General features: G+C 45.1%; 1 protein-coding gene across 1 annotated transcript; it reads right to left on the bottom strand.

The window, feature by feature from the left end:
* Positions 1-19,893: 19,893 nt before the first annotated feature.
* On the bottom strand, positions 19,894-51,423 carry ptgfrnb (prostaglandin F2 receptor inhibitor b). Its single transcript, XM_079296557.1, has 15 exons — positions 51,105-51,423; positions 48,092-48,204; positions 47,340-47,598; positions 43,487-43,894; positions 41,609-42,034; positions 36,432-36,578; positions 36,176-36,336; positions 35,973-36,093; positions 35,132-35,351; positions 34,860-35,047; positions 32,553-32,672; positions 23,344-23,530; positions 23,143-23,261; positions 22,997-23,047; positions 19,894-22,503 (listed from the first exon to the last, which is right to left on the bottom strand). Exons 1-15 carry the CDS (start codon positions 51,154-51,156, stop codon positions 22,391-22,393), a joined length of 2,685 nt encoding a protein of 894 aa, XP_079152683.1. The 5' UTR covers positions 51,157-51,423; the 3' UTR covers positions 19,894-22,390.
* Between the last annotated feature and the right edge of the window lie 1,146 nt (positions 51,424-52,569).

Below are 52,569 nucleotides of genomic sequence, written 5' to 3'. Positions count from 1 at the left end.
GAGACTTTAATCATAGTTTGTCGCGATATCGCCACTACAGTAACGTGTAGATTATCAGTAGCCTTCTTCATATTTTCACTTGCCTCTGAATTTGTTTTCATGACTCTTTTTTTGTACATGTTGGAGCTATTTATTTGATATTGTATTTTGTTATTTCATTTATAAGTAGTATTGTTTAATTATTGTAGATGTTTCATATGTTAAGATTATTTTTCTCTTTAATAGTAATTTGTTTGTTTCTATTATTTTTTGGGTAATTACTGTGGGCACCTGTTGCTATTTAAACGAGTGGCAAGGTAGGACCAGCATGCACCGGGGTGGGCGTATAGTTTTTACCAGCTACACAGGACAGGAGAGACAGCACGACAGGAGTTTGTTAATTAGTTTGTTTTCTTGTTTTATTTGCTTTATTTAATAAATACACCAAAATTGAATCCTGCTTGGACATTTGACTCTCTTCTGGCTGCGTAAAGATACCGACCACGGTGCATCAGTGGCGTTTGATTATTATTTGTTTAAGTTTGATTTAGCCGACAAATGGCCACTACATAAAGTAAAAACTACGCCCTTGGACTAAAGTAAAAGCTTAGCTCTTGGACTCAAAGGACCGATCCCACCATAGCCACAACTGGTTGGATCGTTTTTGGATTTCGTATGGATGATCAAAGAGGATTGTTTCATTCATCACTCTTGGATTCAATATCAGCGGGACAACTGCTTTGGACCAGATCAACACAGCGCTGAAACATCTCAGAAGAAACGGGTACGTGATACGACTGCCGTATAGGAAGACGGTGAAACGAGTGGAGTTTAAAAGTCTGTATTCACAGTGATGTACGTGCTTCTGGATGTTTAAGCCTGACTGCGTTGAATCGCTACAAAGGACATTGCGCAACACCCGCGCACCACTATCGGCGGCTTTCATTCATTAAAAAGCCCGACTTCAGTGTGTGTGTGTGGTGAATTGGAGGAGCGGCCTGTAAGCGCCTTTGCTGTTTTTTGCTGCACTTTACCTGCATTCACGTCCGACGGATTTGATTGATGTGTGACAAGCAGTTTGGAAGAAGTGTTCAAAATGTCTGACGTTCAGGCGACGGATGTTGAAAGGCCGTCAGCAAGAAGAGACATTACAATGACTTCTAAAGGCTTGGAGTTCTACACGGAAATGTACCAGCAAAAGAGGACCGCAAAATGCAAACAAGCCAAAAAGTGTTTGAGAAACATAAGTGATTTAATGACTTCCAATAAAAATGTAAATTCAGTGAATGCTGAGCTTTTTACATTCATCAAGTGTTACCAAGATGCAAATGACATGCATACATCTTTTGTGAGCTTACCTTTACCTCAAGATGAAGTTACAAGGCAAAATCTGTACTTCAAAGAAAAAATGACAATGTTCTATGACTTCACTGAAAGGGTAAAAGGCTGGCTGTCTGAAATGGGTTACCCATATGTGCAGCCATATAAAGATTCTCTCGACCACCAAGGTGTTGCAGATGAAATAAACCCTGAAGATAGTGCTTCTAATGTGTTAAGTGTAAAGATGAACTCTGTAAAGACACATTCCCAGCTATCACGGATTTCATCAACATCATCTGCACGCATTAGAGCTGAGGCTGACAAGGCAGCTCTGATGGAGCGCGTTGCTGCTCTAAAAAGGAAACATCTAATCGAAGCTCAGGAGGAAAAGTTGGAGAGGGAAAAGGAAAAGTTGGAGAGGGAAAAGGAAAAGTTGGAGAGGGAAAAGGAAAAGTTGAAGAAAGAAAAGGAACAATTGGAACTTGAAACGGAATTGGCAGCTACAAGTGCAAAGCTTCATGTCTTGGAAATAAATTCATCCCAGCGTGGCTCAAAATGTTCAGACGGAATGAACTCTTATGTTGAAAGGAACAAGTTCAAAGAAGCAAGACTATTAAATCCCCATGCCTACACCTTTGTTCCTGTTGAAAAGGATGTTATTTCTGTGTCTGATCCCATAATGCAACCACAGGTTGTTAGGCCTAAACAAAGGTCAAACACACAAATTGATGAGATGCTCGTAAAGACTGATTCTCCAGGTCAAACGACACAAACTGTGAATGAAAGTCAAGCAGGACTTGTGCAACCTCAACCCCATCAGAATGACATTGTAAATGTGATGCAAAGACAAAATGACATCGCTGCTCTGCTGGTCCAGCAAAATCTGTGCTCTGTCCTGCCTGTAAGAAACATTCCTGTGTTTGATGGAGACCCTCTTCAGTACAGGTCTTTTATCAGAGCTTTTGAAAATGGAGTGGAGGAGAAGACAACTAATTGGAGTGACTGTTTGCACTTTCTCGAACAATACACCAGGGGGCAGCCAAGAGACTTGGTGTGCAGTTGTCAACATCTACCTTCAGATCAGGGATACCATAGAGCCAAAAGTCTTCTCGCAGAGCACTTTGGAAACGAATACAAAATTGCATCTACGTATATGGAAAAGCTTCTCAGCTGGACGCCTGTTAAAAGTGAAGATCTTAAAGCATTGCAATCATTTTCCCTGTTTCTTCGAGGATGCTCAAATCTAACAGAGCAAATGATGCATATGAAGGAACTGGACCTACCATCTAATATGAGGAGCATCATCTTGAAACTTCCTTATAAGTTAAGGGAACGGTGGAGAAATGTTGCTTGTGATCTGCAAGAGCGACGTGGCCGGAGAGCACTGTTTGAGGATCTTGTTGCTTTCATTGAAAAACAAGTCAGAATTGCCTCAGATCCACTTTTTGGCAACATTCAGGACTCACAACCTACCAACTTGAAGGTCTCCAACGTTAGTTACTTGAAGCAAAGGAAAAAAGGAAGCAGCTTTGCCACCAATGTTACTGCAGTGAAAGAAGGAGTCATCACTCAGTACACAGGAAACAAGACGTCTTCCTCTCTTCACAACTGTCTGTTTTGTAAACAAAGTCGTCACTCATTGGATAAATGCTCACAGTTTAAAGTTAAAGGACATCGTGATAAAATTAACTTTATCAAAGAACAGGGTATTTGTTTTGGTTGCCTGAAAGTAGGCCACACAAGCAAAGACTGCAGGAGTCGCTTGGATTGCAATGTGTGTCACCAAAAGCACCCAGGAGTCCTTCACATAGAGTGGCAAGACAAAAGAACAACCTTTCAACAAGCCCAACAGTCTGTGAGCCCTCCAAGTGTCTCAACCACCATGTCTCAAACCTGCGGCCATATCGGGGCTGGTTATGAAGATAATTCCATCTTTTCTATTGTCGCAGTCAAAGTCAAGAGCCAGAGAGGTAACAAAACGGTGCAGACATATGCCTTCTTGGATCCAGGGAGTTCCGGCACATTCTGTACAGAGGACTTGGCAAGAAAACTGAACTTGAAGGGTAAAAGGACTAGTATTCTGCTGAGAACAATGAATCAAAAGAAGATCGTAAATGCACATATTCTGTCAGGCCTTGAAGTGTCTGGTATGAGCACAAACGATTTCATTGAGTTACCTGATGTTTTAACTCAAAGGAGCATGCCTGTTTCTGCACTCAACGTCCCACGAGAGGAGGATCTTGATCAATGGTCTTACCTCAAGGATGTTAAGCTCCACGACATTGACGCAGGTGTTGAGCTACTAATTGGAACTGATGCTCCAAAAGTGATGGAGCCTTGGGAGCTGATAAACAGCCAGGATGAAGGGCCTTATGCGGTCAGAACCAGAGTTGGTTGGGTCATTAATGGTCCACTTCGCGGCGAGAGCAGTAGGAGTAAGAGTGGCTGCCCTGCTGTAACAGCCAACCGAATCTCTGTGGAACATCTGCAAGGAATGCTGGTTAAACAGTATAACCATGACTTTAATGAGAGATCATCAGAGGAGCAGATTGAAATGTCCAGAGAAGACATCAAGTTCATGAATGTTATGAGCAACACAACAGTATTAACTGGAGACCATTACTGTATTGACTTACCTTTCAGACAGGAAAATTCTGTCTTGCCTAACAATCGCTGTGTTGCAGAACAGCGCCTCCGAAGCCTGAAAAGAAAATTTGTCAAGAATGTTCCATTTAAGGAGGAATATACCGCATTCCTAAACAACATGATAACTCAAGGATATGCTGAGATGGTACCTGCTGATCAACTCGAACAAAGTGATGGAAAGGTGTGGTATATCCCTCATCATGGAGTCTATCATCCCAGAAAAGGCAAACTAAGAGTTGTTTTTGATTGTGGAGCAACTTTTAAAGGGACATCACTGAACTGCCAGCTCTTGCAGGGACCTGATCTCACTAACACTCTTATTGGAGTCCTCGTCCGATTTAGGCAAGAGCCCGTTGCAGTAATGGCCGACATCCAAGCCATGTTTCATCAAGTTCATGTCTCAGAAAAGCACATCAACTTTCTCCGCTTCCTCTGGTGGTCTGATGGTGACATTGCGCAGTCTCCACTGGAGTATCGGATGAAAGTACATCTGTTTGGAGCTGTATCCTCACCAAGTTGTGCAAATTATGCTTTGAGGAGAACTGCAGATGATAATGTCCAACATTTCCCTCCAGAAGTGACAAATACAGTCAAACATAATTTTTATGTGGATGACTGCCTGAAATCCATGGCGTCAGAGGAGGAGGCACTGCAAATAATCAAAGATTTGAATGCGCTCTGTCATAAAGGAGGATTCAATCTTTCAAGATGGATCAGCAACAGCCGCACAGTGCTGCTGTCAATCGCTGAGGACAAAAGACCAAAAGAAATGGTGGAACTGGATTTGGATACAGACCAACTTCCAATGGAGCGAGCACTAGGACTAGAGTGGTGCATTGAAACTGACAAGTTCAAGTTCAGGACATCACTACAACAACAGCCAAACACTAGAAGAGGCATTTTGTCAGTGGTCAGCTCACTTTATGACCCTTTGGGATTTCTAGCCCCATTCAGCATGCCAGCCAAGCTGTTACTGCAGGAGCTTTGTAGGAGAAACTTGGGTTGGGATGACACTATTTCCCACTCTTTCGCTGAACAATGGTCTAATTGGCTTGAGGACCTGCAAAGGATGTCTGAGTTCAAAGTGGACCGCTGTATTAAGCCCAGAGACTTTGGAGAACCTGCTACAGCACAACTTCACCACTTTTCTGATGCCAGTCAAGTTGGCTATGGAACTGTGTCTTACGTGAGATTGGAAACTGATGATAAAGTACATGTTGCATTTCTCTTGGGAAAGGCCAGAGTTGCCCCACTAAAGCAGACCACAATTCCTCGACTGGAACTCACAGCCGCAGTTCTTGCAGTTCGTGTGGATAAAATGCTTCGGAAGGAGTTGCAACTCAAGCTGGAGAAGTCAGTCTTCTGGACGGACAGCACAACAGTCCTTAAGTATATCTCTAGTGAAACCAGACGATTCCACACTTTTGTGGCAAACAGAACCTCTTTCATCAGAGAAGCAGCAGATGTAGATCAGTGGAGATATGTGGGTTCCAAGGATAATCCAGCAGATGAAGCATCAAGAGGAATGAGAGCTGAGGATTTCCTGAAAGGCAGGAGATGGATAAGTGGACCTGAGTTTCTCTATCAGTCAAAGAAGGAGTGGCCTAAACTTGATGGGAATCTTGATGTGATTTCTGCAGATGACCCAGAGGTCAAAAGGGACTTAATGGTAAATGCTATCATCAAGGATTTGGAAAATGCCACCAACCACCTGATCTACTATTTTTCGTCTTGGACTAGACTAAAAACATCTGTGGCTTGGTTTCTGAAGGTCAAGGAACATCTCTTGTTATTGGGACAGAAGAGAAAGGAGTTTTGTGCTTCTGCAGGCCTCAGAAAGGACGATCTGAAGAATCGGGAGCATGAAGTAGAAAGAAAAGTTCAAAGCTTTAAAGCCACACTCAAAGGACAAAGAATAACACCTGAAGATCTTGCTAAGGCAGAGCAGTCAATCATTCAATATGTACAACGACACAAGTTCAAAGCTGAAATTGCCTCACTGAAAGGATGCTTTAAAAACATCCACAAAGAAAGTCCGCTGTACAAACTAGACCCAGTAATGGATGATGAAATTCTCAGAGTTGGTGGTCGGCTGAGTAAAGCAGCACTGCCAGCAGAATCCAAACATCCAGTTATTTTGTCCAAAGACCTGCATGTATCCACGCTGATTTTGCGCCATATCCATCATCAGCTGGGACATGCTGGAAGAAATCACATGCTGTCAAGGTCACGGCAAAAGTACTGGATCATCAATGCAAATTCCGCTGCCAGGAAAGTCATATCTGACTGTGTTGTTTGTAGACGCAACAGAGGAAAGCTTGGTGAACAGAAGATGGCAGACTTGCCGGAGGAGAGAGTGTTGCCTGATAAAGCTCCTTTTACAAATGTTGGAGTTGACTATTTTGGGCCCATCAATGTTAAAAGAGGAAGAAGTCTTCTGAAGAGATATGGAGTGCTTTTCACCTGTCTTACCAGTCGTGCTGTGCATTTGGAAGTGGCATATACACTAGACACAGACTCCTGTATAAATGCAGTACGAAGGTTCATCTGTAGACGAGGTGCAGTCTCCACTATCAGGTCGGATAATGGCACAAACTTTGTTGGAGCCAACCGGGAGCTGAAGGAAAGTCTGGCTGTTCTGAATCATGACAAAATTCAAAGGGCTTTGGTCCAGGATGGCATAAAATGGAACTTTAACACCCCAGCAGCTTCCCATCAAGGCGGCATCTGGGAGCGCCTGATTCGTTCAGTGAAAGGTGTTCTCACCTCAGTTCTGCAACAGCAAATTCTGGACGATGAAGGGCTCCAGACTATTTTCTGTGAGGTTGAAGCAATTCTAAATGACAGACCCATCACAAAAGTCTCAGATGACCCAGATGACCTTGAAGCTCTCACACCAAACCACATTCTAATGTTAAAAGGCAAACCAATCATGCCACCAGGACTATTCATTCAAAGTGATCTGTACATCAAGAAAAGGTGGAAGCAAGTACAGTACATGGCTGAACTCTTCTGGAAGAGATGGATCTCTGAGTACCTGCCTATAATGCAAGAGAGACAAAAGTGGACAAGGCCAAGAAGAAGCCTCACTGCTGGAGACATTGTCCTTGTTGCGGACTCTACAGCTCCAAGAGGATCTTGGATGATGGGAAAAGTTTTGGAGGCAAGACCAGATACAAAGGGGCTGGTGCGGTCTGTGCGACTTCAAACCAGGACCAGCATTCTGGAGAGGCCGGTGACGAAGCTCTGTCTGCTTTTGGAAGCAGCAGACTAAACATCATGGACTGATGTTTTCTCGACCTCTATTTTCTCTCTCTCTAATCTTTCTTTTTGTTGTAGGAGTCAAGAAGAAGATTAACTTTAGGTCATGTTTATTATAGGAATAGCTCGTTTGAGAATAATAATTGTGATATTATGCACAATTAGGGGCCGGAATGTTGGAGCTATTTATTTGATATTGTATTTTGTTATTTCATTTATAAGTAGTATTGTTTAATTATTGTAGATGTTTCATATGTTAAGATTATTTTTCTCTTTAATAGTAATTTGTTTGTTTCTATTATTTTTTGGGTAATTACTGTGGGCACCTGTTGCTATTTAAACGAGTGGCAAGGTAGGACCAGCATGCACCGGGGTGGGCGTATAGTTTTTACCAGCTACACAGGACAGGAGAGACAGCGCGACAGGAGTTTGTTAATTAGTTTGTTTTCTTGTTTTATTTGCTTTATTTAATAAATACACCAAAATTGAATCCTGCTTGGACATTTGACTCTCTTCTGGCTGCGTAAAGATACCGACCACGGTGCATCAGTGGCGTTTGATTATTATTTGTTTAAGTTTGATTTAGCCGACAAATGGCCACTACAGTACATATTGATACTAAATAACAAATCATTTATATGGGAATTCCTATACTGTACATTGTATTACAAGCCCCATTACAAATTATTTATATTTAAGTTATTTATACATTGTTTATGTACCATTAAAGCTTTTAATATGACTTTGAAGTGCCTTTCTGGCTGTGATATCCACATTTTAGGACGTTGCCGATGCTTTGCCTTTAGTTTAGCTTTGCCAGCACAATTATTTTGTTGTTTAGCTTTTGATTTGTACTTTAAGTTGCTGTTATTTGTTGCCTTCTTTTCCATTGGTTTCGGTTGATGTCGGTCATTTGCAATAACTGCAGTTGCTGCCTGGTTGGATGTGCCTTCCCCTTACTCACTCACGGTGGTGGTATTTCAGTGCACCATCACTTTTTGTTCTTTGCCTGCCCTGTTGTGTTTTGCTGCCCTGGTCCCCCATTGTTTTGCCCAGATGTATCCACTGAATGTGTGGGGTATTTATGAATGGAAACTCCCTGTTCATGTCAGGATCTCAGCCCTGTCAATGGTTGTGGGTGTGTTTGGAAAAAGGCTTCCGACTTGTGGTGGAAACGAATAACAATAATAACTCTGTTGCTTTGCCCTCAGTTTTGTGTTTTATATTTCAATTGATTTACTAAACAAATTCTCAGAACCAGTTCAAAGATCTCACGTGTTCGGCATAGGGCCATTGCACATTGAACAGTTTCTTCTTCATGAATATTCAGAAGATAAATGTAGATGAACGCTGCAATCATGTGTGAGTGTCCATCCACTCTAATTTGACTCATAAAGATCAGTTTACCGACAGGAGAGCTTCTAATGTCTTCTGAAAAAACCCCTGTTGATGCCACAGTGATGTCATCAGGGTCATCTCAGTTTGGCCGCACACTAAAAATATAAACGAGCAAGCCCGTGTTGGAAACAGCTCATAATCTGACTTGCAAATTTGTCCGAAATGTTTTTTTTATATCATCAAGTGGCTCACCTTATTGGTTGCAGGTGGTGGTCTACCGCAATTAAACACCATATGAATTCTGAGCATGTTGTTGGTTTTAAACTGAAACCCACAACCACACGGGTCGTTCATTTTATCCTCCCTCCCTCACACACACACACACACATCAACGCCGCCTCACCCTTTTGTAAATGACTAAAGCCCTGCACATGCTTCTCTGGGAAAGATAACGAGATAAGACAGCATTGAAAGGAAGCCAACATTTGTATTTTGGAAAAAGTTGAATAGAAGAAACCCAGCTTTACAAACTGGGGGCATAACGGTCACAATGACAATGCTCACATGCTGATGTTTAGCTAAGCAGGTATAAAATGAACCATTTTCAATGCTTTAGGTCAGCGTGTTAGCCTGCTAAAGGATTCATCCTCTGGGAACAATGAATGTTTGTCCCAAAAGTTGTTCCAATCCGTCTTGTAGATGTCTGAAGAGACAGTGGTGTTCATACAGATGATGGCAGGAATTGTCAGTGGACCAGAATGACCGGTTTGGTACTTTTTCCCGTTCGGAGATAACTGCGGGATTAACGGTGTGAAGTTCAGCAGTCATTTCTTTGGTGTTATGCGGGAAGGGGACCAAAGATTACACCATACAAGCATCAGTTAACTTTCCAGCCAATGAGGAAAGAACTTATTCAAAGCCCTGAAATCCAATGGTGAGTGTTAATAATTACCACCACAGCGAGCCGTATCGCCGCCAAACATTTGCAACAATTTCCTAAAAGGCAGAGATTTGTGGACCTCTGTACCGTTGACCTGGTTCCCGATAGTGCCCTGTAAAAAGAGGAATACTTTATTTCATTCAGTGGAACTTAAAACGCAATATTATCTGCAGTAGTAAAGACTATGTGTCTCCTAAAAGGGTGTTAGTACGCCTCAAACAAAGCACTGTGCTGCATCGAGTTCTGCAACTTTCAAACTCACCATCTATGATCGACGGACGGCCATTTGCAAAAGAAAATGTGAATGAATGTGCATTAATTGTACGTAGCAGTTTGTTTAAAGCACACTGAACTTCAAGATGCAATTGTTCGGAAAAAGAAACACAAAAAGGACGAACAGAAGCCATAACTGTTAGAGGCCTTTCAAATGTTCTCATGAGAGAAAACAGCCCGTTCACGATGCTCTTTCGAACTGAAGGAAAGCTGACCTGCAGACCATTCCAGCTTGTAGTTTATGCACAAACGTGTCCCACCGCTTGGAATTATAAGGAGAAATATATAAAGAGAAAGATGCCTACAGAGCAGATCACCACCAGAGCTGTGTTCAGGAGGATTCTGGTTCGAGGAGGTTCATGGAGAAGCTCATCCACAATCTTTTCCTGTTCCTGGACAGTGATGACCCGAGCTTCGGTCGGCTTCTCCTTGAAGCCGCAGAGACACACCAAAGCCTTCATACACCTCCCACCCTCCACTCCTCCATCTCCTCCTCCAAGGCATCCTCCTTCTTCCTCCTTTCCAACCCTCAGTCCTCTCCCTTCTCCCTGCATCTCGCTGATGACCGGCACCCAGGCGATGCTGGCGATCACCATGAGAACCACATGTAGCTCTTTACATGTCTTTACATAAACAATCGTTTTTTGCTGCTATATTAATGCTCTAAATGTCAAATACAGCTCCTTTAAAGCAAAACTTTTACAGAATAGTGCTGCTGTTGCTCTATTCAACCACGCGATGGTGCTAATGGGCTGCAATCAAAGCAGCAGCATGGAGGCAAAAAGCATTTGAAGGGCTCATCATGTACTGGGAGTCCACTGTCCTTCTGAAGGCATTTCTGATCAGACGAGATGGGGAACTGACTTCATGTTCAAACTGTATAATATCACAGCACCAGCTCCCTTTTTTATCAAGAGACAATGTGGTGCAGATAACTGTTGTAACAGCATGAAGCAATGCTGAAGGCCCATTGCTTCCACTCAGATGGAGAGTCCTCTGAGTCCTCTGACCAGATTGAATGGAAATTCTTCCCCTCTGGTCCTCGGAGCTCGAAAAGGTTTTTCTGCTCTCCCACGTCCCTTCAAACTTGAAATCTCTCTTCACAAAGACTACGAAAGAGAAGCGCGCCTCTTTTTTGTGGTGAAATACCGACTGGAAATTTCAAGAACCCCACACTGTCAATCAAACACACACAAACGGGTACTGAGGGAAACCAAAGACGGAGAGAAGTATTCCTCTTCGCCACCCAACGCTGGATGATGAATTGGTTTGTTCATCACTTGCTTTGTTCTTGCACTTCGTTCTGATGACATGATGCACTTGTGTACATGTTTAGTCAAACATGGTATATGTACAACGCACAGAGTGCATGAGGGGAAGCCCTGGTGCCACTTTGCCAGATTTGGATGAAGGGATTTCTCTGCAGCGTAGAGACGAAGGAGGTAGGAGGAGGAGGAGGAGCAGAGGGAAGAGGAGAAGGAGGCTGCTATTCTTCTAACCCAAACAGAGCTGAATCTCCCAGAGTTGCTGGCGATGGCAGATGGTGGAAGGAAGGAAAGGCAGATGGAAAAATCACTTCCAACATGTTTATCATCATCAAGAAGTGTGTACCGTGTGTGTGTGTGTGTGTGTGTGTGTGGAGGGATGATTCCCCCGGGGTTGATGAGAAATGTGACTGAGTTTTGAGGAACACTAAAAGTCACGCTGGTGTGAGACAGAGGCTACATATTGTAATGATTATGGATTTGATTGTTTGTATGTATTTTTTGTACACAGTGATTTATATAAAAGCTATGCTTCACATTTGTTGTTGTATGTTTCATGCACCTGAATAACATTCATGTACACTATTTCATGAGCAAAGTTTAGGAGAGGTAAACGATATTAAATCAGAATATCAGCTAAATATTAATCACACTCAATATGTCTGCTCACTGAGAGTGAACGTGTAGACGTTAGATATTGTAGTTTGAGAAAAGGGAAATCTTGCAAAATAAACCGCAAATGTCAATATAATTCTCCATAAAATCAAGTTGTAAGCAACTTTAACTTGTCGTCCTGACCTGCTGAAATTGTAATCCACATGTACAGCCTGATGTTGCCACAGGCAATACATCACAGCTGTAGCTATGGTGATATGTATGTGTGAGGGCCGAGGGGCGGCTGAGAAACCTGAGAACCACACATGACTTCGTGACCTCTGCAAACACAGTTGACAGGATGAAGCACATGGTCTGCTCACTGAGTGTGTGTGTGTGTGTGTGTGTGTGTGGCAGGGAGAGTGAAATCAAGAGTGGAGGCTTTGATTGTTATAGTTATTTTAGTCAAAATTCATACTTCTTCTCAGTATCAGAATCAGCTTTATTGGCCCTATGGCCCCTAGTATTAGCAGTAATAGCATTTGTAGTATAGTAGTAGTTCCAGTAATAGTAGTAGCTGTTATAGTAGTCGTAGAAGTGGTAGTTGTAGAGGTGGTAGTAGAAGTGGTAGTAGTAGTAGAAGTGGTAGTTGTCGTAGTAGTATAAGTGGTCGTTGTAGTAGTAGTAGTAGAAGTTGTATTTGTAGTAGTTGTAGTAGAAGTGGTAGTTGTAGTAGAAGTGGTAGTTGTCGTAGTAGTATAAGTGGTCGTTGTAGTAGTAGTAGAAGTGGTAGTTGTCGAGGTGGTAGTTGTAGCAGTAGTTGTAGTAGAAGTATTAACGTTAGTATAAGTGTTAGTAGCATTGGAAGAAGGAGTAGAAGTAGTAGTAGCATCAGTAGTAGCTGTAGTGGTCGTAGTAGTTGAAATAACAGTATTAGTAAGAAGTCATAACAAAGTCAAATCTGCACACGTTGACATGGAACACATGTTTTTTTATAGTCAGTGTGACTTACCGGTACACTGAAGACATCACAGTCGCAAATAAACCTCCACAATTCCACTTAAATAACAGAACAAAGTTCAGTGTCCCCGGCTCTTCACGAATACCTGGAAACCTCCAAATAAGGACTGCTCTGGAAGCAGCTGTTAGACTGTAGGTCTCATCAACAAAGCGGAAAGAACAGTCTTCAAATTGTTTACGGTCATAACAACCCTGATTCAGAGTAAATATTTAGCCGAGCGCGGCTGAAGCTCATCTCAGCGCTGTGAATAAAGATGATAGGGAGGTTCTTTAAATATCCTCTCCAAGGACAGCTCCAGTTTGCTACTTTTTAAAGCTTTTGTTCATCATTTGCATCGCTTATCATGACGTTGTGCAGAGATCTGGGAGCAGAAAAAGCGTCAAGAAACACAAGATTATCTAAAGCACTTCATTTGGAGGAACTGTCAGTGAGCAAGATTGTTAGCTTAGCTTTCCCTCTTTAATTAAACTCTTAGTTGAATGAAATGATCCTGAGAATAAACACGTGGCTGGGCTTTAGGACCGAAGGGTGGTCTAGGAGAGAGAATGAAAGACGGTTGAAAGATTTAACAGTGAGTTTGGCTCTTGAGCGACGTACCTTATACAACAGTTTGTTGATATTTGGGAGATACTTTTATAAAAATTGTTTAAAATAGTGACATTGAAGAGACACTGGAAGCACGAGGCTGCGGTGAAGGACATAAACCCATTTGAATGTGAGGAATCTGTGCCATACTGCCATATTATTTTAATTTGTATTGACATGAATGCCATATGTCCTAATTTGGGGAAAGAGACTTCAATCGGACCTCTCTCTCTCTCTTAAATTCTGCCTCTCAACTTCTTCCATTTCTTGGTTGTTTCTTCTCTGTCTCGCCCTCTTTTTAAATAAGGACATCTTATTGTCTAGGGGGACATCTGATCCTCCCTCACACACACACACACACACACACACACACACACACACACCTAAACATGCTGACACCAAACGCGAGCTCAGCTTTTTTATCAGCGATAGAGAGAAGTTGACGGATGAATGAGGAATAAACCCCATCATCCTCTCTCTTTCTTTGTTTTTCTTTCCTTGAAGTAACAACCGATGCAGTCACAGCTCTTATGTAACTTGTGTGTGTGTGTGTGTGTGTGTGTGTGTGTGTGCTTACATGTATTTAACTTGGTAACAGTCCTTGAGGGGCATTGTGAGTCATTGAAAGCAGATTATGAAACCATTCGAATGAGAGAGTAACGCTTCCGGCGTTGGTCACACGCCTATTTGAAGATGAGATGTTGTACTCTTGAGTTGCAAACAAATTTGCACTCCGAGCTGTAAATTTATGGAATACAAAGACTTCCAAAGTCAAAACGTTCCCACCGGGACAGAGTCAAAAAGACATCTCGTTCATTTAGCCGATGTTTTACGTCAACAAGTGCATTATACCGCCACAAGAAAGAAGAAGTGGAAGAGTGACGAGAGAACAATACAAGAGCTGAAAACCTTTGTGAGCAAATTCAATTTGAAAAAGCTCATTCAGTTTCTAAATCAGCAACAGTTCTACACTGCAGGGCTCCATCCTCTGCTGGAAACACATTCGGTTGTAGTAAGAGGTTGTTTTTTTAATGAGTCAACAGCTCAAATATATGGATGATAATTTCACCCAGGACGACAATTAATAGAGAGACTGGAACATTAACATAAAACAGTTGAGTTATTTTTGCTCTTCTACCAGAGATATTAAGGGCATAATTGAATGTTTCACAGAAATCAGAAAAAGGGAATTTTGATTATTGAAATTAAACATTAATATCATAAGATGGCAATTTAGTCGTCAAAGAAAGCGGATTTGGCAACATCACAAGGAAATAAAAAAGTTTAAATCTTCAAATAAATATTTTCATATTAATGTCACAATCTGCGGATCAGTTTTCTTTTCTCTTTGGCGACACCTGTGGGAATAATCAGTAACTGCAGGTGTGTTTATTTGGGGCTCACTTTAACAAAGAATCAGAAGACTGTGTGTAATGTGAAGGTATTTCACAATCAGTAAAGGCAGACACACACAGAACCATGCACAGCAAACCCAGCAAGAAAGGAGGAGGGTTAATCCAGTAAGTCCTGGTTCAGACAGTCAGACCATCTGAGTGATGAAGGCCAGTCAGCTGCTGAATGCAGAGCGCCCGACCTCAGTCACCCTGAATATGTGTGGACTCATATAACCGCACGGCTGCGTGTTATATCCATAGAGTAACGGCCTATTGCTGTGTCTCTAGTCACGTTATCCCCGTACATACACTTGATACTTGGAGTGCATACGCTGAACATCTGGGAAACTTAGATGTATGCAAAACAAAAAAAATGCTCGATGTAAATATCTAACATGATGAAGTCTGGCTCCTGCGTTATTATTCATGAACCGAATCGATTCTTCCACAGCTTTGACCGCAGCTTCCTCTCCGTAATACACATATCAACTCCACCATAAACACAAAGGCGCCTAATGTGGAACATTTTAACATCAGTGCATCATTCATCAGTGTCAGAGACAGTAGTGGAAACATAGAATGTGAACTGCAGTAACTGTAAACAAATGACACCATCATTGAGCTCCGCCAGACTTCAGGAATAAGGCATTGATGATTCATAGCCAGTGAAATGCTGCGGCTGCTGGGGGGATAAGCGTCCAGGTCTCTGAGCATCACTGAAGTCCAGGTCATGTTTAGAGCGTGTCCTCTGGGCATTCAGGCACTTGGTGAAAATGTAGTGGAACTCCATCTGCTAACAGTATTGCCCCAGCCCTTTGCTGTAAATACAGCTGATCTAAGAGTGTTTAGCATAATAAACCACAGAAAACTGCTGGAGGAAGACTCTTATTCTGAAGGAGACATTTCACGCTGGTTTTAGGTGAAGATTGTTTGGATTGAGCACAACATAAAAATTGTGGATGCATAAATCTGCCCCTTCGTTTGAGCTGTAGCCATAGGCGGTGCTGGTGCTGTGTCGGAGGAGCCGACCCAGGAGGACAGGAGAGAGCACAGTGAGGGAAGGAGGCCTTATAAACCCAAGGCACAGTTTGACTTCTACTCGTTTTGTGTCCTCCTCTGACATGTCGTGTTACCGGGTCAGGTAGTGTCTATTCTGCACTTTTGTGCATGCAAAATAACAGAAAAGCTGCACTGCTTAAAAAGGCCAAATGTATCTCAGAGCTTTGAAGGATCAGAAAGCATAAGAGAGGGGCTGCAAACTCATGAGAAAAGGCATCTGAGGCTGGTTCAGCATCGCTGGTTGAGCGCTGCATGCTCTGAGGATACTGGGTCTGCAGGTTCCGAGTTGCTTGGTTTGTCAGAGGAGAAAGTCAACTTTTTAATACAGTTCTTGAGCTTATTGTTGGACGGGTTTGCTTCCAGTGTCAAGTGAAAGAAAAAAAATCAGCCCCAGTCTTAATAAACGCACTGAAACACTGAAAACATGCAAATATGAAATGTTGCAGCTTGTAAGTTGCCATCAATTGACCTCTTTCCTCGTGCTATTTGAAGATCAGATTCAGCCACGAGTGACCGGGGTACAAAATAAGTTGTTGAGAGAATCAAACTCTCCGTGGAGAAGAGGTTCATGTAAGTTGGCCTCAGGCTGGATATGAGCACCCACAGAGCATCATTACAGGCAGAATAATGAAGGGTCAGCAAGATAATGATGGGATCTGACACTGTGTATAATACATGAGCACTGCTCTGTGAGGCGCAAACTGGAGCGGATGAAGGAAGTGGCCGAGCAACATTCAGCGGAGGATACAATTGCTGTGAGGTATTAAAAGCGAGGCTCCGCGGCACGTTCGACCGGTTGTTTCGAGTCTGTCAGCGGACGCCATTGTGCGCCACAGCTCCCCTCGACTTAACACTGCTGCAGCCATGGTAACGTGCCGTAACACACGGTCACATCCACACTCACTTTTGCACAAATATATTAGCGAGCCCTGCAGCGCTCTCACACTCCGACCACGTGCAACCACAGTGTTGGCAGCCATTGATAGCAGTGTGCGAGCCTCTGGGCCAGAGAGAGTGTTGCTTTTATCACTTTTATCACTGTATTCGTCTCTTAACTCACTTTGCAGGTTGCGCTCGCTCAACAGCGAGACAAAGTAAAAGTTACTGTTCATTTTGTTATGTGTTTAGTAAAGTTTGGGCTTTTCTTGTGAGCAATGCGTAATTGTATTCGAGTCAGTGTTTCAGGAGGTTAGATGTCCGTTAACTGGCCGCTCTGTGGAGGCACAGCGCACGAGTCTGCATATTTTAAGGGCTGCGAAAACACTATTTTCGACAACCGAGTCCGCAGGGCCTAAATCAAACACGGCGCCTTCTATTACTGTACGTCTCCCAATGAGAGTTATACGTCAGGGATAAATGTTTACACTTCAACACATCAGTGCTCATAATACACCGTCACATATTCTTTCCACAGCTGCAAAAGACAATAAGGTGGAGTCATACCTACAGGACCAGTCATCTGTGGATGCTTGGAGGTGTTTGCATTGTGTGGATGCGTGCCTGCTGCAGAGCTGGAGCGCTGCCATGTTGAAGACACGGCACCATACAAGGACAAGTCGTGCTGCAGGACCGGGCTGTCTGCAGGGTGGCACCGCTGCAGGTGGAGCGTCGAAGGCCCAATCACGTTACCGGGCTGTGCTAAATGTTGGTTGTGCTACCTCTGCAATACAAATGCACGTCTCGGAGAACTGTTCAGTCACCTGAGTTAAGTGTTCTAAAACCATCTCAAGCAACCGTAAAAGAATATTTCCGCGCAATTGACAAGGTTTTATCAAATGGTGCAGTTTCCATACAGCTTTTCTGACGCAATACTTAAAATTGTGCATGTGGAAACAAGAGGCCACGTGGATCCAGGATCTGTTATTTTCATCTGATCTGAATGAACTCTATTTACACACTGAAAGGTTTCTTTTTTGAGAGGAGTCTGAAGGTTTCTCATTAGAAGCTAATACGTCCTTCCCTGCGCGGTCCCCTCTTAATGTGTCCGTGTTTGAATGTTTTATAAATCAACTGAGAGAAAGTCTACAGAACATGAAAGGGGCTCTGAAAACGATCTGAAGTATCTGTGCGCGAGAGAACGAAAGCACACGAGGGAGATCTATGGAGAAGTGAGGTCAAATATCTTCTTCCTAATAATAAATCACACACACTGCGCCTCCCCATTTCATATACAATCTCTCTGTGTGTTCACAGGAATGCAGTGACGACGCGTCAACCCCTTCCCCTCACCATGGAAACTGTCACTGCATTCCTGTGAACACACACTGGGGGGGGGGGGGGGGGAGTTACTCCAGAAATAGTTCAATAAGAGCCAGACCAGACACACACACCTTATGAAAGCGTGGCTCCTTCGGCCTCGGAGCCACAGTGGAGCATTGTGGGTAAACCGAGGCCACACCGGTCAGAGCCAGAGCGGATGGTGCAGAAGCACCTGTCGGGGGTTTAGGAAGAAGTGAGCGTTGGTGTGAGAAAGAACAGCGACAGTTGGCAGTTAATTGAAGTGGACCTCCTGCTGCTGGTGATTAGTGACTCGGCCACATGGACCCCCGTCGGTGAGATCTCACCTCGGGCCAATCGCGCTGCTCCGTCAAGACAGATTTTAAAGCAACCTGCTCCGAAGGAAATACCGGCATCAACTCAAATGAATATGTATTATTCAAAAGTAGCATATCACGATGGAAAGAAGACATTTATCAGAAGGTGTTTGGAGTTGAATCCTGCAGGAAACTCATTTTAATGCTCACCTGTGGGAAGCCAGTGAGGGATCATGCAATCGTAGCTGCAATAATGAGCCCATTCTCTCGCAATTCTGCCAGCTTTATGGAAGCGCAACACCACTGTATATCTCTGGAGTACCACTTGTATAGAAATTGAGTGAAAATTGGATAAAATGCATCACAAGTTAAAGTTTTTTTGGATGAAAATCGAATCATTTGCATTTTCTTTTCGGAGCGTTTGCACATCAGGAGACAAATCGGTTTAATAAACTGCTTGTATCCAATCCAATGATTTTTTTTTTGGGGGGGGGGAGAAAGACACCAAATGACGGCGTTAAACGTGCGAGAAGCAGACCGCAGACTGGTGCGATGGAGCCGAGGATGTTGGCTGTTTGGAGCAGCTGTAAACATCAGAGTTGATTACAATGAATACGTGAAAACGTGTCACCTCTGGTACACTCTGGGGGAAAACAGGCTGCTTGCCTCTTCTTCTTGCACTGCTAAATCTTTCCATCTGAAATTCCTTTGTTATGTGGAGCAACCCTCAAGCTGAGACATGTCGGAGCCGGTGGGCAACGCCACGAAATGTGTCATCTTCGACACAGCAGGGGTGAATGGTGGCAAACAGAAAATATCCCGGGCTGTTTTTAAATCACACCCACCGAGTCAAGTAAGGAAGACAATGGTGCGACGAGGCCACGAACGCTCACATACACAGAGACGAGCAAACTGGGTCAAATGGACCCTGAGAGAGCGAGCACGAGCGCAAGTTAGAAGAGCCACAGACCCGAGCCAGTCGACACCGGATCTTTCTTTTCTCTCATCTCCATCTCACGTGGAGATGAGAGAACGAGAGAGTGATGGAGGAAGAGAGAGGAAGAGGATGGAGTGGTGTTTCAGAGGTGGAAAAGAAAAAATCAAAACCCAAGAGCGCGACCGAGGTTTCGACTCATCTGCATTTCTAATGAAGAGTGAAAGAGAGAGATGAGTGTGGCGACGGGAAGCTAAAGAGAATCATAGAAGAGATGGAGTGAGAGAGTGGTGACAAACACACACACAGAGAAAGACTACAAACAGAGAGAGAAATAAATCCCATAAGACTAACAAGGGGATGGGTGACACAGTATTAAAGACATGGAGGGGAAGAGGAAGAGCTATAGCTGCGGTCCAATGTCGAATTAGAAAGCATTTATTCTGATTGAAGTTTTTGAAGTTGTTTGCAAGCATAGGAAAACCTGATTGATGGCTTGCCCAGAGACGGAGAAGAAAAACCAAATTGGCCCACATTTGTCACAAGTCGCGCAGCAAGAACTCTGATCACGACCACATCAGATCCTGTTGGGGGGAAAAAATGAATTCAGCAGCGAGATTTTCAACAGAAAGAGGGCAAATGTGGGCCAGGGCCACGAGGAAATATCTACCGGAGTTATTCAGACAATAACTTTAAGCAGCAGAAACACATCGGCATGAACACACAATTAAATCAGAACCAGTGAATTCATACATCTTACAAATCTATTTATTAAAAAAAACATTATTCATCATACTGGTTGCGACAAAATGCCAAAATGAAAAGGACACTGGAGGAAGCTTGCAGTGGCACGTTCAGTGGTATCGATGCTACGCGTGCGTCGTTTCCTGTTAAGAGCATTTGGTACGGAGCCCTGTCGTTCACCCGCGTGCTCCTGCATGGTGAACGTGTGTTCATGATGGTGCCGAAACCCATCTGGAATACTGTGGAGTGGGTTTTATGGAGACGTATTGGCAGTTTCTGAAGCAACCGTCACCATCAATCAAATCAAAACACACACACACACACACACACACACACACACAACACGATATTTCTATGACTGGCTTTTGCTGTAGTTCTAGCAGGATGGCCACGTGTTAGCCGACGGTGTCACATACACATCAGTCAGAGATCTTCATGGATTCGGGCCTTGTGTTCTGATTGGATAATAAGTTAAAGTTCTAAGGAGGAGACATCGTTCGTTTGTAACATCCGATCAGAAAACACCCGTTTTATGTCCCGAGTGCAGCTTTACGCGCGCTGTGACCTGACTACAGCCTGATATTGCTCATGAAGTTCGGATCGCTGCTTAAAACGCCGAGAAACTATTGAAAAAAAAAAAAGCCAAACAAAAAGGCCTCTTCTTGCCCAGTCAGGGACGGAGGAAACGCAGCCTGGCACATCGTCTCACAAACAGGTCTGTGTGGATCCTGCTGGGTTTGGACAGAAACTTGTTTTTTGCTGGAACTGTGAGCGCGCGTTCACACAGCAGCCAACGTGACAAAACGATTCATCCAGTCGCTGTAGAAACAGCACAGAAACCCAAAAAGATGTCAGCTGGAACGTGTCGGGTGCACAAAGCTCCTTCCATAAATCAGCTGGTGATGTTTTTGTTCTACAGCTGTGAGTCGAGACCAAACATCTTGCGCGTTGGATCGCTTTCTGGTTACGTTTCTAGCTAGTTTAAGGAACAGTCTTGAGAACTGCTTGTTTGCCAGCAAGAGCCTCGCGAAACCAAAAAGTGACAACAAAAGAATTTACCCAAAAAAAAACAACTCATCGAAGTCATCTTTAAAAGAACAGTTCAACGTTTTGGTAAATAAGCTTATTTGTTTTAGAGTTAGAAAAGAAGATCAATCTCATGTCTGTGCGTCTAGTCAGAACATGGTTAGCTTAGCTTAGCATAAAGACTGGAAGAGGAGTTTTTAATTCACTTTTGACAGAGCTAGGCTAGCTGTTTCCCCCCCCACTTCCATCGTTATGCTAAGCTAGGCTAACCACATCCTGACTGCAGCGTCATACTTTTATGCACAGACTTGTTATTGATATCGATCGGCTTATCTTGGCACATAAACCTATTTGCCAAAACGTTTAAAAACTGAGAAACATGCATGATTTTCCTGTTGAAACGTGGAAGTCATGTCGCACACAGGTTTCAAAATCGGGACGTTAATGTCATAAAAACGTGACCCGGGAAAAAGGCTTGTGTTGCTCATAACAGACGTCAGTCTGTCGTCATAAAACAGTACATGCAACTCTTTGTCTGACATACTGCAGCACATCACTCACACACACACGAGACTCTGGTAAAATAACAGCAGGATACATTTCTGAATATCTAGAAAAGAAGAGTGCTTGCTGTCACCACTTTGTGCGGCTGTTCAAGTGTTGATCTGGCGATACCAACCAAGCACACCTCGGTTAGTTCAAACATTGGCACCACGTAGATTATATCTCACACACAAACACACTGACTGCATATCTCCTTGTAAAGCTTAGAAATGTCATTTTAAAATCTCGTAATTTGCAAAAAACTAGAGCTGAGAATAAATCTGGTCCTTTAGGTAAAGGAAGGAATACTCTGGGGTGGTCGTGCGATACCACTTTTCGTTTTCAGCGGCCCGTATGAACGCGGCGTTCACTCCGCGACAGAGATAAGGCTCAGGCTGCTGGTTTAACGGGGAGACGTTGGCGGTGCAGGCGCACGCCTCTCCAACCCCCGAAACCCCCCCTTTCAATTTTCCGTGCTTCCTGAAACAACGAAAACTCAGCTGGCGTGCCGCCCTTCATCTGGTTGTTCTTTGCAGGAAGCGCTTGGCATCGGAAGAAAACAAAAAGTAGTCCATCCATGTGTTATCCCAAGTGGTTACAGAGGCAGCAGATCTGTTTAGTGGTCCTTTGTTCCAAAGCGGCAGTGATGTCTCAGAAGCCTCCTGTTCCTCAAAAATTAAACTCCTCGGAGTTTCCTGGAGTGCTATGGTTTTAGTTATTATTTCAATGGATCTTCATAGAAATTGAAGTCCCATTGGTGCTTGTAAAAAAATCCCCTGCTCCTCCACTGCACGGTATTTTTTTATATTTATTCCCAACGTCCGTCGCACGGAAACAACTGGGTGTCCCAGAAATCGTCTATGGGCGCGTGTCTGCCGTGTGCCTGGTGTTTCCTGTGAGCGCTGCAGTGGGTGGGTGCGGGGGAAAGTGTTTGTCAGTCCATCTCCAGGTCCATCAGTTTGTTGCGCGAGCGCGGCGTGTGGGTGGTGTTGCGGCAGCAGCACTGGGCGCAAACCAGACCCAGGACCAGCGAGAAGAGGCCCACACCTGGGGGGGACACGGGACAAGGTTAACAACGGAGGGGACACCATGTTACCTCTAGTTCCTCTACTGATGCTACTGCTCATCTGTAACCTTTCACCAGTGCGTTTACTTCTTCTACTGCTGCTATTACCATAAGCATTACCCATCCGCCCAGTCAAGACAGTTACAGCTGCTACAACTTCCCCCACACGGTAAAAGTGGCACAAGAATCGATATTAGAGGCCATTACAGCACCGGAACGACTCAGACATCAACTACAGCTGCCTCTAAGACCGTCCTTATGAATAGCAACTGGGGACGTCCCCAGCGCATACAAATAAACATACAAATAAACATTTTACACATCTTCTGTGACATTTTGCTGTTGGCTGGAAGCTGCATTTAAACTTTTCGGTCGTCTAACTCGACATTTCGTTGAGCGGAACAGCGACAAACCGGATGTTGGTGGGTTCAGTAGCGCCAATAAGAAAAGAAACATGAAACGCAGGATGGTTACCTATTGAGGCTGCGACTCCGTATAAGAGAGGCAGCTTCAGGGACTCCCACACTGCAGAGGGACAGAGACAGAGAGCTGTTGTTTAATAGGAGCAGATAACGTAACAGCTGATATTCGTTCTGTTGTAAAAACAAGTGTTATCTCACCGGCGAACCGGACCGTGAGGAAGACTCGAGATGACGTCAGCTCTCCGGCTTGAGTCCAGGCTCCCGTGGAGGCCGACAGGTACCAGGGCGTGGCGACGCAGTGATACTCCCCACTGTCACTGGAGACCACAGACACACAGTAAGAGCTCTGAGGCGTGTTCGCCGACGCCCCGCCGCCCGTTTACCCACGAGCACACTCACCTGTCCTGAGTGCCGTGGATGTTCAACATGTAGGTGTGCGTGTCTTTGCGCTCCGCCGAAACGTCGCTGGACGAGTTGCGAGCGTCTTTCCTCACAATGCCGAAGCGGTCGACGCTGGCCAGCTGGGTCGTCGTCTCTCCGCCGCGCAGCCTGGTGAAAAACCAACGCACCTCGTACGCCAGGTCGTCTGAGAGAGCGAGAGAGCGAGAGGAAGAGGGATTCAAGTGAAGCTGTGATGCGTGTTGGTTTCAACCAATTTCCAAAGCTTAAAAGTGGCAGTAGTTTGCTTGAACATATCATTATGAAGTAAATATTGATTGCACAATGTGACAGCTATGGAGCACCATCAGCGTTTTGGCCATTGCGCATACATTTGCATGAAGCTTAGTGGTCGTGTCGGTGGCAGCGAGGGAGCGACACCGAGCTGTTGGCAGAAGAGAATAAGTCGCTAAATTTGACGCTAGCAGGAGGAAAAAAGGGAAAGCGATTCTGTTGTGATTGCAACAATAATACCACTGATAAAAACTACTCCAGCTCAAAGCTAGGAGTGGATTAAGACGTAACATTCAGCTCAGAGCATCAGCACCATCACGAAGGACAACCGCCTCGGTTAAATAGCGAACATTAAAAGACACATTTCCCCTTTTAATGTTGCATGACATCACTTCCTTAAATGCAATGCAGGGTAAACCCCCGGGCAGCTTCATTTGACGGAGCAGTTAGAGAGAGAGGCACGACTGGTGAAAGGGTTGTGATAACTTCTTTTTTCTTGTACTTCAGCCTGCAGTTAGCGTTGTTTCACACGGAATGATTTGTGCTGCATTGAGACGTCTTTTAATGCGACTCTACCTCCAGTATTTACAAAGACGCGTTGCTGCGCTTATTACGACACGGAGAGAGCGTTATCTTTGGATGTTCAGTACAATGCAGCCCCAATTCCTCCATGATGGCTATGGCGATAACACACACACACACACACACCTCCAATCGAAGAAGATGAAAAAAAAGATGGACATGTGACAGATAAAGGATAGTGATGACAAAAGAAAACAGGGACAAGGGGGAAATTGTGATAATAGATGTAATCTTTGGAAAGGGGGTGAGCGAGCTAATTATTTCCAAGATGTAGAGAGAGAGAGAGAGAGAGAGAGAGAGAGAGAGAGAAGCACAAACTAGTCATTAGTCTGTCAGGGAGAGAGGGACTATTAGCACTGTAACACACACACACACACACACACACACACACACACACACACACACACACACACACACACACACACACACACACACACACACACACACACACACACACACACACACACACACACACACACACACACACACACACACACACACACAGCCTGAGTCATCCTCTGACATTTACGAGACAAATAGAGGATACAGATGGAAAAAAAAAAAAAAATACGAAAGAGAACGACAACGCGGAGAAAAAAAAAAGACAAACGCTGATGAAAAACAATTAAGGGAAGAAAAAAAAAAAAAAGACAGGAAAGAATGAGAGATGGAGACATGAGGAAGAAGAGAGTATAATGAAGAGGGGAGAGGAGTGAACTCACCCACAGCAGAGTAATGAATCACATCTCAATTCCTCTCTTCCCTAATGGTTTTAATATTCAAGTGCTACATCATTAAAAACCAGTAGTGGCACAAGCAGCAGCGGCAGTAATAACGCCGGCCTTGGCTTTACTTCAGTGTCCCGTGGTCTCTTTATATTGATCTTTATCGGGAAACTTTGTCACGCCAAACCCCACGACTGGTAGGTTGTCTCTCAAAATGTTCATTTTAGCAGATTATTTCCTTATTATGTACAATGTAATATGTCCATTTGGTAAATCAAATGCAATTGTATTGATAGCATTGTATGCTGCATTGTTTCTAAAGTCTGGAGCTGCAACGGTCAATCGATTGGTCGACGGCAAATGAATCTAGAATGAAACATTGTGTTGTAAACACATCATAAAAGGAACAGACTTCCTGCTTCTGCTTTCACTACTGCTGCGTGCAAAGTGTTCCTGTGCATTGAGGGATTATGAGCCACATTTGATGTGCTCTCACTGTCAGTTTCACCTCTAAATAAAGCCGATTATCTCCAGCTGTTGGCATGTTTACAACCCGTTCTCGTAGCAGTGCAACGCTCCCAGTTATCATAACCGATAGAGCATAAATTTGACGTTTTCCCAATGTTGGTAACTTTGTTTTTCCATTTTATTTGTTTACAAGCAGGTAAAAATAACTCCTTATTGTGAGCGCAACACATTTCAATATATTTGCTTCTGATGGCAGGATGTATGACAACTGTTTTCATGCCTTATATAACCACTGTGACTATATTCTTATATAATCACATCATTTAAAATCTGCCGAGCTGACTCCGATAGCACCAGGTTAGTGTCCGACACCGCCGTTAATGATCAAAGACGCGTTTTGCACAATTCTGCAGGACTGACGCGTGAACTCCGGCTGCTCGTTTCGGACACGACACCCATACTTTTCCAGGAACGGAGCTATAATTAGACAGCCTCTGCTTTCCCACAGTTAGCTTCCACCCTTTACTTTCTTTGTTCTTGACGGCGGAGAGGACGGAGACCGAGGATGACGGAAGGGGATTTGAAAATACTGAGGAGGATTATTTTGTTTACCGCGGAGCCGGAAATCAACAGCAAAGGGGCCCTCAGCAGTGCCAGCACATCTTTGGAGAGCTCGTAGTATCGGCAGAGACACCCCCGCCCCCCCCCCCCCCTCCTCCTCCTCATGGGAGGTGCTGCTAGAGGAGTATCTGATCCCCCACCAGCAGGCTGACAAACAGCCTCTTGCCCACAGCTGTTCCTCTGCTCAACGCAGACCATACGGACCTCTTAAGGATAAACAAAGCTGGAGGATGAAGATACATCAGAATATATATATATATATATATATAATATCACCAGACTTCTAGACTAAGGTTGGTGAAACGGCACACAGCTATGGCGTTCAATGCGTAGGAACACTGTCAAAGCTTTTGGTGGGTGTAATGAGACGAGCAGTCGCACGTTCACAACTTTGTTAGCTTCATTACCAGTCGCACTGTTTGAGCTTCAATAAGCAGGGAGGGAGGAAGACCCTGGTGGTCGGACGGCTGAGGCGGAGCTACAGTACATCTAATAGAATATCTGCCTCCTGTCTGGGCTAATAAAACTAAAATGGCTGTCTGTGGAAATGAAGACAGTCTGATTGGATTTCTCTGGATTAATCCCTTGAGTCCAGGACGTACAACTGCCACACACACACACACACACACAATTACCAGCAGAGCTTCTAATGAAACTGTGTGTGTTCTCTGCTCCATAAAGCAGGACAGCCCTGGTAGAGTGGAATACTAAACACTATAAAAACACGATTTAGCCTCACAGAAACAAAGTCACTGGGAAGCAAAGTCCCCGTCTGACTCGCTGAATGAGACCTCCAGCAAATGAGTGCAAATTTCATGTGATATTCGCCGTGTTTAATGCAGACGCATTCTGAATACACAACGCCAATTCGCGGGTTTGCATTGGTTCAAATGTTGTTTCTGTCTTTCCCAGTGTGGAATTAGCAGATCTATCTCTAATATCTATGAATTAAAAACTACAGCAACACTATCTTTAACTTGTAAGCCTTTAAATAAACACATGTTTTTGGTTTTAATTCTCAGCAATTCATCGACTTTACTAATTTGTTTTGGCTCACACAAGCACAGAACACAAGCATTTGACTAGAAAACAAGACAAATCCATTTCTAACGCACAAGGTTTCAAACTGCAAGTGAAGATGTAGATATTAGTCAACATCTAACTTCCATCTCTTTGTGATATCCGGTACAAAAGCAGCTCAAGTCAAATACAAACTGACGTTCATATTTTGAAACATTTGGCACCTAAATCAATCGACGCCTGTCCTCGGACCTTGTGCCACACGTGTGGTTTCTCCTGAATGTCCCCATTGACTTCCACTGTAAACCTAAACAGAAGAAAACTTTTCCTTAAAAAAAAAAAAACTGCAGCAATCTGCCATTTTGGAGGATTCCTTTAAAGTTGCATGTTCGCTCCCATTCCCGCTTAACTGGAAGACCTAATGGAGTGAAAATGATGGCACCGCTCTGCTGTTTAGCTCAAACATTTTCAATTTGTGTTTTACCGTCCTTTCCTCTCTCCCAGCTCTCTCTTTTATGTTTGGATCGCCACCATTTGCTCTACTTTTCTCTCTTTTACCATAAACGTCCGTTTGATGCGTTTGATGTTTTTCAGTCGAGACTCGTCTTTCGCTTCTGCCGAGCAGCTGAACAGAAGTGGTAGTTTGATTTCTTGCAGTCATCTAGAGGCCACTGAACACTAGAAAGACAGTTCTTGACAACAGATGAAGAAATAGTGAGCGAATGGAACCGAAACGCAAATAGCATGAAAGATAATAGGAAGTTTGCACCGAGAGCTTTTGCATTCATGACAAAAGAGGCCTCATCTGCATTTCTCACCGTTCACAACTCAACTCCCAGCGTTGTTAAAGCTGCTTTATAGACTGGGGACACTGGTGGCTCCAACTGGAACCATTTGAAAATAAGTTCACCAGAAACAGTTAATGGAGTGAGAATCATTTCGTCTTTCTGCTCTCATCCCCTCACCAGTGTCCATCCTCTCCGGTCAAGAGCTCTTCCCGTTCTTCCTCGCCGGCTCTCTTTAGGAAACTTTGCATGCCATTGCCGAGCCACTCTTCCTCCATTCACTCTCTTCCACTCTCGCTCACTTTAACAATCTGTTTGGCTCCCTCCACTTCTCCCCTATTCACTCCCACCTTTTCCCCATCTTCGCCGCCTTTTCTTCCTCTACCTCGTTCTGTCTCCCCAGCCGGCTAACGGAGCGTGAGATTGGCTAATTAACGGCTGCCTGTCGGCCCTGCAAAGACAGCTGGGTAATTTGGTGTGAGTAGAGAGGGAGGAGAGGAGGACATGAGGAGTAGAGGAGCCAAAAGAGGAGAGAAGGATGTGTCATTAAACTTACCACACAGTTATTTTTAAATATGGTTCAGGTTGCCAGGTGTTTGGCAAAAATTCCTTCACTAGAACTGGTTCTGCACTCATTAAAATGCATGGATGCTAATTGCAGCCATTACTGAAAGACGTACTTACAGGTGAGAAAGCGTGCCTGAAAAAAACAGCGACGTCCATAAAAAAAAAAAGTCAGCTGACAGACGACGTTCAGCTTCAAGCCAATCAGGTACAGCAGCGATATCGTTCCTTTGGAATCGTGTTTGTGGTCACCTGACCTGCAGTGACTCTTCAGGTGCTCCACTGTGTTCACCAGCTCGTCGCTGACTTCATCCATCTGCTGTTAGATGCTGGGCAGGTAGCGTACAGTCGGCTTAGAAGAGGCCTTTGTACTGAACTGCCTGCTGCGGCTGGAAACAACGCCGAGAACAAGCGGAATGCGCCGTAACACCAGAACAACGAGCTACAAGAAGCTACAGCGTTCCTCAGAGCTGAGGGGAACGGCACAGTTGGGTCTCGAGCACACATCGGATCCATTGCCAACAGAAAACTAGCGATCGGTGCACGTGTGTTCATTTAGAGATGCTTTCTGAGTACATATATAACAAACATTACATCGTTGCATAAGAGCACACTGATACAGAATAGTTTTAAAACATATTCTTAAGATTACAGATTGCCATTTGTGAACACACAAAGGTTTAGTTGCCTTGATTAGTCCCTTTAAAACAACGAAATCTAGATAAAATCATGGTGAGTGACTCTGTGCCTTACTTTCCTGGCATAAAGGGAGCGTCTGTGTGTGAGCCAGTGAAGTACAAAGCTTTATTTTCTCCAAGGAGGATCAGAGGAGTATGCAGTGATTCTAACAAAAGAATTCTCAGCAGAAAGTGAAAAAGAAAACCCGGCAACATGCGGAAGAAACCCAAACTGCCACGGCTTCAGTGCTTCAAAACAGTAGGGAAAAATATCTTATGGTGATGTCATCTCGCTGCCACGACATGCCAGTCATTCCGCCGGTGATGGATGCCGTGTGTCCGCACGCCGAGATAACGCGTCACGGCGAAACAACACGAGGTCAAAGAGACAGAAGGAGCCAGACGAGCACAAAGCATGGCGATACAGTGTCGATGGTTGTAGAAACTGAGGAGGGAATCGGCTCAAACCTGACAACAACAAAGACTGATCACAAACTGGGGAAGCAGTCCTCACTAAACGAGATGGATTTGACATCGTTACGCACGTTTAATTCTGCTCTCAAATCTCCAGACAGGAAGTGATGAAAGAAGCGACTGAAGTCTGAAAGTGAATAGCAAGCAAGTCCAGCCGCTCTATCTGCAGGCATCGCTGCTAGAGGGGGGGACTGGAAGTGGTACACAGGTGAGTCTCTCTAATCCGGGTTCATGTAAGGTCTCAAACACACACACGCACACACACACACACACACACACACACACACACACACACACACACACACACACACACACACACACACACACACACACACACACACACACACACACACACACACACACACACACACACACACACACACACAGAGTGTCATATTTTCCTGAGGCTAGTCAACAGCTTCGATAATAAAAGGTAAATGGACTGCATTTATATGACGCCGTTCTACCTTACAGGACAAAGCGATTTACAACTCGCTTCTCACACACATCAAACCTGCCAGCCTTGTGATTAAAGGACGACCCGCTCTACCTCCCGAGCCACAGATCATAAATAAGAGGCGGCACAGTGAATATGATCACTAACTACCTCATGAAGAAATAACGAGGGACGTTTCGTGTGCGAGTGTGTCTCACCGTGCCCATCATAAAAACAAGCTCCAACAGGAGAGCTGTTCTCAGCCATCCCTAAGGAATGTGTGTCTCTCACACGCACACACACACACTCTGTTGCTCAACCTTCTGAGTAAAATCCTGAAGTTCCCTTCCCATCTTATTGTGTCAGAACAATGAGCTGTAAAAGGTGAGCTGGTAACTAATTAACCAATCATTTGCTCAACACACACACACACACGCTGTGACATGGCTCATATTACTCAACTGGAACTGCTGTATCGACCTGGAATCCAAACACCAGTACGCCGTCACACCCTTAAGACATATCGTTTTGGTGTGCGTGCATGTGAGTAAGAACACCTGAGGAAGTGGCAGTTAGGCCGTCCAAAACTGAGCGGCACGCCTTTGTGGACAAACGTCACTCGATACCCGTTGGCTAATTGGTCCCATGACTTAACGTTTGACGCGCGTGTGGTTCACACTCGTGACACCGCCAGTTGCTTTCTCTGCCCCGAGTTACCCGGCCGGTCTGAGACACTCGGTCACTGAAGGGCTTCACAATTCTGTCGGTGCTGGAAGCAAAAGTTATGGAAGTAATATGTAGCGTAAGATAAAAACTATCAAAAACACATCAATGTTCCTTCATCACAGAGAACACGAGCGCTGTCGTTTATTTTGATCCCACACACACCATTCCTGCTGCTGGAAACACTCACTAGAGCACCAAATGTGAATTAATCCACAGCTGAAAATAGTCAGACAAAATGCACATCGGTTGGATGCGGTTTACCTTGAGGAAACGGCCTAATAAAGAGGCTAAAATGATGAAACTACATGCTTTTAAAAAGAGTCACATCACCCAAAATACACACCTGCTAGTGTCTCTGGCCTTGCATTTAGTGTCAATGCTTCTGCGGATGGTTTTATACATCCGTTTGAAATAAATTCAGAACACAATGTGCCTGTTCTGAAGCACCGGCCTCACTGGGGACACTTTAAAGAGACTTTCTTCAAAGGTAGTCCCGATGACAACTGTTCACAGTGAGATCTATGAAACCAGGACACTTTTGTCCGTAAATAAGCTTTGCTACTTCTTCCTTTCCAGAAAATACAGAACCTCTATGCACCCTACACCAGTCCTCTCCTTCCTTCCTTCCTTCCTCCCTCCCCATAGCGAACACGTCCATGCGTAACTTTCCCTATCGGCTGTGATGCTGAGGGGGAATTTCTTCCCATGGTGCAGCTGTGTGCGAGAGCTCGCTCCGCCGCCACCTTCCCACCAATCCCTGCAGCGCTCCACTGCTGCCAAACAACACTTGTGTTAATGTATGGGCATACATTGCATGTATGCCGCACATATGTTCCTGCGAGGATGCAGGTGCAAAGAAACACGTATATGTTCAAGCACGAGAGGAAGCTGTATTCCGCTCCGTTTGCAAAATAATTTCCAAACACACACACACAAGAGGTCTGTAACGTAAGATAGAAAACACATGTAAAGAAAGATGCACAGAGAGGAGGAGGCGGTACGGAGTGACGAGGAAGAGGAGGGAGGACAGGAGACTGATGGATGTTGAGAGGGAGGGAGGACAGAAGAAGAAATAGTTGTGGGTTGCACTGCAGATAGTTCGTTTGTTAAGAAGGGAAAGAGCGATGGAGGCTTCTTCACAAATAATACATCAAATCAGCAGAGTACATTTATTACATTTGTACTATTTTGATGTACTTTACGTGAATATTGCCATTGTTATTCAGTACAGCGAGCATCACAGCGCTGCGCTTTACACTTTGTTTTCGTCGTCTAGCCTCGTTCGCAATGCGGGACATGAGGCGTAGAGTCAAAAAAAACATTCATCTGCACCTTTATTCCTGCTCACAATCATATATAATGTGTGAAGAAATATATGCATGGGAATATACGTGTACGGGAACTGACAACACTTAAAAATGTAGTTTTATTGCAGTGCAGTGAACGATTTTGAGTTAGACTTGAGCCCTGTCAAACCCATTTATAATTGCGTTCTGATGTGACACCATGGTGTTGTTTCTCTCACAAGCGAACAGCAAAGATAGAATGTTATTACAGTCTACAGCACAAGACGTAACCAGACGCACACCCACAAGAGAAAGTGGAAGAATTTAGAGGGCTGTGTTTATGCGTGCGTTAATACGAGCGAGAGTCGCTGAGCGTCTATTTCATCTTTACAACCAATTGAAATACAGGAGGCACATCATTCTTATTAGCGGTGCCGTTGACAGGTTGACAGGTGAAGAACGCACACAAAGAGTGTGTGCGAGTGTTTCTTAAAATACTCAGGAGAAAGAACAAAACACAGAAGCAGTAGCTGATTGTGATTCACGAGAGTGTGTGTGTGTGTGTGTTCTACCTGTGTGTGCGCGAGTCTTCGGGGACGATCCAGAGACGCTGAGCGAACACTCCATCTTGGCCGTCTCCCACGGATAGACGACGGTGGCGTCCGATCGGAGGGCGACGGCGAAGGACGGGCCTGCAACACCCAAAACACATCGGCTCGAATAAGACGGCAAACATCAACCGACAGATACCAGAACTCAATCAGGTCCCCGAGGAGCGACGGCAGATGCGAGATTACGGGGAGAAAATAGTGCAGATATTTTGGATGATTAGAATATGAAAAGTTCTGGCACAAGGACACAAGCGTTCTCTGGTTGTTTGGTCATTCCTAAAAGGACATAACTGCCGGCTTTAGCATTTGAAGATAAATGAGGAGTTCTCTTTCCATCGAACGTGGGCTTCGTGTTTGGTCGCCGGCTAAAATATTTACCCACCGAGATGCGACAACGTCAGGCTGTGTTAAACAAGTATAACCGAATTATGTGAAACACTTATTTGGAAGCAAAAACAAAAAGGAGAACGAGCCCCAAACAATTAGAGTGAAGTGCCTCAGGTTGTGTGGTTTCTGTGGAGTCTCCAGATCTCAGTGGGAAAGTTGGGGATTAAAGAATAACCCACAGGAATGAACTATAAAAATCTGATTCAGCTTGTAAAAACAGAATTCCCCTTCTTTGCAAATGTGGAATCCTAGGAAACGTCAGATTTAAAGCAACTTAAGAAGATCTTGGTAAATCTTCACACTAGCCTTACTGTAGTCACATGATTACATGTTTTTCCTCTGGCCACTCCGTATTTATGTTACCATCCATCCACCGAAATCACTGAAACACTGACTCATTTAAGACTAAACGTGCTGCTGAGACTTTGGGTCTCCATATACGGCGCAGAAAAGATCCCTGCACGGGCAGGGACGCCATAACACGTCTGAAACATTCAAGATACAGCTGGAACCTTGGGAGGCTCGCCAGTTTGTGGATGTGATCTCACACACACACACACACGAAGAACTTCCGTCCCTAAGAGGTTCTTGGAAACGTCTCAGCTTGAAGCATGAACACTGTCAGTGTGTGTGTGTGTTGCCCTGTGTGGGATCAACTCAAAACGTTCAACTTGGATGCACACACTTGCACAATTGAAAGATTACACATAAACACTCACACACACACACTCACGCAGGCAGAGAAAGAAAAGGAAAGCAGCGGTGCAGCTCTATGCAGATGGCTGATTGGCCAAAGGGCTTCACTTTGAAGACATCCCAGAGAGCGAGAGAGGGAGGGAGACAGTGGGGGTGAGAGAGTGAAAAGGATAGAACGGGGGAGGAAAAAACAGGAAGTGATAGAGAGAGAGAGAGGAAGTAATGCTCAAGGGCTACTGCCCTCCCCAGGGAAGGATAGAAGATCGCCCATCCTTCTTTTCTCTCTTCGCGTCAACAGTTTTTTTTTTTTCTCCTCCTACAAACCTCATTCAGATGGTTGAAAACACTGCAGCTCTTCTATCAAACATGCGGAACAAAGTGAAATTAAAACACGAATATTCTCTTGGTTTTGTTTGATGCGCGTTTGTGTTACTACCTGCTGGTTAGTTTTTTCAGATGTTTATTGTGAAGCACTCTAACTTTTGTTTTGAAAGGTAAGTTCCTGCATTCCTGCAATATTCCCTCTTCTTTCTTTCTCCTCATCCTCTTTCGCCTCCTTTTCTTCCTCACCATCTTTGCTCCGACCATCCTTTTGTGTTTCCTCCCTCCCTTTCCTTCTCTACCCCCTCTACCATTTCTCGTCACCTTTTCATCTCCCCCTCCTCAGCCCACTTCACCACCTCCTTTGCTTTGTCTTCCTTCTTGTCGCCTCCCTCTTCTTCTTCCTCCTCGCCTTTCCGACGCTCCTGTTCCTCCTCCCGTCTCCCACTTCCCAGTCAGATCAAAGATAGTTAAGTAGGCCAGTGGCTGTGGTGGGCGTCAAAGGGCTCAAGGTGTGCGTTTCTTTATTTTTCTACATTATTAGATAATTTATGTTGGTTGTCATTAACACTCTGTGGGAGGAGAATGTGTGTGGAACTTCTAGAAATGTACAGAACACATCTTTAGACAGGTACTCTTCCAGGGACTTGGATTTTTTTTCCTCCATCTGTTCAGATTGTTATGAAACTTAAATTATTGATGAATCTTACTCGTGTTAGAAAGTATTTCTCCAAAATGTGGCCTTCTGTTACGCTGACTGTACACAGCCTGGTTGTGGGATATTTTACCAAGAGTGCATTGTCTTTATGAGAAAGTATTTAAGTTTTGTGGACAAGTGAACACATAACACACATATTGACGCACCATTTTCCTGAAAGTCGATCTTGACTTTGTTGGATTCTGCGTTGGTGGCTTTGGTCCAAGCTTGCCCCGCCTGCTGTTTGGTCCACGCGGTGATGTTACACCAGTAGAAACCTCGGTCGGACAGCTGGACGCCCGCCAGGCGAAACCGAAACTCTACCGGGCCAGACTTCGTCAGAACCAGGCCGTCTCTGAGTCGACGGCGAGAAATGCATTTCAAAATAAAACTCCACTGAACGGTTCACGCGTGTTGATGTATAAGTATAAAGGTGTACCTCCTGTTGGGGTCTGTGGCTCCGCCGTGCTGCAGGACGTTGTCGGGGCTGAGGGTCATGATGGTTCTCACGCTGCCCTCCAGGCTGTCCTGTGATTGGATGAGCACCGAGTAGCCCGCCTCCCCGAGGTTCCCAGTGGCCACGGTGCAGCTCATCTCAAAGGTAGCCCCGCCCACTGAGGCTTCACGGACGCGCATGGCCACGACGTTCAGAGTGGGACCTGAAGATGACACCGATCAATAAACTTTAGGACATCATTCAGCCCGCCAGAGGGTCCGAGGGGGAAATCCCCAACAGGAAGTGACAACATGAACTTCTGATTCAAAGCACGCACACACACAGCAATGCCGTTACATCATGGCTCAATTAGCTAAATTGAGGGCACCAAGCTCAGCAAGTGAGACTTAAAAACAGAGGAAGTGTGTGAGAGAGAGACACAAGAGGTCTGTTGTTGTGTTGGAGGATTTGACTATGAAGTCTGGAAATGGCATATCGACATTAGAGCGTATTCATGACACTCAACAGCAGGGTTACTGTGACCGGCTGGCCCCAGTGTGAGAGTTTTCTTAGTCATGAATGCGAGTTAATGGTTCTGAATTTCTCCCATAAGTAGCTCATTAAATGTTGATTTCCCCATAGAAGAAAGATAATTCATTGTTTCTGTCTGTGCCGAATGTTTTCATCTGCATCACAAGTTTAATCTGAAGTAACCTTTACGGGTAATGTGTAAAAGTAGGTTGGGTATATCACAAAATGTGTTTCTCTTGAAGTGCCCGGACTCATTCAGTGATATAGTCCACCAAACACAACAGATGAAGGCACATAAATGAAGTTTCCTCACGTTGGGTATCCCACCGCACAGCCAGCTGCGAGCTCCGATACTCGGCGGTGTTCACCATGTCGCCCTGGCCGTTAACGCTCCAGGCGGACACACTGCACACATACTGGCCCATGTCTATCTCCTGCAGACGGTGAAAACAAGGGATCGACATTAGAAATCATACCACAGACATCAACAAGCTTTCTGTCGGTCATTACGTTCACCTGCGTGCGGAGGAACAGTAGCTTGAATGTGTCGGGCTGGACTCTGGTCAGAGCCATCGCGCCGCTCTTCAGCCGGTCAGAGTACATCGCTCCCGGCAGAAGGTTGCCGTGGCCGTCCAGGGAGCCGATGGGATGCGAGGTCTGAGGATCACTGCCTGTACCTGAGGGGGATCGGACAGGAGACGCATTGAGAGGTGGCGGTTTCCAGTCTTTTACACGCCCGTAAGAGATTTTGTTCTGAGATTAAAAAAGGTACCAGGAAGTGTGGTGTGCTCCCAGGTGACACCTAGTCGGCCTCCCAGGGGTAGATGGGTAATGTTGGTCACGTGACACGCCAGCTCTGTGGGTTTGGCCGTCATCTGGGGGTTGAGGACGGCTTCCAGGGCCACCGTGAAGCTCGGTTCTGGGGAGGAAAACAAAGAATCTTTCAAGCCGCTGTGATTACAGCTACAGGTAGAGGACAGCTTGGTACTGGGTCGCCACCGGTTATCAGAGCAACATAATCCCGATGAGGCGGGACAAGCAGGCTGCAAACACCATGGCTGAATGGGACAAGTGTCACGACCAGCAAACACACCTAAAACTGAACACAAGGCTTAAAGAATGTCACAAAAGCCCAACCCAAAACCTTTGTGAGGCCAAACAGCTGCTGCTGAAAAGAGTATTGTACCGTCAAAGGGAAACCGCTTGATGACTCAGCTTCCTCCGATCGGTTCGACCCTGTCAGACTAGCAGTATGCACATAGTACATTTTTAATTATCCCTGTAGTCGGTATCACTGGGGATGAAATTAATACGCATTTCAAGCACTCTGGTGATTGAACAACAACTCAAACCTATTAATATGTCGAGTTACAGCACTGCACGGCCTCCGCGGAAATGATTCCCATCACCAGCGGGGCGTTTCTCTCAGTCGCCGGGGTTTTGTCATTTTACAACCGCCATGAATCTCCAGACGAACGCAAAGTGAATCCCGTTCTTTTTGTGGTTCGGTCCTAAGCCGAGTGAAAGAGCCAGGCAACCAGAAATAGACCTGGAATAACTGTGTGAGATGAGGTGCGTGTGTCACAGTGTTAACAGTGAGAGAGTGTGTGTGTGTGAGGCAGGTCCTCTCAGTCAGACATCCAGATTGCACCTTTACGCGTCAACGAGCAGGAAACACACGCAAAGATTTCCACCTGCCGGACTGTGAGATATCCTCCACCCACACACACACACACACAAGTAGTCACTGGCACAAACCACACACACACGGCAGAAACGCTATAAATACAAGCACGTACGTAAGAGCGTGTCCGAGTGTGTGTTTGGCAAAGGAGGTGGGTTGAGTGATGTAATTTGGACGTCATACACACACATCAACTCATGCACCGTCACCATCTGTTCTAACACACACACACACACACACACACCGAAGTGAACGTGTGAAGTTTTTCTGCCAACTAGCAACACGCCTCTCCCTCTCTGAAATGTTGCCTTATTTAGTGAAGCAACTCGTCACCAGTTCAGGAGCTCTGGTACAACGCAGCACCAGTACGGTACATTATACTGGATCTGTACAGCACCAGTACGGTACATTATACTGGATCTGTACAGCACCAGTACGGTACAGTATACTGGATCTGTACAGCACCAGTACGGTACAGTATACTGGATCTGTACAGCACCAGTACGGTACATTATACTGGATCTGTACAGCACCAGTACGGTACATTATACTGGATCTGTACAGCACCAGTACGGTACATTATACTGGATCTGTACAGCACCAGTACGGTACAGTATACTGGATCTGTACAGCACCAGTACGGTACAGTATACTGGATCTGTACAGCACCAGTACGGTACATTATACTGGATCTGTACAGCACCAGTACGGTACAGCATACTGGATCTGTACAGCACCAGTATGGTACAGCATACTGGATCTGTACAGCACCAGTATGGGACAGCATACTGGATCTGACAGACCTTACACATGGATGTATCTTTTAAAAGGACCCGTACATGAATAATATGTTATTAAATTATGAGGATTAAATACTCATCTACATCCGAAATGTCTTCTGATTTTGCAGTTTTTTTAAAAATCATTTCCAGCCTTTAAAAATCAACAACACATCCCACTGATGTCAGGGTTGTTTTAAAAAGGTTAATCCGCGATAGCTGCTGGCAGCTGGTGTCTGTTCACATGTAGTGTACTGTACATGCAGAGCAGAGGACGACGGCGCTACATCTGGGGGAAAGTCAGCAGTTTGATTTGTTATTTGAAACAAAGGGAATTGTTAAAGCGTGATTTATGTCACACATCAAGTAGGAATACCAAACTGTTGCTGAAGAAATATTCTCTTCGGAAAAAAAAAAGGTTAAAAAGCCAGCGATGCAGCCGACCTCGTGTCAAGTCCTCTCAACCGAGCCGGACTCTTCTGGCCATCCTGTTCTCTGTGGGGTGTTAGTAAGCTTTAAGAAGAAGAAGAAAAGGCTCTATTAGTGTGCGGCTCGCGGAGGCAGAGTGAGGAAAGAAATAGGTCAATGTCAATAACACAACAAACTGCTTTCATCTGCAACTGTGTTCATGTTAAGAAGCGATAGAGGCTCCCGGTTAGTTTGCACGGGAACGTAGCGGTGACAAACGATTAAATTGTCAGCGACGACGTCGCCGCCGAGCTTGGCCGTTTCCAGGAACAGAAGACATGCTGGGTTCTCTGCCAAAACAACCAGAGGCATGCGAGACTCTGGTTTCACCAGAGTGTGCAGGCAGGCGTGTGTGCGTGATAGGAAAACCAGATATGACTAAGATACTCGAGCCGTTCCCTCTTTCTGTCAACTCTCTGTGCGTCTCCCAGGACGGAGGGGAAGTACACGTACGTTTCACATCGCAGATTACACGTCGTTTGTTTTAGCTGTAATCTGATTACTGAGTGTTACTACACAAGCACAATAACTTTACGTTAGTACTAGAGGCGTTATAATGAAATCACTATCGTTTTACAAGCAAGGTTTCAGAATAATAGATGAGGAAGTGTGAAAATAGTGGGTTGTGGTGAATGAGGGTGGAGGCTCTCCATCAGTATTTATGCTAAGCGTCATAAAAGCACAGACTGGAGCTCCATGCAGCCGGTGGCGACGCACAGCCTCCTTCATTTAGCCGCTTTATATTTCACCGAGCGGCTGGAGAGCTGCAGGAAGCGTCTTAAAGTGTGTCCCGAGGGAAGAAAGTAGTTTCAATCAGTCAATGCTGTATGAATTAAAGTCAGCATGACGGCATTACATCTCGGCGGATGCTTATGGAAAACAGACTCCTTTTTCCCCCCTGTAAAAATAATATAATTGCTGCTACCGCTACCGATGAAGTGCCTTTCTAACTCATGGATCTACAACTCAAACTGGAGAGTGTAATTCATCGTCTTTGCACCTGAAGGGACACATCTGGTGAGGCTCCCATACGCCATGTAAACACAGAGTGTGGCAGGCAAAGCTTTGAGATGTTGCAGGAACCTGAAAGGCTGCAGGGTCGTTGCGATGGTTCTGTGTGTTCGACCCCTTTAAACAGTGTAATCAAACCATTGATACGAGGTAATTATGAGCAATAAGCCATATCTATACAATATTTTGATATACAGACACTCTTACATATTGTATATTTATTCATGAATATTCTGATCAGCTGTGAAAAATGTGAAATATGAGCGAGCATGAAATACAAGCAGTGCTTTCGTGGCTCAGCTGACACAACAACGTGCACACAGGGGAAGTGTTGCCACGGGTGAGAGGAATTACTCTATTTAACTGTGTGTGTGTGTGTTTTCCTGCTGTGGGAAACTCCAAAACAAGTTCTCCTTCTCTTTTTGTGCTTCCTGGTAGGCTGTGCTTGCAGCAAAGCATTGTGGGAAGAGTGGGCAACCTCAAGGCCACACATCAATAGAATAGGAACTGACTGGTTGACAACACACACACAAAGTTCAAGCTCATACTCAGAGGACTGAGGATGAAATATATGAGCTGTAGTCAATTAGAAACGTTGCTCTCATGGTGTGTGTGTTAAGCAGGAATCTATACCCTCAGGCAAAAATGTAGGCATTCCACCAGCGAGAACAGCCTCATACCCTCATTATGTGGGACACACACACACAGACACACAGTGTGTGTCTGTGTGTGTGTGTGTGTGTGTGTGCAGCATTTACACTCTGGAAAAAGCCTTCAACAAGCCTAGTTTCACTCTCACACACTTGCCTGACAGACAAACGCACACATAAGTAATCCATGTAAACACACACTAAATGCTGTGGATCCCGCTCATTGATATTTCTGCTGTGCCCTCACGCTAACGTCTCTGAAGCCCGGTGGACGTTTCTAAATGTAACGCAAATCCCGAAGGCTTCAGGAATCTTCTGTGTATCTACAAGAGAGCTGTTATTTTAACTCAGGGCTCCTGTTGACATAAAGCCTTTACAGCACTACAACCAGAAAACACTCCACACCGTCGTCTGAGGACTACATTTGCTTATTTTTTACCAATGTACATGACTTGTACAGCAACTCGTCAAACAGAAAGAAAGAAACCCGATAGAAGAACTACAAATCAGCTCGCTCAGGTGACTGAAACACATCAGTTTCCTGTGACAAAGATAATTTGCATCTTCACAGTTAAACAAATATAGTTCACCGTGAATGCTATTTAAGAACCTGTAGAAACACTGACACTTGTGGTTTGTCTTGGATTGGCTGGTTATAAATCACATGACATCAGTTACTGGAGGCGGATGGGTATGTCCTCCTTATACGAAGGTGTGAATGAGCATCCGAAGTCAACATTATATGGAGGAAAAGAAAGAAAACAAATTGCATTGCCAACGCTTCACCTTGCGAGCCAACTACGTTCCCCAACATGATGTAAAAATCTAAAAAGGGCAGAGAAAGAGGAAGGAGACGAGCCAGACACAGAGAAACCACCCACCATGCCAGTAATTGATTGCCGTGTCGACTGTTTGACACCACTTCTCAGGATCAGAGCATATCACACACACACACACACACACACACACACACACACACACACACACACACACACACACACACACACACACACACACACACACACACACACACACACACACACACACACACACACACACACACACACACACACAGGTAGCAGAGTGCAGGACAGGCATGACTAATCAATCGTCCTCGCAGCAGGACTCGACAGCTGACTGGAGGATTAAAGAGTTTCCCCTCCAGACTCATATGTGGCACCGCGTCACATCCACAAACCGTGACATCACACACACCATCCTTCACATGTACTTTGTCCAAATTTTCCACTGTGTTGGACAATCAGAAGTGTCCCCCCAACACACACGTCTTCTACGAAAGAAAGCGAACCCCCGTAATGTCAAGAAACTACAAAAAGAAGTAGGAAGAAGCACTCACTGGTCTGCACCACCTTCACCGTCACCGGGTTGGATGTTTTCTCAGCCGCCATGTGCCACCTCCCGCCTCCTCCCGAGCTCCTTCCTCCCTTCTCGATGAAGGCTCGGACGCGGCAGGCGTACGCCCCCGCGTCCTCCCCGCTCACCCCCCTCACCCCCAGCCGGTACTCTCTGGCGTCCGTCCGCTCCAGGCTGGCCTCCGCTCTCGTCCCGGGCGCGCCGCTCGAGGACGCGTTGTAGATCACCACCCCGCTGCGCTCCATGGTGACGATGTCGCGGCCGTCGGCCAGCCAGGCCACCTCCAGGGCCAGGGCGGGCAGGTTGTCGGCCGCGACGGAGCAGAGGAGGGTCAGCGTCTCGCCGGGGGAGAGGAGCAGAGGCGTGGAGGAGGGAGAGGAGGATGAAGCCTTCACACTGAGGGACTGACCTAGAGAGGAGAGGACAGAGAATCAGTCGCTTCATCCTTATGCCTACAAACATGATGCAAAACAAGTAAATAATCCTGATAGAAACTCTGAATTATTCTGCAACAATAAGCCGATCATGAACAAAAACACTCTTCAGCTCTGTTTACAGTTGGACATAAAGGTCAACCTGTCCGTCAGACGCAGAGAGAGAATGCAAAGTAAACCTAATCTACAAATGTCAGAGAGTCAGAGTTTGTTTTCCCAAGCATCCTCTCGGCTGCGATGCCGACGAATGAAGGTTTCTATTAAAGAGCAAAGTGCATCTTCGACAGTCGGATCAGGGGTTTGGACGAGGTCTCCTGTGACAACGTAGGCAGCGGCGTGTGGGGAAGTGTCTCTGTATGGTGTCTGGAAGAGGACAAAAGACACAAAAGCCAACTCTGTTTGACTTTTCTCATCCTCTTTACTCAAGTCGGTAAGTCAATATGAAGTGACTGGCACACAATGGACCTGATACCTCTGCGTGCATGTGCGTGTGCGTGTGTGTCTCTGGTTTCATTACAAACCACTGGGTGTTTCTCCAGCACTTAAAGAGGATATTGTGGCCCAGAAAGATGTAAGATACGGTGACCAGAGCAACCAAATGAATGAGAGGGGGGTGTAAGGGGGCCTCTCTGAGGACAGAGTGAGACAGACAGACAGACAGTGAGGGTCACGAGCCTCCTGGGACAGAGCGAGGCAGCGAGAGGGAAAAGTCTCACAGAGGAGAGGATGCCATTGAAATAAAAGACAGCCACACAAGAGAGAGGGAACTCTCCCACGTCCCCTCTCTCTCCCCACATCCAGCACACGGGACACTGTGATCAAGAACCAAGAGACTTGAGGATTATCCATCGCTCCCTTTAGAGTAACTAGCTACAGCGTCTCTTCGCCGCAGGCATAATTACTGTTCAGGATGTGCGGGGAACCTTTTAATGCCAAGTTTATGTTGCGCAGGATCACTTGCACTTCGCATATGTGACCCGTAGGGTTTGTAAACCGTGTGCAGAATTAGCTCACGTCTGTTCGCTCACATTTGAGTTATGACTCAAAAGAAGTACGTACGGATTTTGACACTAAATATGCTTCAGGTCTCTCTTTCCATTTGAAGAACCTCTGATGTAGAAAACCCTATGGGGTTTAAGGGCGCTTCAGAAGCCTGGACTTACGTGTTTACTTCTTTTTCAGTGACTACATTTTAAATTGTGTCACTGTTAAGGACGCACGGAACACTTACGAGATTTTTATTGCCCTCTCATCACAATTCTCCCGTATCTCTCGCACGTAGAAGCCCTTTCCACTATAATAAAAGAAATCCAATACAAGTATCCATGTTACACCTCCGGTGTAGACACCGCTCCACCAGCTTTAATGAAGTCCACAACCCCGGCCCCTAAACAAACTCATAAGAGTCGGGATTTTCTCTCGCTCACCTGTCGGAGTAACGGCAACGGTTCCCATCTCTCTCGTGCTCGTCACGATCTGTACCCACTTCCCTCCGTCCTCGTGCGTCCATTCCGTGCCGCTGCATTCGTAAATCCCTTCGTCAGACGTTGTCACTTTGGAGATCACCAACTCGAACAGCCCGTTCCTCCCGGGAACCAATCGGATGCCTCCGTCGGCGTAGCGCCGGGCGTACTTCGCCCCCGTCGCCACGTCGCCCTGAGGGCCGAAGGCCAAGATGTCCTCAGACGTCGCCCCCCTCTTCACCGACCAGGTGACGGACAGGTAGGTGGGGCGGGTGAGCTCCCGGGTGACGTTGCAGGAGAGCGTGAGGTCACTTCCTTCTGGGACCACTGGGGGCGGGGTCAAGGGGGAGACCCTGAGGGTGTTGGGGATGACTGACGGGGAAAGAAGCAAGACAAACATTTTAGGGAGACATGGATGACACCGACAGGAGAATATCGCTGACTACAAACGTAACACGAGAAACTGCAAGCTCTCAACACACACAGCAAAGACGATAGATATGGAAACAGCAGCTTCAATGATTTACAGCTGCTTTCTTTGCTGCATTACATGAAAGGGAATGCAGTTTAGCGCAGGTTAGTTTGATGTTAACTGAGGTTACAAGTTGGTTGAATCTACTTCTGGTCAAGCCTTTTGGAGTTTAGTGTACAACAAAACCTCTCGCTCATTAAAAATGGGTGTTTATGTTGTTTCTTTCCTCTTTTATTCTTCTTTGGTGTAACTTGCACAGAGCTTGGTGGATAATCAGCAGCGTATTTGCATTTCCTCGTCTATTACAGGAGGCATATTCTGAGCGGAGCGCAAGAAGATCTTGTTTACTGCAATAATCTGTTTAAACCAATTTCCAGTATTTGTGAAAACCAGCAAAAAAAACAAAATCAACGACGATGGCAGCATAATCAAGGTAAGCAATGCCTTTAATCCCCCGGCAGCACGACGTTGAGGGAGGTAAAACTCAGTATGCATACAGGAAATGAGCCTCTCAGTACCTCTGATTAAAAACAGACACGTTAACATGGAAGTGCATGTACCTAAAACACAACAAAACTTCAATTTCACCCAGATTCAACCATTAGAACACAGGTATTCATGAGGGAGGAGTGACAGAATCATAAATAATGATGACTCACTATTGCTTTAAATACAATTCCGGTTATACTCAAAGCACGATTAGGTCGAGTTAAACACACAACCGGCTCCAGATAAGGATGAGGTGACAAAAGGTCGAGGACTGGCCCGCTCAGTCGACTCCCTTTCACTCAATGAAACAGTTCCTGCTTGCTTCCAGGAAGTGCTCTGCTGCTGAATGTGACATTCCAGAGCCCGAGCAGGTCTTAACAGAGCAGATTCTTTGTTTCGTTACTTGTTATGACACATCGAGAAGGCTGACGAGTCAGCGTCGCGAGGGGAAATGAAAGAATCGAGGAGCTTGGATGCTTTGTCTGACTTTTGGTGCAATGTTTAACGGATAATCTACTCGCAAAACTCTAAATCAACACAGTAATGTAAGCATGGCTCTAAACTCTTCCCGGCATGAAGTTTCATCCCAATGGACCTCACAGAAACGGTGAATCATTTCTTGTTGAAAGCTAATTCTGGTCGTGTTAGAAATGAACCCAAGAAGAAGCAGATGGCTGGGAATGAGCACGAAGCTGTGCATTATGGGAATTACACTCGTGCCATATTCACGTCCGGTGGGAGAGGCGGATTTTTGAAGCGTTCAGAGAGAAAAGAAAGAAAGACCCTGTGGTGGATTTAAGCCTGTTGACGGCCGTTTCTGCCGGTCACAGAAACAGGCGACCAATCGGATAAAGAACAGGGACATCGTCTTCCTAAAGCCATAAAGCGTGGACACTAGCGGGACATCGCTGGACACGTAGTGGAAGCAAAGAGTACACACCAGTGGACATGAGAGCGCCTATGGCATATCAATGAAGGCAGTGCGAATAATCTGCGTTTTGCTCCATCAATTAAAATTTGCCTGAGAGGAGTTTTTCAAACCCTCAGCGACCTGTACTCTACTTGTTTCTGACATAACCAAACAGCCTCAGTGGGGCAGCCAGAGCAGTGTGTGTGTGTGTGTCTGGACTGGTAAAGACCTTGCAGCAACAAATCAGACATGTCATCTCTGTTAACGAGTATTCGCACACCAACATTCTTCGTACACAACAACAAACTGCTCGCTGATACGTGCGCTCTACATATGTGTGACACGCGGTCTCCCGTCGCACATAAACAGAGCCGCCTAGTTAATTCAGGTCTAAATTTAACACGGTGTCTGGGGAGCCGTGCCGGGAAGCAGCCGAACATGGTGGTGCATTATGGAGCTAACTACCGGTAACCTGCTGCTGTCAGACGATCCCTCTTTGGGGCAGAGTGTCCCAAATTTGGGGGTTCACGGCATAAAACGCCCCTGAAACCCTTCTTAAGAGTCTTTTTTTTCTTTGTGGATTAGCATCTTTAAGCGCGCTGTGGGTTCGGGCTTGGTTTAACAGTGGATTTGAATCAACAGAGTCGCCAAAAAAAGTGTGTGTGTAATTACTGACTGGAGAAAAAAAACTCAATTAAATTCAAAGGAAATTGCTGAATGCGGGGTTTTTTCCCCTCTTTCTCTCCGTTTCTGTGTCAGAAAATAGTCTAAATTAAAATAAAAGAAGCTGGACACAGCGAGGTCTGAAGAGTCTAACGCAGGCATGGGCAAACTAACTTTTAATCCGGCCCGTCAGACATTGGTACAAAAATACCCAAACTATAATAAAGACTAGGGCTGGGCAGTATACCGGTTTTTTATTTCCGGTATGATATGAATTCTTCACACACTATTATACCGGTGCATAGCCGAAACAACTGCTGTCTGCTTTCAACAGGCAGCTAAATGTATTCATAGCTGCTGTCAGCGCTAGTTCTCTTATATGTATTGAGAGGGAACTCTAGTCATGGTCATAACTTTAACACACACCAATTAACAACCCACAACTAACGCTCTTTAACAGAGAAAAACACCAGAGCACACAACAGTCTGACACATAAAGAATTTGTAACACTAATAATTGTACATTTATAAAATTTCACCGCAGCACTGCATGCTGGGTACAGCTCGCTCGCGAGCCTGCTTGCTAGCACAACAGTCTGCTAACAGCTGGGAGAGGCTCCGTCGCTCCAGTGACGTTACATCAAAGAACAGAACAGAGCGATGCAGGATGAACAAAGACAGACAAAAACACAGACCAATGCGTTGTAAATCACGTCACGTGATGCAGTTTAACCAATAAAATAAGGGTATTCTGATACGTTTCCTGACGCCAGTGAGATGTACCCACACTGACACAGGGAGGAGAGACAAGGAAAGACATGACAGAGCAGAGCTCTGATAATGTTAGCTGTGACAGTTAAATATTTCTATGATCCCTTCAAAGAATCAAACTGCTAAAAAGACCACAGTCATTAACCTTTACACTAAAAACTGTGTCAAAAATGACTGCTTAAATAAGTAAGTGCATGATGAAATATGCATTTATGCAATAAAAAAAATACCGTGTAAGTTCCCAGTTAACTGATGAACACCTCAGATCTGTTCTGAGAATTGCCACAACCAAACTGACACCAAACGTTGACGCACTGGTTAAAAAGGGTGACCAACAGCACTGTTCCCACTGAAATTAAATGCAAGTTACTTTTTAAGTTTTCAAGTTTGCCCACCCCTGGTCTAACGAAATGAGAACATGGTTTCTGGACAGACTACCACTGCACGTCTGAGTGTCACATGATATGTCAAGCTAGCTAGCTTCTCACACACACACACACACACACACACACCGGTGAGTTCGACCGGGGCCTCATAGTTGCCACTGATGACGGAGTCGGTGCTCGGCGTTGTACACCAGTAGAAGCCGGCGTCCAGCGACTTCACCTCCGCTATCTTCAGATCCACCTCGTTGTCCCGCAGACGCTCCACCGCGATGTCGCCGGACGCCACGCGCTTAGTGAGCGACGAGTGGGAGTAGCGGTTGTCGAAGGTGGAGATGATCTTCATCCTCGTCAAACCCGCCTCCTTGGACATCAACCACTCAAAATCCTGCCGGACAGAGTGGGATAGACCTTTACCAAGAGCACATTCACGCTCTCCTGAGGGTAAACTCTTTTAACGTTGCAAGCTTTCTAAACTTCGAAGAGAATAAATCAAAAGCAAGCGGTCCGATTTCCATGACTAACCGACCTCCCCATCCTTTTGATGCATGTTTAATACAACAGGTTTGAGTACAGTATCACTATTTCATGATCCACTTGGAGCTCCCTCCACGTTCTTTAAAACAGAATATTAAAACATGACAAAGTCACGTGACAATTAAACTGCTCTCTAACTGCAAGGGATTCTGGGAGGTTGAGAAACCTTGAGTGAAGACTTTAGTTCTATACGTAGAATTAGACACACGGCAAAGGAACGTTTGCACAGTTGTTTTTTTAAAGAATTAAACTACATGTGATTAGTCTTCGTGTAGTTCTGTCCTTTGTGGATGAAATACTGTACAACCCGAACATTTAAACTTGTGATGTGAAAAGCGACTCACCTGCTCACGAGGTCCGCTGTACTCAGTGACATCACACCGGATGGAGACCGGCTGACCCTCCACCCGGATTAACGGACCGGGAGACACCGTCACCACCCGGGCCGAGCACCCGCCTTCAGGGAGGGAGAGAGAGAAAATTAATGCATCTTTTTGGGTCTTAACTTCAGACAGCCCTCTGATCGTTATTCTGAATGCTGAGACCAATCAATGAAGTATATATAGAACAACCAGTATTATAGAAATATCATTATAGAATGAATAGGCTGCAATATTATGTGTGTATTTTCTATTAGAAGCAGCCCTGATGACCAATAACAGACCATATTAATGCAGTAAGATTAAGGCTGCAACCAACAATATTATTCTGATTGACGATTAATCTGTCGACTTTTGGTTTTCTCCATTAATCTAACAGCCGTTTGGTCTTTAAAATGTCAGAAAATGGTGGAAAATGTTTCCCAAAAGGACAAAGATATTGAGATTACAGTCAACATGAACACGACCGACACACTCGCAGAAACTTGTAGCAGCTTGTGTAGAGCTGAACAGTATTGACGATGACTTCACTAAATATCCACGTATTTCTGCTCACAGTCATCGAATTGCTTGGCAAGAAATATCTGCTGTGTCAGCCACCTGCTTCACATTGCTCCATTAAAAAGTGAAGCATGTAGCGACACAGCCGAGTCGGACAGGAACGTGTTAATAATCACTGCAGAAAGCAAATGTCTTCTTTCTTTGTCCTTTTCACAGAAAGCTGGATCAGCCTAACTAAGGAGTGCTTCATAAACAGGTCCTGTGCTTGTATGGTCCATCAATACTTGAGTCCATCAATACTTGAGTTTTTGGCAGTCGGCCTGGTGTTGTGTGCGAGAGCGAGTGCTGAGTGTGAGCTTTTTTTCTCTGCTGCTTCAGTAAGAAACAAGTCGCGATGAAATACGCAGCGCAGAAAACACACTGTTTCAGTGTCTGTGTTCCCTCTCTGACAATCATTAACTTCCTATCTTCATTATTGCAACAGTAAAAAAACAATGAATCACGGAATGCGTGTCTGGGATATGACGTCAAGCAAGTAAGACACTTTAAATTTCACCATGAGGGGTGGTCAAAGGGGAAGATGTCTGCCGTGCCTTATCACAAAATGACCGTCATATACAATATACCTGCGTGTGTGTGTGTGTGTGTGAGAGAGAGATTGGGCCATACATCACTAAAATAGATAAGAGAATAGAATTTTCTTGGCCAGGTGCTGAGACTTATGGTTTTCTAACTCAATTTCCAGCCTGCCTGTCTCTCCTGGAGGGAATACTGCACAGCCAGCGGAGCCTGAAGACACCCAGAAAGTTGAATAATCAAGTCAAGAATCTGGAGTTTGCTTAGCATAAAGACTAGAAACAAGGGGAAACAGCTAGCCTGGCCTTTGCCATATCTTTCTTGTTTAATCTTTCCAGAAATGTGGACATACGGCAGAAACGTCAAAGTTTAAATTCCTTTAAAGAGGTTGCGTTTGCTTGACTGGCAGATATCTTGACCAATCACAGTCAGCCACGGCGGCCGCCGCCTGTTTGTCCCAATCCATCATGAGTTTGTGTCTTTTAAAGATTAACTTTAAGGATTATTCCGCTACATTATCTACCTTTTTTTCCCTCAGCATCTGTCCCAAAACCCCAAAACTGTACAGGCTAATGCCGGGTGTCAGCTGACAGTACACACATTTATGGTAATATTTCCACATCAATAAATGGCGGCAGCAGATGCCGGAGGTCAGCGATCAGGTTAGCAATAACTCCAGTTGAACAGAGGGAAGTGATTTGTGCTCGATGGTGACTTTACCATCTGCAGCATCAGAATACACACACACGAATACAGCACAGAAACACACACCACAGGAGTGCTGGCGACATTTGATCATCTTACGCTGCACTAATTTAAGCCAAGGCCCTCTCTCTCTCACACACACACACACACACACACACACAGGAGAGCCTCTATGTGGCATTCACTGTTCTGCTCACACACACATGGCCACTTCAGTGTCATGTAAAGCCATGTTTTAGTCTGGTTTGGGTTCATGCCTGTGGTGGAAACCAGTCCTGTGACTAAGCAGCACTGGCCTGGCCCTTTGCTTCAAAACCAGTCGGATAAGTAGTCTGGTTTGACTCACAAGGCAAATAAGGCTAATAATGACGGCCAGCACAGTTTGACTTCCATGCAGGCTAACGTGGACTAATGGGACCTTGTCAAAGCTGGTCACCCAATGCTGGATGATAAATGGATGTACAGTTGTGTAATGAGAGGCTGACCAGGGCTGAGACTGATGGGGGGGGGGGGGGGGGGGAAACTCATTCAATTTGGGACTATTTTCTCGTTTTACATTTTAGTAAAATGGGAAAATGTCTACATCCTCATGATGGTGTTTAATTCAACCGTAGGCTCGAGATTACATCAGCTAAACTCAAATTGTAGGGCAGTTTCAACAGTGACAATGTGTGTAATCCAGAACCCTCACCGGGAGAGACTATCGTGCCAAACCCCGTTTAAAAACACCCCAATTTAGCGTTTTAGCATGACGTCACACGCAGACATGTCTGACAACATATTTTATTGATTTTTCCCAATGTCCTGGATTCAATCTCCAATTCGGCATGATCACACACACACCAAGCAACCCATATTAATCACTTAGATTTGAAGTTTTTCTAACCGGTTCGCTTGTTGCACCCCCTGAACGCTTCGCGTGGATGGCAGCAGATAGCAGCGCGAGCCAGTTTAAAAAGGTTTATTTTATGAACAGTAAGTGCTGCTCGCGGATAGGATTCATGCCGAATTGATTATTTGATGTTATAGATACGATAAATACTTTAAATTATCTTTTTTTTGCATGCACGTTTGCTGAGGAACAAGTCAACGTTAAATTGACAGATCTCTAAAGGGGGTTCTACATGTGGTTCTCCTTGAATGCCGACACGTATCGAAGTTAATTAGCTATCAATAGCAAAGAAACGTTTCTTACCGAGCGTTAACAGACCAACGACGAGTGTGAGGACACAGGTATCCATTTTCATTCCTCTCTTCTGCTTAATTTCCCCCCGCTTTCTTTGTCCTGTGCTGGGGGTAACACCACCAGTCCGCTGTCGGTCAATCCAATACAACTCTTCAGATGCGAGTGAGTCAGTCCGCACCGCACACCGGGCGGAGCCGCAGAGCAAAAAAACACCGTGCACACACGAGTGCCTCCTAAAACGGTGTCGAAATCCCGAAGGGAATGTTTACATGGTTCACACACTGCTGCCACTGGACCGGTTTAACGGGTGCACGAGGGCGAGATTGATAGCGAGGGTGAGGGGGAGAGAGAGAGAGCGGCCGGAAGTTAGGTGTCTGGCTGGAGGAGGAGGAGGAGGAGGGGGAGGTCCCAGGTGGAAAGCGAGAGAGATTCCCATATCAATCTGTCTCAAGGGTTATGGTGCAGATATTAGTCTTCATTACACGTCAGTGTTGACCCCTCCGGTGTGATGGATTCCTCCTGAATAGAGTTTAAACCACTGCTTGTTTGTCGATCCATTAGTGGTTTAGGAGTCGCCTTTAAACTGGTGTGAAACCACATTTCACACCAGTTTACATAATTTATCCTGCAGGATTTCACCAGGCTGACACACGCCTGCACTCAGTCACAGTCCAGCGGTGTGTTTGCACAGACCCACCGTGCAGGCCAAGGGTTAAAACTGCATGGGGCATCTCCTGCGTGACATTTGACTATCCTACTTTTAAAATGTGTGTGTGTGTGTGTGTGTGTGTGTGTGTATGTGTGTGTGTGGCAGAGAGGAATCAAGTGTGTATCCTGTATGTGGTCTCAACACTGTGGCGTCTGTTCCTCACACAACTGTTCAAACTGACACACACACACACACTGGACAGTGGTATCTTGCTGCCCTACTCCCATATCAGTAATTAACCAGGATGGAGATTCTTGGCACCCGGATCTGGTTTTAATGGACTGATAATGTACAATGTGAACATGAGTAATGCTTAGTTGCAGTCGTTGGAATGACTTGAATCAAAACAGACTTTATTTAGTTCCTCGCAGAAACATAATAAAGTGGATTGTAGTTTAGTCGTGAGGCGGAAAGTTATTTAAGAGTATTTCACTTTTTAAAAGTTGGATGAGAATTGACTGTTCTGCAAAGTTCGGTGCATTTTAAAAAGGTAACATGTACATTAAATATGCTGATTCATCACAGAAAATCATTGGACATCTTACACCGGACAAAAGAGATATTGAATGCAAACTGAGTTCCATGTTCATTTGTGTTCTCTTTCAGCATTTGCGTTCATAATTGGAGTCACAAAGTAGTTGTCAAGGTTGTGTGAACTGTGACAAAGTCGGATTAAACCATTTAAAATGCCGACATGATGCCCTTTAATAGGAAACATGGACCTGTAGCGCCATCTTCTGGCCTCAGAAGAGAAATACCATTGAC

Source organism: Melanostigma gelatinosum, assembly GCF_949748355.1.
Source record: "Melanostigma gelatinosum genome assembly, chromosome: 24".
Lineage (NCBI taxonomy): Eukaryota > Metazoa > Chordata > Actinopteri > Perciformes > Zoarcidae > Melanostigma > Melanostigma gelatinosum.
The sequence above is the reverse complement of the archived record's forward strand: the minus strand, read 5'-3'. Positions and strand labels throughout refer to the sequence as shown.

What these genes read in the sequence shown, in the direction of transcription:
- ptgfrnb (XM_079296557.1), bottom strand. Translation starts at nt 51,156, where the DNA reads ATGAAAATGGATACCTGTGTCCTCACACTCGTCGTTGGTCTGTTAACG. An exon ending in GGCCCCGGTCGAACTCACCG is followed by an intron (nt 43,895 to 47,339) that starts GTGTGTGTGTGT and finishes TTTCCCCGTCAG; the next exon opens with TCATCCCCAACACCCTCAGG. An exon ending in GAAGACTCGCGCACACACAG is followed by an intron (nt 23,531 to 32,552) that starts GTAGAACACACA and finishes TCGCTCTCTCAG; the next exon opens with ACGACCTGGCGTACGAGGTG.